General features: G+C 46.0%; 2 protein-coding genes across 5 annotated transcripts; one reads left to right on the forward strand and one right to left on the reverse strand.

The window, feature by feature from the left end:
* Positions 1 to 18488: 18488 nt before the first annotated feature.
* Positions 18489 to 33577, forward strand: DHRS7B (dehydrogenase/reductase 7B; the record flags this gene model as incomplete). Of its 4 annotated transcripts, none has more annotated exons than XM_084239381.1 (6): positions 18489 to 18642; positions 23842 to 23951; positions 26706 to 26922; positions 27527 to 27619; positions 30926 to 31078; positions 33199 to 33577. In XM_084239381.1, 6 exons carry the CDS (start codon positions 18489 to 18491, stop codon positions 33402 to 33404), a joined length of 933 nt encoding a protein of 310 aa, XP_084095507.1. In that variant the 3' UTR covers positions 33405 to 33577. The 4 variants fall into 4 exon arrangements, with proteins under 4 accessions (XP_084095507.1, XP_084095508.1, XP_084095510.1 ...); XM_084239382.1 differs by having other exon boundaries at positions 26712 to 26922; XM_084239384.1 differs by lacking the exon at positions 30926 to 31078.
* A 4311-nt stretch (positions 33578 to 37888) lies between these two features.
* On the reverse strand, positions 37889 to 49537 carry TMEM11 (transmembrane protein 11; the record flags this gene model as incomplete). The annotated part of the gene is made up of 2 exons (XM_084236859.1): positions 37889 to 38405; positions 49476 to 49537. The coding sequence occupies 2 exons, from the start codon at positions 49535 to 49537 to the stop codon at positions 37889 to 37891; spliced, it is 579 nt and encodes a 192-aa protein (XP_084092985.1).
* Positions 49538 to 71662: the final 22125 nt, after the last annotated feature.

Genomic DNA, 71662 nt, shown 5'->3' on the forward strand with positions numbered 1-71662 from the left:
AACACTTGCCTGATGTTTACATCATCTTTAAAGGGATGCATTATAAAGTCATATATGTAAGTTGTGTTTTGCTGAATTAATCTTTTTTATAAGAGGATTGATTACCTAACTTGTTAAATTTTTTTTCTGTTGTAACATTTGGAGCTTCTTTGGGGTTATACTTTTTATGCCAGTGTTGTTTAATAGGGTAGGTGGGGGTTTCTTTGATTGTAGAAGACACAAACTAAAAAAAAAAAAAAAAAAATTACACTACTGGAAAGGGTCTTTATTGTAAATTTTTTCTGGATTGTAGATTGATTAGAGATCTGATTGAAACAGTAAGACAATAATTCCCATGTGCTAATGCACATGTATGTGCTATGTCATTTTTTAGCCAAGAGGGAACTATCTTCGGTACTGTTTTAGTTCCATTTTTACAGGTGAAGAAATGGAGGCGTAGACAAGTTAAAAGATTTGTTCAAAGTTGGAAAATCTAAGAAAGGACCCAAAGTTAAAGGGAATGTTTTGGGGAATGCAGAATGTACCAGGAAGAGTTGGGAGGTGGCACTGTGATGCTGGAGAACACCAGAGTGAAGGGACAATTTCTCATTGAGGCATGGAATTTTCTACATGGAAAGGAGAGTTGTGTTAAGTTCAAAAGCCTGTTGCTTTAGCTCAATGTCCTGGGTGAAGGTCAGCATAGTTCGACTAAGGTCCTGTAAGTTTTGAAACCCAGGTTTGGAGCCTTGCTGCCCTGACATAATGGATTCTGGACATGCCTTGCTTCGAAAGAACCTAACATTGTACATAAGAGTATGCAAGCCATGTAAATGCATGATCACTTCATATTCAAAAAAAGATTCTTGACTTTAGAAACAGATTTGTTTCAGAGTTCTTTTAGATAATACATTCCAATAGAATACTTAAAATACTCGCTTTATTCAGATTTGCAACTGTATGTTTGCATAATGGGAGCTTTGTTTGTGCCCTAGCCAAGAACATGGAACGTGTCTTTCCTACCATACACACTGCTCTTTCTCTCCATTCTCTAAGAATTATAATAAGAGTCAACAGTCATTTTTATGTGCCAGGCACTATGCTAAGCACTTACTGGATTATTCAATCCTCATAATAACTGTGTAAAGTAGGAACAATTATCTTCATTTATAGAGGAAGAAATAGTCTCAGCAATGGTAAGAAATTTATCCAAAGGCACAGAGCTAGTAAGGGCAGAGCCAGTTCTTTGTAGTGCTTATTTACGTATTTCATTCATTCCTTCATTTAGCAGATATTTATTGAACATATATTCTGTACCAGCAATGTGCTAAGTGTTGGGGATACAAGTGTGGCTAAAATAGACATCCTTGTCCACAAATTGCTTTTAAATCCAACAAAGGAGGTAGAAAGCAAATAGAGAACTACTATTAATTATGGTTGTGAAGGGGCCTCCTTGGTGGTGCAAAGGGTTAAGTCTCAGCACCATGGAGCTATCTATCGGCAGCCACTGCAGCACGAGTTCAATCCCAGGCCAGGGAGCTAACCCACATGGTGCAGCAGACCTTTCCTGTCTCATGTGCTGCTCCCCTCAGCAGTGTATTTCAGTGGATCCACCTATTCTGCTCCCTACTCTGTCTCTGATGAATCCTCTCACCCCTCCCCCACCTCTGGCTTACACCTCAGCTCTTGTATGCATAAATAAAAAAAAAATAATTACAGTTGTGGTACATGCTAGGAAGGACTGTAGAGGGTGCTATGAGAATATATAATGGGGTCATTTGATAGGGGAGCGTGGGGTTAAAGACAGGGAAACCTTTCCTGAAGAAGTAATATTTATCTGAGATCTTAAGGCCTGAATTGGACTTAAATTGAATGAAGAGAAGGGTGAAGAGCTACCAGGGAGAGGGAAGGACATGTGTGAAGCCTTGAGAATAGGAGGAGGTTGTGTCTTGTCACTGGAAGACCCATGTGGACAAAGAATGTTGCAGTCAGACACAAAATATAGATGGAGATCTTATTCTGAGAGCATTATTTCTCCCAAGTCTTGATGTATTTGCTTCTCAGAACAGATAGTCAACTCTATAAATCATATCCATTTTCCAGCTCTGTTTTGCAGTCCACCCTTCTTCAAACATGGGGTTACATCTTTGGTTACCCACAAATTGGGGGTTGAGGAAGAGAGGAGAAATAAATACCTAAATGGGATACTAAAGTGGCATTGGTAATCAGCACTGCAAAGCTTAAATAGACATAGAGCACCAGTATTTGTATTTCATCATATTTGTCTCTGGTATGTAAATGGATTTAACAAACATTTTTTAGCCTCACTGTTTCTAAGCCCTGTGCTAGCCACCTGGGATACAAGCAAGTATAAATGCACCCCCACCATGCACAGTTAATGTTTTCCTTTGCCTTCTATTTATATGCTACAATAGTCTTGTCAATCTTATTCTTTAACATTTATCTAGAATCTACTTTGTGTTAGGTGCTGCTAGACATACTTCATGAGCAAGTAGGCATGCATCTCAGAACTCATGGAATGTAAGCTCTCCTTTGGGACTAGAGGACAGAAAAGAGGGAGATGAAGTTGGAGAGGTAGGCAGAAGTCAGGCCATGTAGGCCTTATAGGTCATGCCAAGGATTTGGAGCTTATCCTAAGAATGGTGAAAAGCCATTGTAGAGTTTCAGCCAGGTGTAGCACCAATAGGGCTGTGTGTATAAAAGATAACTCTGGCTTCTCAGTGAAGACAGAAGTCCATGAATTTGAGGGCTATTGAGGAGGTTAGAATCAGGCGGGCTTGGTAATAGGTTCACTCGGGTAGGAAGGGGGAGAGAGGTGTCAGGGCTGATTCTTCATTTTCTGGCTCGTACATCTGAGATAACTTTTTTTTTTTTTTTAATTTTCTTACCTTGTTGTTCATTTTTGTACAGTATTTGATTTTTCCCCTCAGGTGTAGTCCCTGTAAATATCCCACCACCACATCACCTGTGAACCATCACCATGGTCCCTTGTGCTCTTTCTATCCCTGTTTTGATCCCTTCATAGAACAGGAAATGAGCCAGTTTTGACTTAAAAGTCTGTGCAGAATGGTTTTTTCTCTTGCCTTCTAGGCCAGGGAGGGTTGATCCCAGAGCATTTACAGTATGGTCAAAAAGGAGGGAGAAAAAATATTGCTTTCCTTTTGGTGACAGAGAAATTTCAGTTTTTAAAAATTTACTGACACGTGCAGTAAAATGTTGTGCTAGTGTACACAATATGGGGATTATTCTGGAGATGATTTTTAAGTGAGTTCTGTGTGGTTGTGCATGGTTAGGATACACATAATTTCTTGTGTATTTGATTTAAAGAAAAATGTTACCAGTGGATCCATATACTACAGCTTTCTAGCCAAAACTCTTGTCTTTGGTAGTTAACCCTTCCAGGACTTACCTGTTTAGTGTCAGCAATGTCATTTCTCACTCCAGTCCAGTAAAAACACACCGGAGACCTTTGGTAATGTTATGATTTTTGCAGAAACGAACTCTTCATTAATCTGTTCTTGGAAGACCATTTGCATAGGGATGAATGGCATGAAAATTTAGTTTGGAACCAATGTCAATAATTCAACAAATACCTTTGGATTCTAGCTAGCTCTCCCTCTCATCTTATGTTCAGCACTGCCCGAGATTTGGCTCCTAAAGTGCTTAGTGGAAGGGAGAGGTATGCCGATGACAGTTGAATTGATTAAATATTGCTTACCAGTAGTTTGAGTTAGAGCTTACTCAGTAAGATCATGTCTGTACCAGGAACATGTAAGTTTTAAAGGGAGATGTAAGTATTTCCAAGCTTATATGAGTAGTACTTAGTTTACATGTGCACTTTCAGGGCCCTTCCTCACCCAGAGTGCAGGGTGGGTGGGGCCAGGAGTTTGGGGCCTACAAGCCTTGGGGGAAAAGTGAGGTAATACCAGGTGTCCAGGTGGTTCTCTGCACACCCTTCCCCTCCTCCAGGACCACCCATCCTCTTCTCATCTCCCTTTGTGGAGGTCTGGCAGCTCTGGAGTCCTGGGGACTAAGAGAAGAGGGGCCTGGAGCGGCTGGGAGCTGCCTGCATGATAGTAGGGCCCAGGCTTGCATCCCCTCCTGCTCTTGCAGGGGCTGCACACCCACTCGCCCCTTCTGCTTTTTGTGCCCCTCTGTCGGCTTCCAGGGAAGGGAGCAGGCCCCCACCCATGGCTGCAGGCAGTCTGGCCTGATGCCAGTGAGGATTCCTTGCCCACCGGCCCCATAATCACCACGCTTTTTGCTCTTGGCTGCTATGCGGGGAAAGTGGTTTGCCAGTAAGAGGAAAGGGGGTGCTGTCTGAAGGTGCCACCCCTTTCCTCTCTAGGGAGGCACCTGCGTATGCGTAGGTGGCAGAAAGGAGAGGCTCTTGAAGCTGCCCAGACAGGAGCCCTCTGTCCTGATGAACTTGTCCACTTTTGCCCTCCCCAGGACTGAAGGCCTGGCAGGGCTGAGCATGGGGCTAGCTTTTGGAGTGCCAACGTGAATTGTGGGAGCAGAGATCATGAATAGTTCAGGGCACTGAATGGAGCAGCGAGAGAAGGGCTGCGTGTGGGAGGCTTTGGCCAGGACAGTTGGCCCCTCCCATCAGTGTGAAGTATAGCTCGGTTGGGGGCGTCTCAGCTCTGCTGTCCCCTACCCCAGAGCTGGCCTAGCTTCCCAAGCTGTTCTCAGAGGAGAGCTGGCTCCTTGCCTCCTTCCTCTAACACAGCAAGTCTGGGACAAACTGGGGCTAGTGGGTCATGACCCCCACTCCTAGTCCCTGGCAGAGATTTAATAAAGACTCCCCCCGCCAAAAAAAAAAAAAAAAGAATGTGCACTTTCAAGTCTGAATACTTGGTTCAAATCTCGGTGGCGCAGCGGTTGAGCGCTGGGTTGCGAAGCTGCCCGCAGCCTCTGTGGCGCCGGTTCGATCCCCGGCTGCTCCCCGGCCACCGGAGGAGGGTCCCACATGGCGCGCAGACCTCTCCTGCCGCCCGCTGCTCCCCTCAGCGGTGTACTTTGGTCCTTCTGCCTGCTCTGCTCCCCGCTCTGGCTCTGGTGAATTCTCTCACCCTCCCGCGCTTCTGACTGTACCCAGTACATGTATAAACAAAAAACAAACAAACAAAAAAATAAAAACATGCCTCTATAAAAATAAAAAAAATCAAAAAATAAAAATAAAAATAAAAATGTTAGTAATTGTTATTAATATTTTTTCTTTCCACATTAACCATTAACCATATATGATAGCAAGCTAAAATTACTTTGGGCCTCCCTGGTGCGCAGGTGGTTGAGCCCACAGCCTCTGCAGAGCAGGTTCAATCCTGGCTGGCTGGCGAGAACCCCACATGGCACAGCAGACACCTCCTATTTTGCCCGCAGCTCCCCTCAGCAGTGTGTTTCAGCCAGTCTGCCTGTTCTGTTCCCTGCTCTGTCTCTGGTGAATCCTCTCACCCTCCCGTGCATCTGGCCTGTACCCCAGTTCTTGTATAAATAAATCTTTAAAAAAAATCAAATAAAATTAAGTATGATTTGGACATCTGTATATTATTATCATTTCACTCAAAGTTGTTAGTCACAAAACAGGCAAAAGATTAATTATATTAGAAATAAAAATGTACTTCTGAGTTAAGAAGTTGGCATATATAATGCTTTCTACCACGTTTTCAGAGGAAGGAAGGATTGTGATTGTGATATTAGGTTTTGTAACATTCTGTAATATATAAAAAAACATCTGAAAGCAGCATACTTTTTTTTTCTTGTCACTCTTTATAGAGGGTGAGCTTTTTTTTTCTTTTGTCTTAACTTGGAGATTTACAAATTACGATACACAGATTGTGGTTCTTACATACCCAGGGAAAGGGAGATAGCCAACTCCTGTTCCCGCTAGCCTTATACATGGGAAAAGGGAAATACCTATTTTAGTCCTCTGTAGTCATACTGTCCCACGTAAAGAGGGGAAAAACTGAGACACACTAGTGACATTCTAGGCCAGCGGCACAGGTTTACCAAAAGAATTTAGATATAATCATAGCATAGTTGGTAGTGGGGGAGATTGTGCACATGCGGGGGTAGGGAGGTATCTATTGGAATTCTGTACTCTACTTACTTTTGCTGTGAACCTAAAATTGTTCTGAAAAATAGTTTATTAATTAAATAATTAAATGAAGACTGGTGTCCACAAAAATAGCGCAATTATATATTAAAAGAATCTGTCAGCCTAGAATTGTATATTAAATTCTATATCTAAAATTATTCTTCATAAATGAAGATAATTACAAGGAAGGACAGTGGGTGATGTAGTCTGACAGGAGCAAGGAGAGTCACAGCTGTGAGGTTTTAGGGAGGGGTGGGGAGAATAGTAAAGAGTAAAGATTGCCCTGTTGCACCTTTGAGCATGTATATGAGGGGTGTGGGAGAGAAAATACCAGCACTGCAGACTTCTGCCTGGAAATATGTGTCCTTAAGAGGAGTCAGGCATTGTTGGGGCAGGAAGGTACAGACCTTTTATGTGCAGACCATTCAGAGTGAGACTGAAGTTACAGGAGATTTTGCTGATGATAGACCAAGAAGACCACCAAAATATGTGGAGGGGTAGAAGGTGGAATTAGGAAAGCACACAGAGTGGTTTTGGGTTTGGGAGCCAGGGGGTGGCTCAGGAGATCTAGACTTGCTGTGGTGGCTGACAAACAGAAACAAAAGGGCAGAATAAGATTGGTTCCAGTGATTTCCAGGTAGATAGAAGTGGTGAGGTTGACCATTGGGGTAGAGGTGGGAGGACCTTGCTGGGAGCTTCCAGTGGACTCCTGATAGAGGCAGAAGGATAGGCATTTATCTCTCTCCTTGTGGGTGGAGTTTGGCAGGAAGCCTTGTCACTCTCAGGATGGCATATTTCTCTTGGCAGACAACTACAAAGATCTTCAGGGCCTTCAAACTTTAGTACTGATTAAAATGATCAGTAGAAGGTACTAAAGGTACAGATTCCTAGGTCTCACCCTTTCTGGTATTATCTGTTTCAAAGGTCTGCACTGGGTGGGGCCCTGGAGCTGCATTTAACAGGTGCTTCTAATGGAAGTAGTGATTAGACTACTCTGAATAATATGGCTGTGAGCCAGCTTGTTCATAAAATCTGTCAGGAAACAAGACCTGGGAAATGTCTGGTGACTTATTCTGCAGTCACTTGGTCTCAGGTCCAACAGAGTCCAGATCAAGACCCCACCTACCGTGCTGCCCCATGCAGATGCTACCATACCTTTACATTGGTCAGTTTGTTCCTTGGGCTGTTCTAGTTGGTAATTATTAGTTAATTTTATTTTATGAGGTTGATACTTGTAGAGTAGCTAATTATTCACTTTTTGAACCTCATCTTAGTAAAGTTGAGCATGAAGGAGGAATTATAGAAATGCTCAAAGATAAAAAAGTAGAATAGTGCTGTGAGTCCTCATATATCCATTGCCTAACTCGATAACTATTGGCATTTTGCTATACAGGAGGAAAGAAACTTCATTCTTTCATTTCCTGACCCATAAATTTGATGTTAAAATATGCTGGCTTTCACCCTATTCTGTGCTTAAGCTCATTAATGCTTTTATGACCAGACAAAATTTTGTTACTTAACTTTCTAGTTTGAATGCAGTTTAAAAAGATAGTCCTGTGCTGTTACACCCTCTAACAATATATATGGTGAATGTGTAAAAGACATTTTCATTTTAAGGTGTTTTTTTTTTTTTTAATGTAGACTTTTTTTTTTAAAGATTTATTTATTTATACAAGAACCGGAGTTCAGGCCAGATGCCCGGGAGGGTGAGAGGATTCACCAGAGACAGAGCGGGGAGCAGAACAGGCAGACTGAGGAAATACACTGCTGAGGGGAGCAGCGGGCAAGACAGGAGAGGTCTGCCTGCCAAGTGGGATTCTCACCGGCAGGCTGGGATCGCTGCAGAGGCTGTGGACAGCTTCACGGTGCGCCACTCAACTGCCTGAGCCACCAGGGAGGCTATTAATGTAGACTTTTGAATTTGCCTTTTTTTTTTTTTAAATTCTGAAAAGTCTTTCAGAGAGAAATAAGGGGGAAGATTTATATAGGGAGAAGTGGGAAATCTGCTAACAGTGGGTGAAATAAATAGATTGCTTACTGTAGACCTGTCTGGATGAGACCTAGCCATGTCCTCAGTGAGATATTTGCTGGGACACTGGGAAAATAAAGTGATAAGGCACTTGCTAGGCTATTTTTAAATGAAAGCTTAGAAGTTGGCAGTGGAAAAACCCTCTCAGATTATTACGCTTTCCTTCTCCCTTAGTCCTTGCAGAATGTGAAATTCCTTCCTGTATGTTCACTGGCATTAAAGTCAGTGCATTAAAAGTGGAATCTTTAAAACTGCTTCAAAGTAAAGGACATTTCTAGTTAAATTTCACAATAATGTTCTCAGTTGTAAAAATAACCTGGCATTCAGGATGAACAATCCTAAATAAATTACAGTAAGTCAGATTGTCTAAGGGAGAGGCAGTGGACATAGGGAGATGATTTATTAAATCCAGAAGGAAATTAAGACAGTAATTTGTTAAAATTTGAAATAACCTGATTTCAGCCATTAGCTTACTTGCAATTAGACAGCATTCAAGGTTTAATCCATAATATACTTCAATTTTTATTGTGCTAAAATACACAGAACAAAATTTACCAACTTAATCATTTTTAAATGAACAGTTCAGTGGTGTTAAATACATTCATAATATTGTACCACCATTCATCTCCAGAACGCTTCTCATTCACAAACTGAAACTATGTATCCATTAAAAAATAATTCCCCAGGGCCTCCCTGGTGGCACAAAGGATTGAGCCTCAGCACTATGGAGCTATCGGCAGCCACTGCAGCACAAATTCGATCCCTGGCAACGGAGCTGACCCACACGGTGTAGCAGACCTCTCCTGTTTCATCCGCTGCTCCCCTCAGCAGTGTATTTCAGTGGATTTGCCTGTTCTGCTCCCCACTCTGTCTCTGGTGAATTCTCTCACCTCTGGCCTACACCCCAGCTCTTTTATGCATAAATAAATAAAATAAATATTTACAAAAATTCCCTTTCCCTTCTCCCCTCCCCAACCCCTGGCAACCACATTCCACTTTCCGTATCTATGGATTTAACTACTCTAAGTATCTCATACAAGTGGAATCAGTCGTACTTATGTGACTGACTTATTTTGTGACTGACTTATTTCACATAGCGTAATGTCTTCAAGGTTTATCCATGTAGTAGCATTTTGCAGAATTTTCTTCCTTTTTGGGGATGAAAAATATTCCACTTTATGTATATACTGTATTTTACTTATTCATTTCATTGGTTGATGGATACTTGCATTGCTTCCATATTTTGTCTATTGTGGATAGTGCTGCTGTGAACATGGATGTACAGCTACCTTTTCAAGACCCTGCTTTCAGTTCTTTTAAGTATGTACCCGGCAGTGGAATAGCTGAATCATATTGTAATTCTATTTCTAATTTTTTGAGGACTCTGTATAGTGTTTTTATAGCAGTTATCTTCCATTTTAGATTCCCACCCACTCAGCTTTTATCTGGAAATGTCTTAATGTCTCCCTTAATTTGAAGGACAGTTTTGTCAGACATAGGATTGTTAGTTGGCAGTTTTTTTCTCAGCATTTTGAACAGGCCCATTGCCTTCTATTCTCCAAATCTATAACCTTATTGAGGATCCCTTCTATGTGATGAGTCACTTGTTTGTTGCAGCTTTCAAGATTCTTTGTTATTATAAAATTTGATTGTAATGTGTATTGTTATAGGTTTTGTTACCTAGAATTTGTTGCGTTTCTTAGATGACTATATAGATCTTTCTTTACTTATAATGGAATTATGTCCCAATAAACCCATCATAAGTTGAAAATATAATGAGTCAAAGATGCATTTAATAAACCTAAGCTTCTGAATATTATGACCTAGCTTTGCCTACCTTAAACATGCTCAGAACACTTACATTAGCTTACAGTTGGACAAAATCATCCTACACAAATCCTATTTTATAATAAAGTATTGAATATCTCAGAAGCAGGAGTCTCACTGGGTGTATTGTATACATAATGGGATGTGAAAACACAAAATACAATATTCAAAAAATGCTGGTAACACAGTACACTGTAAGGCATTGGTTGTTCACCTTGGGGGGTTATGTGACTGGGAACTGCAGGTCACTGCTGATGCCTCACATCACCATTATTAGAAAAAAATCATAATTCAAAATTCAAAGTATGGTTTCTACTCAATGCAAATCACTTTAGCACCATCATAAAGTTGAATAATCATAAGTCAGGGATCATCTGTATTCATGTCTTTCATCAGAGTTTGAGAGTTTTTAACTATTTTAGCTAATATTTCTTCAAATATTCTCTCAGCCCCTTTTCCTCTCTTTCCTCCTTTTGAGACTCTACAGTGCATACCTTGGTCTGCTGGATGTGTCCCACAAATCCCTTATGCTTTCTTCACTTTTCTTCAATCCTTTTTTCCCCTGTTGCTCAGAGGCAGTAATTTACATTGTTCTGTCTTCTTCAAGTTCTCAACTCTTTTGCCTGCTCAAATCTGCTCTTAAATTTCTCATTGTGATTATTACAGTTTTCAGCTCCATTATTTCTTTTTTAGATTTTCTGTCCCATTATTGATACTTTCTTTTATATATAGATATCATTTTGACTTTCTCTATTTGTTCCTTTAGTTTTTTTGAGTATCTTTAGATGTTTTAATCTTTGTCTGATATTTAGATCTCTGTTAGAGCTGGTTTCTGTTGATTTATTTTTCCTTTAAATGGGTCATACTTTCCTGATTCTTTTGATTTGTTGAAAATAGACATGCAGTTCCATAATTCTGGAAATCAGATTTTCTTCATTCCCTAGGATTTGCTGTTTTATTTGGGGCCGGGGGCGAGGGGTGGGAGGTAGTTTTAGGCTGTCTCTGTGCCAAGGATCATCCTGATTTACAAACTTAAGACCTCCTCAAGTCTTTTCTGAACTTGTGCCTGTATCTGGATATGTACTCACTTTTTTTTTTTTAAATATTAAGATCTGATCTTTTTTTTTTAGATTGAGTTTTATTTATGCATACAAGAACTGGGGTGTAGGCCAGAGATGCAGGGGGTGAGAGGATTCATCAGAGACTGAGTGGGGAGCAGAACAGGCAGATGTACTGAAATACACTGCTGAGGGGAGCAGTGGGCGAGATAGGAGAGGTCTCCTGCACCATGTGGGTTAGCTCCCTGGCTGGGGATCGAACTCAAGCTGCAGTGACTGGCGATAGCGTGATAGTGCTGTACCACTTGATAACTCCTGCAGTGCTTGATAACTCCTGTACCACTAGGGAGACCCAAGGATATGTGCTTCTTTATAATTACCCCTATGTATATTAAGTTGCTTTTGAATGTCCTACTGTTTAATTACTAGCTCCCAAAAGGGGAAAAAGGAAAAAATAAAGAGAGGCTAAAATGATGCTGGTCCTTTGTATACCTTGGAAGTGATCTCTTCCAGAGGTGGAGGCTTACTATCGTTGGGGGAGTTGCTGTAATAATGACTGCCTGCCTTTTTGTCTGTACCTCTGTGATCAGGAGCAGTAATCAGTGATCAGATCACAGATCCCCAATTTGAAAGACAGAGTTCTTTTTGCCCACCCTTATCCTCAACTGTGTGCCAGGATCCAGATGCACAGCTGCCTATCCCTCTAATGGAGGGACTGGGCTTAGAGCTGAAGTTAACTGAAATTAACCTCAATTTACTCTTGAAGCCTTTTCCTGTAATTTGCAAGCCTTCAATAGACTCTACAATTCTATATCAGATTGATTCTGCCATTGTAATAATTCAATAGGTGGAGAGACAGATTCCTGATGTTTTCTATTCTGCCATTTTCCTAGGATCCTTCAAATGTTTATATGCTTATCTTTTTTTATGGTTTATCATCTCCATGAGGACACTGATTTATTTTCTGCTGTTCACTGTACCCCAGAACCTGGAAAAATTGATATACAGTAGGTGCTCAGTAAATATTTGTCAAGTGAATCTATATTGTGGCAGATACAGTGGGTAATTGTGCTCAATCTTGAATACAAATGTCATGAGTAACATGATTTTATTCTTCAGTGTGTAGAGCTGATGTCTGTGCACAGTTCCTATTAGATGCTCTAGCATCTTCATTTTCACTCAATGGAGTCCTGACTTCATATTTATAGGGGCACCATTTTGTGTTAGTGATGCTGTATATGTAAGTTTTTAAGGTAATCATTTAAATTCGGGAGTCACAAACTAATAGCTGTCCCTAGGCCAGATTGCTTGTTGTTTGGACAACATAGTAGCTTGAATTGTTTTGACTTTGAATTAAAGCTTCAGGCAATACTTGTCCTTTAGACAGGCCACTACTCTGTAGTTTCATAGTGATTATTTCTTTCATTATCACAATTATAATTATCTAATTTTTGTGTTTCTTTGTTTATTGTCAGTCTCCCTGTCTGGGCTGTGAGCTCAGAAACCATTTCTGCTTCATTTACCACCTTCACTCCAGTTCTAGCCAGTGCCTGGTACTAGCTGGCACCTGATAATAGTTGAATGAATGAGCAAGTGACATCTAGGAGAGATGATCCACAGTGTATGAAGTATACATATAAACTATTAAGTTTGGTCTTTTAAAATACCAAACTTACTTAAACATGAATAGCCCTTAAAGTTGCCTACTTGTCTGCCTTTGCTCAATTAATTTCTGAAATTCTGTCTGGGAATTTGCCATTTTTCGATTTATGAGTCATCATTGTGTTTAGGATGTGGCATTTACAAAGTGATTCCTATGTATTTTCTCATTGTAATCATTATTCCACTTTGAAATTTGGACACAGTTGCAGAAAGTGAATTTTCTTGTGTCACCCTGCCAGGACACAACAAGGTGAACTTGAATCCAGCTTCCAATCACTAACTTGGTGCTTTTCTGCTACCCCCCCACAATGAATGCCTTGTCCTGTTTCTGTCCAGGAGTCCAGGCCTCTTGTGTCTTTTCTAGGAAAGAGGGTAAGGTCACTGTAGCATCCTCCAGTAGTACTAAATTCATTTTATTTTATTTATTTATTTTTTAAAGATTGGAAAGGTATAGAGAGATAGAGGTGGTTGTTAATTTTTTTTAAGAAGAAGGAATTTTTTTTTTTATAAAGATTTATTTATTGGGCCTCCCTGGTGGTGCAGGGGGTTAAGACGCAACCTATTAAGCTAGTCGCAGCCAGTGCAGTATGAGTTCTATCCCTGGCCAGGGAGCTACCCACATGACTCAGCAGACCTCTTCTGACTCGTCTACTGCTCCCCTCAGCTGTGTATTTCAGTCAACCTGCCTGTTATGTTCCCCACTTTTCTCTGGTGAATCCTCTCATCAGCCACACCTCTGGCCTGTATCCCAGTTCTTATATTCATAAATAAATAAATCTTTTAAAAATATTTATTTATTTATGCATACTAGAGCTGAGGTGCAGGCCAGAGATGCAGGGGGTAAGAGGTCTTCCCCTTTCAGGTCTTCCTTGTGACTTTGTGTTTGGTTTTAATGCCAGCCTGCATGCCTTTAATCTGGGGGCTCTATGGCTGGCATCCCAATACACATGCTACAGGTCATATGTCTGGCTTGTTCCAGAATTGCAGAGACTGAGTGGGGAGCAGAACAGGCAGATGTACTGAAATACACTGCTGAGGGGAGCAGTGGGCGAGACAGGAGAAGCCTGCTGCACCATGTGGGTAGCTCCCTGGCCGGGGATGAAACTTATGCTGCAGTGGCTGCAACTAGCTTCATAGGTTGAGTCTTAACCCCTTGCACCACTAGGGAGGCCCCAGTATTAAATTCATTTTATAAAGAACATTAAAAACCAAAATTGCTCTTTTTGTATCTAGATGTCTAGGAAGCCATCATAAATGCTGTTTTTAAAAACTGAAGACTTTGGCCCTTCATAACTGTTGTACCTCCAACAAATAATCGAAATATTCAGGAGTCAGTTGTAGTCACAGTGCAGGCTCTGGAACATTCTTGGTACCTCTTCCTGCCTGCCCTGGATGGGCTGCTGTGGAGTTGGTGATCAGTGTCTTACTGGAGAGTAACACTTACTTTTTCATGTTCTTCCCAGGACTGGACACTAAGTCTGCTCTGAAATATTTTCAGGTCTTCCTTGTGACTTTGTGTTTGGTTTTAATGCCAGCCTGCATGCCTTTAATCTGGGGGCTCTAAGGCTGGCATCCCAATACACATGCTACAGGTCATATGTCTGGCTTGTTCCAGCATTGCAGGGAAGGCCTATGAACCTGAAGGTATCCTCTGGCCTCTAGTCTAAGTTACTCTGCCACAGGACAAAAGACCAGAGAAGACACTAGTGCCAGGGCCTGCCACTGGCAAGGTAACTACCATTTAAGTTAGGATATTCTTTCTTTCCAGTTGAAGAAGCCTTTCATATGCTTGAGACCAACAAATAGAGCAGTTTTACTCTGCTTTCCTTTCTGGGAAAAAAAAAAAAAAAAGATGTGTTTTCAGATATGGTCATAAGCATGGCCTGTAACTTATGTCGCTTTTACTAGACCAGCTGTTGAGAGCTGGTTATCACTTATGAAATATGAGTGGGTATTGGTTGTGGGAACGGATCACCGCTTTTGGTGATAGCAAGCCACCCCTTGCCGCATGATTTCAGTGTCCTTCCTTCCAGTTGGAATCCCTCTCTGCCCTCTAGCCTGATTTTCCTGTGCATAACATGGTAAATTATTTCATGACTAATCCATACAGACCTGAAATCATTGTTATTTTTTTAACTTTGGGAGGATTTTCAGATCCCCTCCTTTGATTTTCAGATGTGGCTGTCATTGGTTTAATGTCTATGTGTGGTTTCTGAGTAGATTTCAACACTTGTTTTTAAGTTTTTTTTTTTTTATTTTTATAGAGGCATGTTTTTATTTATTTATTTATTTTATTTGTTTGTTTTTTGTTTATACATGCACTGGGTACAGTCAGAAGCGCGGGAGGGTGAGAGAATTCACCAGAGCCAGAGCGGGGAGCAGAGCAGGCAGAAGGACCGAAGTACACTGCTGAGGGGAGCAGCGGGCGGCAGGAGAGGTCTGCGCGCCATGTGGGACCCTCCTCTGGTGGCCGGGGAGCAGCCGGGGATCGAACCGGCACCGCAGAGGCCGTGGGCAGCTTCGCAACCCAGCGCTCAACCGCTGCGCCACCGGGGAGGCCCTCAACACTTGTTTTTATAGATGGCTCAATTTATTTATTTTTTTAAATTGCTTCAAAGGTGAAAGGAATCTGAGGTCAGATTCCATCTGTGAAATGTACCATGTGATTTTGACTAAAGGAGGAGATGGAATGGGGGGTATAAAGAGTGACATATCTGCTCAGAATTGATTTCTTGGTGATAGTCTTGTTTCTAGTTTGAGTTTTCAAAAACCCCTTTAAAGAACCTCTCAATGAAAAGTAATGGGGCAGCTGAATTCCAGAGCTGCAGCGAGAAAACATGAACTTTATGATTGCCTAAGCCCAGGTAACGCTCACCGGTAATGGGACTTTATACCTAGACACTCTTATCTCAGGTCTAGAGCTCCGTGGGCTGTGGTACATGAAAATACAAGTAGAATGGCCCAGCGTGTTAACACCTGAACTGTAACTTCCGCACATTGCTAATGAGGCTGTTTAGTGTAAGGCTGCGTTTCAAGTCTTTTCCCTGTCAGTGAAGAGGGTGGATGACCAGTGTGAGCGCACACATTGCTGTTTAGGCAGTATACTGGGTACTTCCAGACGCCGTGGGAACTGTGGTTTCTATTTCTGACCTCTCCATACCCCTTTCCTGCTTTCTGCTATGACTCAGTGGTGCTGGGACCGTCTCTTCTTTCTGCACACAAGCTGATCTCCAAATGCTGCATATCGTGAACAAGGTTCCCCCCTCTCCTTTTTTTATGCCCTCAATCTTGTCTCCCTAGTTATATCTGAAATTAGTAGTTATGAAGCATTTTGGTGTAATATGCAACTTCTATAAACATATTACAGTACTTGCTGTTTTCAAAGGAAACAGACCCTCTTTGAACTTTTTTTACATAAAGTTATTTTTTAAGCATGATATGCGGCAGTCGGGACACAACTCCTTTCCTCCACGTAGGTGCTGTTCCTTTTGCTCAGAGACAGTTCCCAGACCCCACAGTAATGGGGCTGAGTCATCTCTGTGTAGTTGTTTATGCCATCCTGACTTTTAAGTGTGAGACAAGAAGAAGTTGGTACAGTATCTCTAAGAGCCTGGGGAGGCTCAGGGACCCATGGTGTGGCCGATGCAGAGTGGAACAAAAGTTGGAAGGGCTTTAAGAATTGCAAAAACTAGGGCCTCCCCTGGTGGCGCAGGCGGTTGAGCGCCATGCTGTGAAACTGTCCACAGCCTCTGCGGCGCTGGTTTGTTCCCATCCGGCTGGCGAGGGTCCCACATGGCGCAGCAGACCTCTCCTGTCTTGCCTGCTGCTCCCCGCAGCAGTGTATTTCGTCAGTCTGCCTGCTCTGTTCCCTGCTCTGTCTCTGGTGAATTCTCTCACCCTCCTGCACATCTGACCTGTACCCCGGATCTTGTGTAAATGAATAAATAAATCTTTAAAAAAAAAAAAAAGAATTGGAAAAACTCCCAGATAGGGTCAGGGTTGACAGTATGACCAACTTCACCTGATCAGGAAAATTATCCTGAAAAGGTACCTGCTTCTCCCAAATGAATAGCTTGCTCTGAAGTGTCTTTTTCTATCATCATTATCATTCTGATTTAGTTGTGAAAGTTGGCACTGATTTTGGATTTACTTTATACTCTTTTTTTTTTTAAAAGATTTATTTATTTATTTATACAAGCACTGGGTACAGTCAGAAGCGCGGGAGGGTGAGATAATTCACCAGAGCCGGGAGCAGAGCAGGCAGACTGACGAAGTACACTGCTGAGGGGAGCAGCGGGCGGCAGGAGAGGTCTGCGCGCCATGTGGGACCCTCCTCCAGTGGCTGGGGAGCAGCCGGGGATCGAAACTGGCACTGCAGAGGCTGTGGGCAGCTTCGCAACCCAGCGCTCAACCGCTGCGCCACTGGGGAGGCCCGGATTTAATTTATATTCTAATTCTGTAAGAATTCGCCAGACTGAATGAAGATGTGTGCTCTTCCCATAGAAAGCAGACCTGAACCTCAACCTGAGGAGCAAAGCAGCTCAGTGCGTAGGTAGTTCTGTGTTAGAGTCAGTAGGTTCCTAGCTTTGTGGCATGCACAGAGTTGATACTGTCTTGGAAAAAGGAAGAGTTATTTTTTTAACACGTGGAGTTGAGATGGGACATACCAATGGTGGGTGAGGATTTTACATAGTTATTTCCCATCTGATGAGTACGTGGAAGCTCCAAGTTGGTTCACAGGAACTCTGCGTTTGGTTTTCAGCCTCTTCCTTCCTGAAGAGGATTACTGTGCTCACAGTATCAGTCAGTCCTAGAAGTGGACTGTGGGTGGACATTTGTGTGATAGGCTCTGGCCCACTTGTCACATGATTTTATACAACAAATCTTCCAAAGTGACAGGCATGGTGTTACTCCTCACTAGATGGCCCTTGACTTTCCTCTAACCCTATGTCTTTCCTCTTAACTCTTGCTTTGGGCAGAGGTCATGGGTGAGTGACACGGCATGGGGGCGACTTGGAGAAATAAAGAAATTAGAGGAAGTTGTAGAAGAAACATATATTTCCTAAGAATTGATGACTGGCTGTTGCACAAATATTGACGTGGCTTCTGACTGAACGTGGCTCTCCAATGCCTGCTAACGAGAACTGGCCACAGTGCACGCAGGGCAGTCACTCACTCAGCAGTTTGGGTCTGAGCCCATGCGTGGCAAAGGGCAGCTCTGTCCTGTGGAATCCCCTTTGGGCATCCGTGAGGTCTGAGGCCAAGGCTATACTTGTGGGCCCTCACTAAGACCATCACCCAGAAATACCTGTTTGCTCAGGGAGGAGTATATGGATTGGTATGATTTTCTTTTTAAAAAATGTTTCTAGTTTCATTTCAATTTGTAAAATTTTCAGAGACTGAAAATGTTAGTATTACTTAAGTTCTCCAAAACAAGTTTCTGAAGGAGAATTAGGTGAGTACTGACAGCACTGCTTTCTGTAACTCTCTCTGGGTAGCTAGGTCCTGATGACTTTCTCAATTGTTCTGGGCTCTGTGCGTCTCTGAGAGGCATTGTTTGCTTGGTGGCTCTGTTATCTGCTCAGGCTCGGTGTCCAGTGAGAGAAAACAAGTTCCCAATGCTGAGCAGTCAGCTGAGAACATGGGGCCTGGAAAGATACTTGTGTCTAGACTTGAAGTCTATGCAAGAGAGAGCTGGATTCGTATCAGACTTGGGGGAAGGGTTGGCAAGACAAGACTCTTTGAGTTCTTCCATTTTGTCACTAATTTATTTGGTTTTGATTCTTATAGGAAGGGTCTGCTGAAGATGAGGGTCATGGACTTTGCCACATCAACGGCCATCCTGCCCCTGCTGTTTGGCTGTGTGGGAATCTTCAGCCTCTTCAAGCTGCTGCAGCACATGCGCATTAAGACTTATTTCCAGAATGTAGTGGTGGTCATTACAGGCTCCACCTCGGGACTGGGGCTAGGTGGGTGCTGGGAGTAGTGCTGGCAGGGGGAGGGTAGTTAGTTGGCCTGAGCATGAGGAGCAGCTCAGATGCACAGGGACCCCCAGCGCAGGTGCAATAAGGAAAGTGGCTGCATGACTCAGGGATAAGAGTCTGTCGCTGTCCCTGGTCCACTGGGAAAGACTAAGAGCTCAAGAATAATCTTCTTAGTGTCCCCTGATAGCCTCAGTACTGGGAGACAGAAACTAGTGAGAAAGACAATGGCAAACTGGAGACCGCCTGTTCTACCCTGCCTGCCTCATCTCCCACTAGTTGTTGAAATAGAGGTTTGTATATGAAGGCTCCACATTTTCAAGTAATGACAGCTAGTTTAAAAAGTGTTTTTAATCTCTGTCCTTATTTCTCCACACAAAACATGCCTTTTCCTGGATCTAGGCAGCATCCCCAGTTTTTGGTCTTGGCAAGGTTGAACAAAGAACAAGTATTGCCTCAGCTATTCCTTAACCAGGTTTTCCAGTTTAGTTCCCTTTTAATTTGGTGACACATTGAACTTCCAGTTCCCAGGACTTACTTGTTAGCCTAGGCCTAGAGTCAGTCAAAGCCGCCCAAATGAGCTTTGGTGCCTCCACCATCCCTTCCACAGAGGTAAAATGACTTTGGCAGAGTGTGTGGAGAGCAAATGCAAACATGTAGAGCTTTCTTCCATCTTTCTCAGCATGCACACATGCTCCATACCACACCACACATCATCCATACTTGCACTTAGTCAGGAGAGGAGGCCAACAGGCACCCTGCATTGTGGTAAGCCCACTGCTTTGTCTTCAGATGGTGACAGTACAGCCAACACAGATCCAGCCTCTTTCACATGCAAGGCTCTGTGCTGAGTGCTGGGACAGACAAATGAAAGACAGTCCTTTCCCTCATGTAGTACATGGTCGAATAGGGGAGAGAAGCAGGACTTAGCTCAATAGACTGCCATTTTAGTACTGGGTATTCCACTAGTAGGTAAGGCATGTTCGTAAGTGTAGGGTTGTGCTTCATCTCACTGAATCCTCATCGCTCTGTGCTTCATCTCACTGAATCCTCATCGCTACGTTCAGAGGTTTGACTTGCTCTTGGACTTTTAGTCACAAAGCGTGAAGCCAAGATAAAACATACACCTCAGACTCTAGAACTAACTCAGTCTTATCTTTCTTGAGGAGATGGCCTGGAAAAGGCAGATGTGAGTCAGCAGAGAGGCCAGTGCACATAGGCCAAAGTTAGGAGAAGCATGGTTGTGCAGAGACTGGTAAGCACTTGAGTATTAACAGAAGCACAGAGAACCAATGGGGCTTGTCTGCAGGGTATGTGGCCTATGGTTGGCCAGTGAAGCCTGGTAAGGCTTTAGGTAGCATGGACTTATTTGTACACCACTGCAATGTTTAGGTGAGGTTTTGGGAGCTAACCCTGGGTCTGTCATTAGATATCCAGACCTACATGGGGTCAGCTGCCTCCAGGCCTTTTGCCACTGTCAGTCCTCTGACCTTAGTCAACTACTATATATAGGGGAGTCAGCAGCCACTTCTTTTGACCTCAGAGAGAGCTTTTTTTTTTTTTTTTTTTTTTTTTAAAAGACCTTGAAGGATATTTGAGAATTGACTGAGACACAAAGGTGAGTTACAGGTACTCCAATATGTGGATGTTTGAAAAGGACACTGTCCTCTCCATCATTCCATGTTACCTCTTCCAGACACTAGGACTGTGAGGGGAATAGAAAATGTGATTGAAACAAAAATAAAACATATATACACACACATATATATATATACACACACACACATATGTGTGTGTGTGTGTGTGTGTGTGTGTACACGTGCGCACGTGAGTATAGGCCACTTACTGAATTCCAAATCATTCTGCCCCGTTTAACACCTTAGAGACAAGAGTTGTATCTCTCTTTCCCATCCAGCAATAAAGTAGACCATTTCAAGTACAGACACCCCTGGTTGGTGAGTACCAAGGATGGGTTACTGTTCTTTAGCTTCTAAGAGGAGGGAAATTCCAAGTTGCCCCAGTGGCTCTGCCTGCCATGTCAGCTACCCTGAAGATTTGGTTTATGTCGTGAGTCTTCACAGCCTTCTATATTTCTCCTGTTTTGTATATTTAAACCACATGAGTTTGTTCTTGTATAACAGTGGGACTACTGACTGACAGAACAGAATGTTCTGGATGTCCACATTAGCCAGCCTAAGCCTGAGGTCATGAATAGCTATCTTGATTTACAAACCAGAAGTTCTGGAAAATCATCTGGTAGCCCTAGATAGATGGCACCTTGGGACTGTTTTCCTTTGACCCTCCAGGCTCCCTATATCAGCCTTTTCAAGAAATGAAAGTGGAAACCTTTCAATCTATTGTTTTCATTTCTGTCACTCCCCACACAAACTAATGTCCTCCCTTTTTGGCTTTGCCAGGAAGCAAAGCTTTAGTAGAATATAGGCAGCATTTTCTAGAAGGTGTTTATACACCAGTATGCCTTCTCCCACCTTTGGTTCTGTATGTTGGCACCTTTTGGTGGCATCTCACAAAATGTCCATTGTATTATTGGTCAGGGGAAGACAAAATAGAGTGAGGAAGCCAATAGCCCCATTCTTGGGGAATGGTTAGTACACTGGGTGAGCAGTTCTAGCCTCAGGAATGCAGGCATCTGGCTTTGAGAGCAGCCCTGGGAGGGCTTTGCTGCTTTGCTGAGAAGGCACAGCAGAAAGGGTCACAGGTTGTGGCCCTTACTGGACTGCCCAGGGACTGGCACAGAGGACCTGCTACTGACTGTGCTTTTTGTCAGGTAAGCCAGTGAACAAACCAACCAGATTTTCAAAGATGATATAGCATGCCTGAAAATGTATTCCCAAGGAGCTTTTCTCCTCTCCCCTTGCCCCCCCCCCCGGTCTTAATGAAGTGCCCATCTGGTGTCACCTGAGATTTAGTCTACTTAGCACTTATGTTCAGAAAACTGCATCTGGAGACGTGCAGGGAGGCAAGTAAAAGCTATAAGAGAAGCTAAAGGAGAAGCTGTGGAATGAAGAGTTTAAGAGCTTTCTTGTTTCCTGAAGGTCGCTGGAATTTCTTCTCCCCTCTTATTTTTGAACCCTTTTGGCTCTAAGAAATTTGGACACTTTGTGGGGAAGGCTTGTCAGAGCAATATACCTTACCCAATCCCCTTCCAGGGAAGGGAGTGACATTGACAGCCTTTACCCCTCGGCCCCTTGCTGCAGCTCTCTGGGGCAGTCCTGTCCCTTGTATGAGCCAAGTTTGCTTAGGTACCACTTGACTGCCTGGACCTCAGAGCTTCAGTCTGGAACCCAATGGGCAGCTCACTGACTAAGTAGTCTTCTAGAGGTTGCGGGGTTATATAGACCTTAGTGAGGCAGGCAGGGCCTCTAAACACTCGTATATCAATTTTCACCAATAGTCCGTTTTCAGTCAGTTTTCTAAGTTACAGTGGCGATATGGAAATACAAAACAATTCATACTTTCATAATGCTTTTTATCTACTTTAACTCATTCAATACAGTGCTACTTTTATCTTACAGAACAGGAAAGTAAGAAACAAAGAGATTATAACTTACCCAAGAATAACAGAACCAGTGTCGGAAGTCAGAGTTGAACACAGGAAGCTAGCTCAAGTCCATTCTCTTGACTACTGGGCTTACTGCTCTTCATAAGCTATACGTTCTCAAGGCACTGGTCATTTAGTTAGGTCATATATTGGTGAGCATGAAACAGGAGTACCTGACCTGCTACCTCCCCCCTCACCCTGCCAGGTTAGCCCCAGGTTCTGCTCCCCTCCTTGGCCCCCCCTTATCTCATGTCTGACCCTGGGCTAATCCTATTGATGCTGCTCCCACCACGATTGATCACGGTCCCTCTCTGGGATTTTGCCACCAGAGTGTGAGACAAATTAGAGGCTCCTCTCTTGTCTAGCAGGTGAATTATGTTGATGTGAGCCCAAAGCCACCCACAGCCTGTTCCCATCTTATGGAGAAGCCAGGCCGAGATAACAAAGCTGAGAAAGGACCTGTCAACACAGAGATCCGGTTCCTGCTGCCAGGACCCTGGGCACTGCCATTCCTGTCCTTCCCAAGTGTTAGCCATTTGACCTTTCTCTTCATTCTTGAGCTTTCCCAGAAGACTTCTGATAAATCCTCTTTGTATTTTGTCCCAGTGTAAGTCGAGTCTCTTTTCTGCTACCAGAAGAATTTTGGGTGATACAGATTCCCAAGGAGCTTTTCTCCTCTCCCCTTGCCCCCCCCCCCCCCCCAGTCTTAATGAAGTGCCCATCTGGTGTCACCTGAGATGTAGTGGCGTAGCAGAGTCTGGTCTCCTCCTTTCCTCTTCCTACCCAGCTGGAGGGGAGCTTTTAAAATGCAACTACCTTGATCCTTTGCTGTTATAGGAAACACTCAGCGTGCCTTACCTCTTTATTTATTTATTTTTAAATAAATTTTATTTTTATATTCCCCATACAGTTGCAACCCCTGCCTTACCTCTTTAAACTCCAGCTGTGTCATTTCTGTTAGATTTTTCCACTTTCTGTCCTGGCAGCATCTGGCCATGGCCCCTTGGGTACTTTACTTTGCTCCCTTCACCCTGAATACTCTGGGGAAACAGGCCTCAGACTTTGAGACTGTGGAGGGCCTCCCCACGTCTTCTCCAGAGTCCCATAGCCCTGTGTTTCTGTAGAACTATGCAAATACCCTGAATAGACATGTGCATTGAAGTGACTTGGTAAACAACCTGAGTTTTGCTCAAACACAAACCTTAGCAGACCACAGCATCACCATAGTTGGTACTGCCTGTTCACTAGGGACATCATTTAAGCTCACTGAGCTTCCTCAGTGGTGAAAATGGGGACAGTACTCACAGGGTGGTTCAGAGTTGAAGATCATTTATGGAATGATCTGAGCATAGGACCTAACCAATCTATCCATCACTCCCTGCCTTTGTCTTGCCTAGTGGGTGTCTTTATTCCTCTGACTGAGCTAAGAGCAACAGCAGAGCTCTATCAATGGGGTCCTGACTCCTAGCTCCATGCTCGGCCACAGTAGCAGCTAATGTATGTGTGTTGAGTGTGTGAAGAAACAAATACATAGTCTGAAACACTGGATAAGATTGAACTGAATTACAGTGGGGAAGGAAGACATTGAATTTCCTCAGCTGTCAAGACTCTTTCTTTTCCCTTAGAGTGTGCGAAGATCTTCTATGCTGCGGGTGCTAAGCTGGTGCTCTGTGGCCGGGATAAGGAGGCCCTCGAAGAGCTCACCAAAGAACTCACTGCTTCTCAGGTCACCAAGGTGAGTCCAGGGGGTATTCCGTGGGGAAGGAGTACAGTCCATCTTCTCCAGGCAGCTAAGGAGATGGTAGCTCACTCCTGGGCCACTGACTGTGGAGCGCATCCACATGGTCGCCTTATGCCAGGGAAGTAGCAGGTCTCTGTGTAAACTCAGCTCGAGGCTTCAAAAGGAAGAATTATCATGTGTTCAAGTCCCCACTCCACTACTTACTAGTGCTACCCACTAGCACTGCAAGTTTAGCAAATTCACTCTCTGAATGCCTTCCCCTCCCTCTTTTACCTCACTAATTCCAGTGTATCTTAGGGGGCTGGGGATGATAACTTTTAATTTTTTAATTGTGGGAAAATATACTTAACACTGATCATTTTAACCATTCATAAGTGTATAACTCAGTGGTATTAAATATATGCATAGTTTAGCCATCACCATTATCTATACCCAAAACTCTTGTTTCCAATAAAAATCTGTATCCATTAAACAAAAATTATTTTACCCCTTTTCCCCCAATTCCTGAATAAAGGCTATTTTACTTTCTGTCTCTGGATTTGTCTATTCTAGATATCTCAATGTAAATGGGAAAATATAGTATTTGTCTTTCTGTGTCTGGCTTATTTCACTAAGCATAAAGTAGTTGCGGCAGATACAGAACACTTGGCTTACATTTTTTTCCCCAGCATTATAAATATATTTACCCTCATTGTCTTCTGGCTTCCAAAGACTGTTGATGAGAAATCAGTTGAAAATCTTATGGAGGATCTCTTTTATGTAAGGAATAGCTTTTGCTACTCAGGATTTTGTCTTTTGGACAGTTTGATTATGTCTTAGTGTGGGTATTTTGAGTTTATCCTGCTGGGTTTTGAGCTTTTTGATGTGTAGATTCATGTATTTCATTAAGTTTGGGAAGTTTTCATTAATTGTTTATTCAATGATTTTGCTTTCCCCTCGTTGGTCTATTTAATGATGTCCTACAAGTCCCTCAGCTCTGTTTACTTATCTTTACTTTTCTCCCTTTTATTCTCAGATTTAAGTTTACTGAGTCACTCTTCTACTCTTTCAAATCTGCTTTTGAACCCTTTCAGTGTATTTTTTTTATTTCAGTTATTGTACTTTTGAACGCTAGGGTTTTTTATGTTTTTTTTTTTTTAATTTTTTTAGCTCTTTTTTTTTTTTAATAGAGGCATGTTTTATTTATTTATTTATTTATTTGTTTGTTTGTTTGTTTTGTTTATACATGCACTGGGTACAGTCAGAAGTGCGACGCCCTCCCGGCTTCTGACTGTGCCTAGTGCATGTGTAGGCCAAACAAACAAACAAATAGATAAATGAATAAGACATGCCTCTAGAAAATTAAAAAAAAAAAAAAAAAAAAAAAAAAAAAAAAAAAAAGAAGTGCGGGAGGGTGAGAGAATTCACCAGAGCCAGAGCGGGGAGCAGAGCAGGCAGAAGGACCGAAGTACACTGCTAAGGGGAGCAGTGGGCGGCAGGAGAGGTCTGCGCGCCATGTGGGACCCTCCTCTGGTGGCCGGGGAGCAGCCGGGGATCGAACTGGTGCCGCAGAGGCCACGGGCAGCTTCGCAACCCAGCGCTCAACCGCTGCGCCACCAGGGAGGCCCGGGTTTTTTATGTTTTATTAATATTCTTTTTTATACATAAATTTTCTGTCTATGTCTTCCCATAATACTTTGAACATTTTTAAAATAGTCTGTCTAGTAAGTCCATCATCTGTATTTCCTCAGGGATTTACTTATATTTTTGAGTATCAGAAAAAATAGGTATAATTCCTTTAAATCTACTGGAAGCCCCTTTAGATAGTGGTGATTGAATAATACTAACCTGCCCCCGTGCTGTACCTTGGTAATCAGAGCAGCAATCCATCTTCCAAACACAACTCTAATATTTAGAAGATAAGGTCATTGTTGCCTACCTTGGCTCAGTTGCAACAGAAATGTGGGGCTGACTTTCCCACAACTGCCTGCCATGGTGCTTGGAGGGAGGGGTGCCTGCGGTTTGATAGCTACCACCAAGCTAATAACTGAAATTGAACAAAATTATCATTTGCCAACCAGTCACTCCCCTGCAAGCTACCAGCATTTAGATAGACTACAAAGTTCCAAATAGTCACTGCACAGAGTTTCTGCTAGTATAGTTGCCTAGGTGCAGAGACTGATTCCTGACACTTTCTACTCTGCCATCTTCCCTGACTTCACATCCATCCCTGATCTTTTATTTTTTATTAAATATGCTCCTTTGAGAAGCCTTCTAGGTTAGATTGCTCAGTTGTTCATTTGTCTAGCATCTTATACTTCTTTAGGGCATTCTTTTAATTTTAAAATTCATTTGTCTTCCCACCAGACTGTATGCTTCAAGACAGTCTAGTGTCTTGCTTTCTGCTGTGTCACCTGGCTCTTTGGGGATATATAAAAAATGTTTCATGAATAAATGAATAAAAGTGACTTAACCTGAGAAGTCTACCTGCTCTCAACTGGGGCATTGTTTAATGTAATGACAGTGTATAGCGCTGGAAGCAGAGAGAACTGTGATTAATTAGCTGCATTAATCTATACCATACATGATCCCTGTCCTGTTCAATGAAAAGTTGCCCAGGCCAGGTGTGAGTATGTTAGGCAATATCCTGCAGGCCACATCTCTTCAGAAAAGAGTTGCTGCAGGCTTTGTCACTTTGTGGCTAGGGGGCCACTCCCAGGACTCTGAAAAGCAGGACATGTGGTTCACATGGTTTGTCACCCTGTCCAGGTGCAGACACACAAGCCTTACATGGTGACCTTCAACCTCGTAGACCCTAAGGCCATAGTTGCAGCAGCAGATGAGATCCTGCAGTGCTTTGGCCATGTGGACGTGCTTATCAACAATGCTGGCATCAGCTACCGTGGCACTATCATGGATACCACCATTGATGTGGACAAAACAGTGATGGAGACAAACTACTTTGGCCCAGTTGCTTTGACAAAAGGTAACCATCTTGGACTAAAGGGAAAAAAGAGCACGATATGTCAGCATTCTTTTTCATCAGTTGCCTGTTTCCTCATTGTTGCCTGTTTTCCATTCTCTGTTTATCTGGCTTGGGTATTGTCATTACAGCTTGGGTGTTTGTTTTTCCTAGCCTTTTATTTCATTTTCTATATCTGCTTATAACCTCAAATCAAAATTTTCTTCTCACTAACACTTCATTTGTACAGCATTATCTCCATTTCTTTTTCATCATGTTTGCAAACCATACAACATTTTGTATTGATGGGGATGGGAATATTTTTATGTCCAGCCACGGATTTCACTCCAGAGAAAAGCTCTCCCTAGGAAAGGAACTAAGCTGAGTGTTAGTGGTGACTGGGCTTCTATCTGCCTCCCACCCTGCCTTTTTCCTCCTTCCTTCTGCTGGCCTGCTAGCTGTCTGCTGCATAGGAGGCCTGAGAGTTCCAGCAAACCATGGTCTGAGAGTCCTACATTATTCCCCTCCCTCGGTCTAATTGAATACAGTAGGCGAGGTGGCTGTCTTCCAGCGTTAGGTGTAGGGACCCAAAGAAAAGCCTTCTAAAACCTCTGCCTTCTTTCCTTAGCTCTCTTGCCCTCCATGATCAAAAGGCGAAAAGGCCATATCGTTGCCATCAGCAGCATCCAGGGCAAAATCAGCATTCCTTTTCGATCAGCATGTAAGTACTTCTCCCTCCTCCAAACGTTTTTTTCTTCCTAATTTTATTTATTTATTTATTTACTTGTCTTTTCTTCCTGATTTTAAGGAGAACACATTTACTACCCAGAATTCAGACAGTAGAGAAATACTGCAGAGTGGGAAGGAACTTCATCAGAATGTGTTCTGAGCAGACAGCCCATGTTCAGAGCCAAGCTCCAATCCTTACCCCAGAGCCCTGTACCCTAAATCCTCAACCACAAAATGGAGACATTGGAGCAAAATGGAGGGCATTCTCAGCCTGGAGGTCTGCTAGGAAGATTGAGTTACTCTGAGTGCTGTGACCAAAGTGCTAGAGCAGCCCCAGACATGCATTATGTTATCAGCCCACGGACACTGCTTCTTTGTCACTTGGCCACATATGCCGGCGAACTGTTTTCTGCATATAATCAAACATACAAAAGCAGGATCATATTGTGCAGACTATTTTATGTCGTTTATTCTATTTGAGATTATATCAGCATTTATGGATTTATCTAATTATTTTAAGTGGCCCTATAGTTAACTCATTGAATGATATGACATCCGTTAGCTGTTGTCCTTGAGGATTTTTTCTTTCAGTCTTTGACCATTAGTGGTGATGTACTTCCTAGAACATCTTTGAGCAATTTGATCTCTGGGCACTCATGGAGGGTTTCAGTAACATAAATCGCAGAAAGTGGAAATATTAGAACTCAAACATTAAAACTGCCAGCCTGACTTCCAGTTCACATCATCACCTCTATGAATGAGAGGGCTTTGCCCACATTTTGAGGTATTATTTCATTTGTCTGCCTGCATCATGTACCATCAAGCAAAAGCAAACAATCTGGTTTTGTTTTGCTTTTGAAAGTTTTTAAAGGTGATTTCACAAACTATCTTAGTAGCTCTTTGTGCATCTTCTGGCAGGAAGTACTGACTTGTATCAGACTCACCTGCTCTCACCCACCTGCAGGCCTGGCAGGGCAGGAAGGATAGCAGAGTCCTGCTAGCATTTTGGAAGGACATACAGTAACAAATACCCAATTGGAGGATATAGTGTAGCCAACTAGCTGGGCTGGAAATGAAACCAAAACGTATCTTTGTCTCAAGACATGAATCCTGGCTGTACCTTTTGGTTCTGGTTGTATGTCCTTGAAAAAGTTGTTTAACTTGTTGGACCTCAGTTTCCTTACTTATAAAATGAGACTTATGATCACGATACATGTTCACAAATCTATTTTTAAAATATGAGAAAACTGGAGATGGCAAGTCTTTTCTCAATTGTAAAGGGCTGTATCCTATTTGTTTCTGTGGTGGTTGTTGCCTTGTGTGCCAGCATCCTGTGTCAACTCCGATAGCATCATAGGATGCTATCTCAGACTGCTTGAATGGCTCAGGAATGTGTGTGTATTTTATATAGCTAATAGATATATAGATATGTAATTATATATAATATATATGTAATTATGTAATCACGGGTGATAAAGAAAATGAGGTGAAATGTTATAATAGATAATCAGGATAAAGGTAAAAGTAAGTGAAATATTCTTTGTACTAAATTATTTCCAAGTTTTACTTTGATTTAATCTCACTGGTTTTTGTTTTCACTTTGCCTGTGACTGTAGCTGGTCACACACCCTTGGTCTGGACACTTTATAACAACCAGGGTGAGTGTGGCCGTGCCTCCTGGGCCTGGCAGTTAACTCTGACAAGCAGCGACCTTCTTATCTGTAAAATAGGAGGGCAGCTTTCTCTCCCTTGCTGGCCATCATGAGGGAGCAACATGCTCAGGTGGTGAGAGAAGGTCCAAGTGCTGTTAGTAGTGGCATAGCCTGGTGGAGGACCACAACCCTGTAGCCTTAGGAGATACATTTTCAGAGTGCAACCTTCTATTCTGGGGACTCCCAGCATGATTCACTCTTCTCAGTTGTTGCTTCTGGGCTGCACCCCAGAATCACCATTGATAGGAGCAGATCTCCGTACCCAGCTACCTAGAGTCTTATTCATTCAACCTTCTCAAATCAGGGCAGCTGGCCCAGAAAGGCACTCAGCACGTCAGACACTGGAGTTGCATCATGTGACTTGCTGGTGATATTTCTTAGCCTTTTCACTTCCTAGCTTTTCCCCTTCCTGCTTTTTTGACTGATGGATGCCCTTCCCCCCCCCCCCCCCAGGGCTAAAACATTTAGAATTCTGAATTGGAGGAAACTGGGTTTCAGTGGAGAGACCATGTGTTTCCCACTAATGTCCCTGTAGGGCCACTGTGCTTCCCTGAGACTTAGCCATTCTCGGGAATTAAAGCGAACTGCACCATTGTGTGGCACCATTGGTGCAGAGCAGAGGCGGCTCTGTTTCAAGCTCCATAGCTCTTCCAGGTGAAAAGCCACCTTGGAAAGGGAAATGAAATTCCTAAGAAAACCAGGAGCCAATTTTATACACACGTTCCCATGAGTGCCGGAGAACATACTCTGCAAGGCCAAGAACTGGACAACTCTGAAGGTCCACTGATGGGGCCACTTCTCTAACTCTGGTGACCCATGGAGGAAGAATATGGTGGGTCTGCAGGCAGCATAGAGGTGGTCCAGTCTCACTAGGTGATGAAAGCTACTGGTGGGAATAGTATGAACAGTATTTCTGAGCTCATTTCTAGGCAAGTTAATTATGTGTAAGATCATATATATATATATATGGATATGTGAAAACAAATCCTGGAGGCTGTTGGTATTGGTCACCTCTGGGGATGGCAATGGAAAGGGGGAGGAGGACTTTCACTTTATATCCTTCTGTAGTCATTGTTTTACTCACTAAGTATTGTGTGCTTGTTTTTGTTCTTTTAAGTTGGAATAATTTCAGATTTAAAGAAGGGTTGCAGGAATAGTACAGAGAACGCCCATGTGTCCTTCTTCACAGAGATTCCCCAGTTGATCATGTTTTACATTTGCTGTAGCATGTTCTGTGTCTGTGTGTATAAATGCACATATAGGTACATTATAAATGTATAATTTTTCCCCTGAACCATTTGAAAGAAAGTTGAGAGCATGATGCTTCTTTCTTCCTAGATACTTCAGTGTGTTTCCTAAGAACAGTGACACACTGCCCTTCTCTAAATAGGAAGTGAACTACATATTAAAAACAAACAAACAAACAAATAAATAAATAAATAGGAAGTGAACATTGCTTTAATACTGTAATCTTAAATTACAAAATCAGATTTTTAAACAAAAGAGAGTGAATGGAATGAATGTGTGGGCTTGCGGCAGGCCATGTCCCAGCTCACTCACCTGCCTCTGGCCACCTACCTTTGCAGACTCAGCCTCCAAACATGCAGCCCAGGCATTCTTTGACTGTCTTCGTGCTGAGATGAAACAGTATGAAATTGAGGTGACTGTGATCAGTCCTGGCTATATCCGCACCAACCTCTCTCTAAATGCCATCACTGCTGACGGGTCCAAATATGGAGGTAAGACTGCGGTTCTCTTCTGTGGGAAGCTGTGGGACAGCCGGTGAGACGTGCTGCTCTTGCTTGTATGATTCTTTGATCCTTTTGATTTGGAATATAGTTCTTAAAACCAAAAACTTAACATGGGTGTTAAGAGATTTCTAGAACATTGATTAGTCTTCATTGACCATGAACCATCCTTAGCCCAAGCATCACCACTGTAGCTCTCAGAACAGATTCTCTATGAGGCAGGAAAGGAAGTTCCCAAGCTGAAATGCTGCCAGACTCCAGCTACCCAGTCTCGGTCAATTAACCTCATGCAAAGATGGGTTACTTAAACCAAGAGGTTCCTGTAGAGACTGGACAGGACACAGTGCAGGTTTTCTATGATCCAGCAGATGGGGTAAAGGAGGAGAGTTCTAGAGTCCTCAGTGGCTTTTGCAGGCTTTTACTGGGATTTACCAGGTACACGGCAGGCAGGGGTGTTGGGGGGCCGGGAGGCTGGCAGGCCTCCCAGTCACCAGCAAATCCTCAGTCTATTGGGCTCTCTGGCATTCTCTGGGGGTCTCTTCTTCTTTTCTCAGCTTCCGTTCGTTCTTGGCTTCTTCTTGGCTTCTGCTGGCGTCCCCATGACGCCGCCCTTAAAAGCCCAGTCTTTCAGCCCAGGTGTACCCACTTCAGGGGCCCGCCATCAGGCATGCATTCAGGACCACAGGGTTCCCTCATCTATCCTAATGGTGGGAGGGCAGAAAAGCCTGATACATTTTACCTACCCTACAGTTCCTCATCCAGTATGCTTGAGAAATGACTGATTCCAGGGTCATCAAAGCAAACAGCCCAGTCATTGGGAATGTGGTTGGGGACACCAGTCTCAGAATTGCCAACGGGCTTCAGATGGTCCTGAGTTGACCTGCAGCCCTTACTTGGGCTGAAGGCTTGGTCCCAGCATATAGGCCCCAGTCATGCAGACAAGGTGGGCTCTGCCTTTTGGGTCACTTGACCTACGTGTATAGGCACTGAGGAAATGACTTTGCTTCCCCACACTCTGATGGGGTTTGTCCACGGTGGAGCATTTACCCTGTCACTTATGCCTCCCAGATATGATCTCTGGGGCTGTGCTGTGGCGTCTACCAGGAGCCTCCTGGCCCTGCACCCACCCCAGCTAAACCTGAGTTAGACTGCCTGTGCCTTGTGTGGCAGCTGCTCTGTCACTCAGCAAGTCAACAGAAACCATGCAGAGGTACAGGGCCAGAGGGCCCCACCCCTATTTTTACCTAGACGAAACCTCTTTTATTCCCTCTGTGGCATTTAAAAATAAGTGACAGGAACCACATATTTTTTTAACAAAAACGCCAGAACAGGTACTGGTGAGGAAGCTCAGGCAGTTTGGATAGTTTACGAATGGATTCAAGTGGTCTGGGTTTGTGATTTCCGTTCTGTGCTTGTCAGCTGGTCCTGTTGTCAGCAGACTTGTCAGATTAGGAAAGAAGGAACATCAGTTGTTGTTAACCAATCTAATGCCTCCTAAACTCCCCACAGCTGTCTCCTTTAATGCTAAAACAAACCAAGGATTTCTTTCTATTCCTATTCAGTGAATCGGAGCCGCTGGGAACTGTGACATCTATTTCTTCCACCTCTTCACTTTCACCTCATTGAGTTCCTAGTGCATATGGGGTTACAGTCTTATGTCCCCTAGCTGGCAACCCTGAAGCCAAGCTACTTCAGACAAAGTAGGCTGATTGGTCAGCATCCTTAGTCACCACTTATTTCAACAGGCAGGAAGGACCTCCTCAGGTATGGTGAGGGGCTCACTCTCGGAGACTCATCTGAACTGGCCTCTGCCTTTGTCATAGACCACCATGCAGATGGACTGACGTGGGTTCTGAGCACTGAAACGGGTCCACTCTCCCTTGTTGCCCTGTCCTACCTACATTTCCTATATCCCTTTCCACTCACAGGCCTGCAGCTGATCCCTCGTTGCCTTAGAGTACAGCAGTCAGGGATGGCGGCACACTACCTGCCTCCTGTTAGGCTTCATGGGGAAACCCCAACAAGCCTACCCAGCAGCCTACAGCAGCTTAAGTCCTCAAGAGAGAGGGAATTCTGCTTCCACATTCAAGTGTTTCTTTTGTTTATTTTAGTTATGGACAAGACCACGGCCCAGGGCCGTAGCGCTGAAGAGGTAGCTCAAGATGTTCTCACCGCTGTGGGGAAGAAACAGAAAGACGTGATCCTGGCTGATCTGGTTCCTTGCTTGGCCATTTATCTTCGAACTCTGGCTCCTGAGATCTTCTTCAGCCTCATGGCCTCTCGGGCCAGAAAGGAGCAGAAATCCAAGAACTCCTAATGCCCAGCCGGGTAGGGGAGCAGCACCTGCTGACACTGCTGCTCTGAGGCTTGACTGGATAGTTGTCGCGGGTGGGAAAGATAAAAAGATACACTTCTGCAGACCTCTGGTATGGCCCCCAAAAGAAGAGAATGGGACCAAAAAGACCACCAGCTTCTTCCCATGGGTGAGGGTGAAGGAGTAACTGTGGAGCTGGGTTTTATTTCAAAATGAAATAAATGAATGTAACAGTAAGTCCGTAATCCTCCAGAAATACCTCCTTTGAACTATAGCTTCCAGCTAGAAAGTGTTTCAGTCTTGTTATCAGAAGCCATCCGGACATCAACGGGCCCCTCTTCTCATATCTGGCTTATCCAAGACCACTTACGTGGGTGGAGTCTATCTCTAGGCTCCAGCAGTATCTCATTCAGTACCACAAATGGACTGTGATCAATCATTTGGCAGCCCAAGTGACCCCAGCTTCACCACCTGAAAGGAGTCCCCGGGCTCCCTGGTGATTCTTACCCTGTAGAACCAGGCATCGCCTCAAGCAGATGAACTTTCTAAGTAGATGGCAGCCCAAAGGCAGGTTGCAGACTCACATGATCCCATTTATCTAGAAAACACTCAACACAGGTGGGGAGGGACTCTAAAGCAGTACCTGCTCCCCTGGTGGAACCAGTCTGTTTATTAGCTGTGACTTTGAAGCATACCCAGAAATACCTGCTTCCATCTTTCTGGTTTATTTAAAATACATGGTTGTGGTTCATTGAGTTAACTTCCTATTTGAAGTTTAGGACAAAACTTAACCATCATTGAAATTGACAGTGGAAACTGTGGGGCCATTGTACAGGCTTATCCAGGTTGGACTAAAAACCTAACATCATATTGTCATCTTACACTATATCCTGACTTTGCGTTATGGTGCTTGTATTTGAAACACCACCCTGGAGTTAAAAATGGCCATAGCCAGCCCATGTTCAGGGTATTTGAGGCTGTTGAGTGTCCTGGGAATAGGACAAGTGGATGGTTACACCTAGAGGCCTCCCAGCTCCAAACACTCAACCATACCAGTGGCTGACAGGTGGATTCAGACGTAACAGGTGGCGCTTTACTTTCCATATAAACATCTACCTCCCTGGCATGAAAAGAACAATCTTGGTGTTCATGTTAGAGCTGGGGACGAGCTAGAGCCAAGACAGTGGGGCAGCCACTCGAGAGCCTCGCCCAAGTCCGAAGTCAAATTAGATTGCCAAGTGTGCAGCAGGTCCTCAGTACATGGCAGCAATAGAGGAAGCTGGGAGCGAGAGAACATCTTGCCTCAGCACCCTGTTGATTAGCCCTTTCAGTGGGGGCCACACCTAGGTGCAGCCCTTGCCTTCCTGTTACCTTAAATGGTCAGCAACTGGCCTGCTGATAACACTATCCTGAGGGATTCAACATAGCAGCCACATCCTGTCATCAAAAGATGGCATCACCTATGTCATTGAGGTAGCGGGTTTAGAAGCCACTGTGACAGTGGCTGTGACACACGATCCCTCATGCTGGTGTGGGCTGGTACACAAATCGTGAAGCGGACAGTCAGAGGTGTTAGTGATGCACTCACACTGCTGACACTTGCTCTTTGTGGCCTTGGAGGCAGGAAGGCAAATGAGGGGCTGCAATTCAATGTTCTCTAATGTCCTTGTTGTGCCTGAAGTGATCCTGAGAACAGTGGTTTGGCTCAAGGAGGAGCTGGTGGAGCCTGCCGGCTGGTGGTTGAACAGAGACCACTGCACTTTCCTAGCCTGGTTTTCCCACAGCAGGCTCATGCTATGAATCCTTGCCCCCAGGGCTGGTGTTGCTGCTGTTGCTCCACTTTCCCTTTTCTGTCATCAAAAGGTGTTTTCTCCTCTATCACCCTTGAAATCTGCTGGGGAGGCTCAAAATGCATGAAAAGAATTGGCTTTGCCTGCAGATAAAGTTCAAACAGATTTTCCACACTGCTCTTCAAGCCTCGAGTCTTTTCCTAGTCTTAGGGCAGGAACAGGCTCTTTTGCTTTATGCCAGAATCTGAGACTGCAAAGTAAGACCCACTAGGTTTCTCCAGACAGCAGCACTGCTCATCTGTGCAGAGTGGTGCTGCGCCTCGCGAGAAGCTGAAGAGTGAATGTACAGCCTCTGGGCACTGCTGCTCCCAGACTATGCTCTGAGCTCCCTAATCCCCCCTGTCAGAGACTCAAAGCTGCTGCACCAGATGTGAACACTCTGGAGGGAACTGACAGACCATCATAACAAGGGCAGCGCATGTTGGCCAGGGTCTGCTCCTCTACATCTTTTACAAAAAGGCTTTTTGTTCTCCACTGAAATTGGGGTAGTAATAGGTGGTTAACGGCATGATCCACTCCCTGAAATGGCACACACAGGGCTCATGTAGATTTTGCAGAGGTGAGTCCAGCTAACTTGGCCTTTGCTTTCTCAGTTGGCAGTTACTTAATGCTGTTTCTTTAAGGACGCTGTGGCACGCCACAGATGAACAGAAAACCCACTTATGCAATGCTAAGTGGGAAGGTGGCAGAAATAAACTAGTCCAACAGAAGGGAGGCCCTCCAGACATGGAGGTGTGGCTACTGCTCTCTGGCTCACTTGGGCGGTGCTCACATAGAGATCTGGAATCCAGAAGCCCTACCCTGCGGCCCACAGCCACATCAGTCCTGTCCTTGGGACATGTAACCAAGATGGCATTTCAGGATCAAGGCTAGTCCACCCAACAAGAAGCATTTTGCTCTGGACAGCTGAAGGCACCTGGCTTCTATTTCGGGTGAGGGATTTTCAGCTGATCTGAGAGGGCCACTGCTTGTCTGTTTCCAGTCACCTCCCCATGAAACCTGATTTGCAAGCAAGTAGAGCTTGAGGCACCCTTTACAAATCCTGGATGGTATAAAAACACCTATCAATCTCACCCCACGGGCTCAACAGCCTGATGGGGTTGTGGGCATGGCAGCAGAAGGGAGGTTTGTTTGTCTGGGATCACTACCAACTTACCCCTGTTCCAGATGGCCGGGCTGCCGTGTAAACAAACAGTAGCGTGCACCCAGCACCACTTGGCCACCCTGCACTCAAATCAGTCATTAGTAGTCCCTCTAGGGCCCTTGGAATTTAAGTTTCTCAAACTCCTTGTGGACCACAGGTCCTTTCTGAAATTTTTTAAAAGCTCTGGATCATCCCCCTATAAAAAATGGCTCAGTCACCCCCGAATGCCTTTCTCTGCACCCCTTCATTACTCCCCAGTACCAGATTTCCCCAATGGAGACTCTAATTAGATGAGAAATCAGTCTGGGTACCTCTTCAGAGGGACAATCAGAAGTCTGTACAGCTCTCCAGGGATGACTGAGCACAAGGGTCTAGAAGACTGCAGTTAGGGAAGGGCAGACTCTGGAGAGATCAGAGGGGGCTTTGAGGGCGCTTCCCTTGGCCTATAGCAATAGGTTGAAAACAGGGCCTGGGCCTCCCTGGAGGCGCAGGGGGTTGGGACACAACCTATGAGATTGTCTGTAGGCTCTGCAGCACGAGTTCGATACCCCAGCTGGCCATGGAACAACGCACATGGCGCAGCAGACCTCTCCTGCCTCGCCTCAGCCGTTTATTTCCATCGCTCTGCCTGCTCTGTTCCCCCCTCTGTCTCTGGTGGGTCCTCTCATCTCCCAGCCTCTGGCCTTTGCTGTAGCTCTTATATGCATAAATGGATGAATTAAAAAAAAAAGAAAAGAAAAGAAATCTGGGCCCATCAGACAGTTTCAGTGCTCAAGAAAAAAGTTTGTGTCCTCCTAAATTGGACTCTCTGGAGAGGAGGTCCCAGGTCCCAAGAGTCCTCCACATGTGGAAACCCAGGGACCTAAAATCCTCATCACCTTACCCCACCAAGTCCCTCAAGCAACACTGAGCAGTGCTGGCCTTGGAAACAAGGCCCAGGTGAGAAACGAGACTGCTCTAGTCTGACCCCAGGGCCACGTGTGCCATCCAAAGGCCTGTTCTCGCTGTGCATGGTGACTCCCACGGCGCCAGGCTTCCCTGTGCATGCTGCCAGCCAGGGCAGACTCTGCGGCAGCAGCTGCAGGCAGTCATGGAACAAGACGACACCTGGAGTTGAAATTCTCATAATTTTAATGGTCAATAGCTTCTGGTTGGCTCTGAATGGTACAGTTAAACAATATATTTAAAGACCCCCCTCCCAAGCACGTCCACACCCCCTCAGTAGCGCTGCTTCCATCCAGGTTCCACTGCCCAGTCAGACTTCCACAGCCTCAGACCCCCGTGGGTTACAGAAACCCACATCTTAGTGTAATGAGTTGAAAAAAACCCTCGGTACACTTGTGATCTGTGTTATTTTTTTAAAATAACAAGTATTAAACCAAACACCTTCCCAGGCTCCGCTGACTCACGGAGAAAAATGTTACTGTGGCAATCTGAATACTCTGTTGTCTCTCATGGCTGGGTTGTTTGCTTCTCTCCCTGTTCTACTGAAATCATACGGAGTAGAGTTCGTAAATCTTCTTTACACAGTACACCAGGGCGGCCAGTGCTATCGTGTTGTGCAGTCTCTTTCTGTGCAAGTCGTCCTTCCGGACCAGCACCACTGGGGTGGAGGAAGTGAGTGTGTGCAGGGGCAGGCGGGACAGTTTATAGGCGTCGTACTCCACCTGATACTTGCAGCAAGGGTCGAACTGCCAGGAGATGCCATAGAGGGTGCAGCAGGCCAGGCTCAGCACGCCAGCAGGCAGGGAGATGTAGTGGGAATAATCTAAGGGCAGTGCCAATGGGGTGAAGAGGCAGGCGGTGCCTGCCAGCACGGTGGTCTTGTGCAGGCAATTGCCCACGGTGATCCAGCGGGCAGTTTCGTCGCCGATGCGGGTGGGCTCGATGACGATGTACTTGTACTGGGCTTCCAGGGCCTGCTCCAGCTCATATTCAAACTGGTCCTGGGCGTTCTCCCCATTGTAGATCTCGTGCACGATGTAACAGTCTGTGGCCGATAAGCTCACCCTGGTGACGGAGGGCAGGGAGAGAAAGTTAGGACCGGGCAGGTACTGTTTTTCTGCTGAGACGCCTAAGGTAAGGCAGAGATGGGCTTGAGGGCACCTTTAACTTAGGTGATTATCTGCCTTAGGCCCCAACACACCCAATAATCAGAAAAGACTTTTTTTCTGAGTGAATGAAAGAATGAAATAGAAAAAGACAAAGGAAAAGGAGTACCCCAATCTTTAAGATGCTGAAAATCTACAGGATTTTCAGCCGGGCCCAACTCAGACCTGAGTTACCAAAAGAGCGCAAAGAAAAAAAATGACGACAGCCCCAGCCCTGAGCAGCGGGAACACAAACAGAAGCCCAAGGCTGACAGGATGAAATCTGCTCTTGTTAATCAGGATAAGTACAGGAGGATTTTTCACTGGAAACCAGCAGATCGGAGAGAGAGAGATTGCTAATCACCTGCCCTTTGCAACATTCACAAGTACCCACCCCAGGCCCTCTGCCTTGGGTGCTGAAGAACAAAATTCCTCTGGGCCTCATGGGAGGACAAGTCACACAAAGCCCCCAAGGTCTTCCCAGGTCAGCAGGGCAGCCCCCAGGGCTCTTTCAGGGGCTTGAAAGGGGCCAGAGCAAGGAGCTCAAGAGCCCCAGGTACACCAGCCGCCACTTAGAAAAAGTTCTTTGATTTAACTAAGAAAAGACAGCACCTGGAGAACAGCAGTGATGGTGAGGCTCACAAAATGTGAGCATGTGCATGGCTGCAGGTACCCGCAGAAGGTTCCCAGCCCCACCCGTTCTCCAGAACTCTACTTAATGCTAGTAAATGCTTCTCTCACTCACACAGGAAATACTGTTCACAAAGACCCGCCTCAAAAGGCTGAGCTGCTCCACCGGTCCCCCGGATAGAGTGACACAAGCCTCCCCAGCAGAAGGCCCACAGCCCCAGCAGTGACTACAGGCAAGAGGGCATTTTCAGCAGCTCAGTTTGTGGCATTCTGGCACAAACTTTCCACCCAGAGCAGATGCTTCTCACATCCCCAACAGACAAAGCTAAATGCAGACGTGTACATGCGCGCCCTTTCCACTTAGCCTGTTTCAGCCTGTGCAGGTCGTCTTCTACCTCCACGCTGTTTCTCCCAGTTTTGCTTTGTCGATTCATTTGATGACAAAGTTTGATTTATCCCACCTGACAGGGACCCTGGGTGACTCAGCCCTTGAGGCTGGATCTAGTTCGTAACCACAGTACCAACACAACTCCAGAAGGTGCTGTGAGAGGCTCCTTCTGTCACACACCTCTGAAAGGCAGGGCCTTCTATTTTTTTTTTTTTTTTGATGGTTCTTAACTTTATTTTTTTTCTTGTTTCTTTTTAATTAAATAAATTTTATTTTTATATTCCCCCATACAACTGCACATGCCCCATTCTGACCCCAATCTCTCCCCTCCCGGCCCCCACCCCCCAAAAAGTGTCTCTGGTTCATGGTTTTTTGTTGATTTTGATTTTCAGTTTCTTATAGTTATTCTTTTTCCTGATCCCTTATTTAAGTTTTCTAGATTCAAGGCAGGGCCTTCTATTTAGCAGCCCCCCACCCCATCTCTAGCTGGTCTGACTCAGGTCCTGAGCTGTTGACTGTCCTTAACAGAAACCAGGCTCCTTTGACAGCCACCAAGAAGCAGGGCCCTAAATGCTCAGACATAAAAGCCCTTGTCTCCTCCTGTCTTCGACATACACACACACACACCCCACCCACCCAGGTGGCCATTTTGGGGAGTCACAGGGGAGCAAGGCTCAACTACCCAGTCAACGACCAAACATTAGTGACCAGGGAAGACTTTAAAACAAGGTGAACCCAGAACCTCTGATTCAACATTAAGGTTGCCCTGCTCTCCAGCCTGCCACAAGCTGTAAAAGCTACCTTAGCAAACAAAGAAAGCTAAGAGGCCGGTTTCAGTGGGGAATAAGTGACTGATTATGGCTCTCCTGTGGTCAATTTAGAACCAAAGTGTATGGGAGGAGTATCCCCAGGGAAGGGCCCCCAGGGCCTCTGCTCCCAGGTGGAAGCCAATGTAACAAGATGTTGGGCTGGGACTCAGACAAAGGGACTCTATCCTGAGAAAGTAACTGTAATTCAGCTGGGTGCAGGGGAGCCTCCTAATTAAATCACAAGCCCTAATTAAACTGTACACCGGGAGAAATCACTCCCCAGGGTCAGACAAGAGCCTCCTCCACACAGGACACTGCCAAAGGAGCTGCTCCCGGGACTGCAGTCAGGGCTGTATCCGGGACAAGTGAACAGGCTGTTTCTGTAAGAACCCACCGGAAGTTTATGAGACAAGAAAAGCTAGATTTTTTCCCTTTGAAGGGCTCCATGGAGTTTCTCCATTTGGTTTTAATTCAGAGGGGTGAGAGGGAGGTCACTGAGTTACTACTCCCAGGCGGACGCATCATGTAAAAGGCACCTCTAGCAAACAAAACAAATCCTAGAGGCAGGGTTTCTCTCTACCTGAGTAAATGGAGGGCTGTTTCTATGTGGTCGTGAGAAGCCCACATCCCTGGTAATGGCTGACTGTCCCAAGTGTGCAAGGACGGGGGAAGGGGCATCCAAGGCTGGCACATTCCTGGTCCAAAGTCTCCTTTGTGTTCTGAGGCTCATTAGCCAAGAGGGGCGGAGGGAGGGAGAGTGAGGAAGGGCCCAGTCCTGCACCCACTTGTGAACTGAAGGAGTCACCTCCGAGTCAGTAGTGTGTTCTGCTGACTATCAAAACCAGGCCAGAGGACACCTTGTCAGCATCAGGGGCAAGCTACCCTGATTGTAGTGAAAACAATAGTTATGCTGAATAGGGAGATGCCAGCTGAACCCCAGCACCCAAATTAGGCAACTCTCAGAACCATCAGGGGACTCACCTTGCCTCACCCCATCCCCTCCCCACCCCAGCTCCTTGCTGCCCCACCTAGCAGCACACATACCTTCCACCCCCACCTTCCCCATCCCATCCTGGGCGGCTCCCTCTGGTTCCTCAGGCAGGCTTTCGTGGGCAAGGTGTGGTTTGTTAACACAGATGAGTAGCTGTGTTCCATGCCCACCAGGCCTGGAAGGAGAGGCCAGCACCCCCTGCACCTCTGACTGCTGGTGTCACCCCAACTGCACAGGAGTCAAAAACCTGATCTACAGCTTCCACCCCTTGCCCTGGGCTTCAGGCAGTTGTGACCAACACAGGGTGAGGACTGTGTATAGACATAGGTGTGCTCAGGCCCCCCCCCCCCCACACACACACCCCAAGCCTGCTGAAGTGTATGCACCGTTTCCTAGAGCTCCCACCTTGATGTAAACCCATGCCTATCTATCCTTGTTGAACCAACACTCTGAAAGCACAAAGTCACAATTCAGGAGCTTCCCAGGGGCCCTTCAAAGATGGAAACCTCTGAGGTTGCTCAGCAGGAGATGCTGCAAACAAACTACACCCAAATGAGGAGTGGGGTTCTTAGTTTTTACTGGAAAGGACAAAACCGAAGTCTAGGCAAGGGAGCAGATTCCCAGGACCCCAGACGGACGAACAAGGAAGGACACACCCAAGCAGGAGGTACCTTGTGTTGGAGCCACTCCACCCAGCAGTCAGCACCCACACTCTCCATGTGACTGGGGCAGGGGGCCATATGCCCCACAACCTTAGGTTTTATAAGCCACCGGGAAGGCTCATTCAGTTCCGTGCAGGTAATATGCACTGCTGGACTTCCTTTACTGCAGAAACCTTGCAGCCAAGTCCTAGTTAATCCACTGGCCCCAAGTATTCCTGGGTTTTTGTTTCTAAGTCAAAGGTAACCCAACTAAGGGAAAAGACTGTTAGGCTTTTCTGGAAGGATTTGCAAAGACCTGAGAATGATCGCTGTCACTGGAGAGGGGAATGGAATGGCTCTGGAAAGAAAGGAGATTCTCATTTCACTAAATGACTTCTGAACCTTTTGAATCTGGCATGTTCTCTGGGACTGATGGAAGAGCGTTCTCTCCTAAATACCCGCTGAAAGTACTGAGATCACTTCACATGTTGGGTCCTTAACTAGCCCGTGAAGCGGAGCATTGACCTGTCTGAGCTAGAATGAATGACTGTGATGACACACCTCAGGGTCACATGTACTTGGAGGTGCAGTATTCACCTCCCCCTGTGCCTTCACCCAGAGTCACCAGAGGCCCTCGTCTCTCCAGGTCTGAAGCGAACTGAAGAGGCTCTGGGGAGCAGTCAAAGGAATAAGGTAGAACCGGCTTTCTAGTTAGAAGGCCACTTCATGGATCTGGGCGCCCTGTGCGCACGCCAGGCGGCCTGTCCAGCATCTGTCCCTGGGGTTCCCTGCACCATCACAAAGTGTGTCTCCAAGAATCTGGGATGACAGCAATAGTCTCAAATGTGAGACTCCTCAAAGTCTGGAAATACCTCCCCCAAAGTCAAAGCTGCACAAGAATGTCCACAGCAGCAACAAGATTACTGACTACAGATTACATCCATGTGGCATCCCCTACCAGCAACGGTGTCATAGCTGCATACTACACAGCTGGAGAGCAGAACAGGAACCCTCCCGCCCCAACCCACCCAAAAGCACACAGTGCCAAAGGACGTTTTTCGGGATGTTTTTCTGTGCACGATGAAGATAAGCAAGGAAATGCACCTGACCACCGAGGAGCAAGCTGGCCTCCGACGGGGGGGACGGGCCAGGATTGCAAGCCTGGTCCTGCTAGTTTCCCACTTAAGGGGAGCACTGAGCATACAGGACTGTTAATTTTTTTTTTAATTATGGTAAAGTACACATAAAATTTACCATCTTAACCATCTTGAAGTTCAGCAGTGTTAAATACATTCACAATATTGTGCAGTCAACCTCTGTAACCTGTTCATCTGGCAAAACTAAAAGTTCTGAGCCCGTTTAAGTACTCCCACCCCTCCATCCTACTTTGTCTCAATGAATCTGACAACTTCAGATCTGCATACCATGGAATCGCGTGGTATCTGTCCTTTTTTGGACTGACTTATTTCATTCAGCATTATGTCCCCAAGGTTCATCCATGTATAAACCATGCATAAATCATAAGCTCCTACCTTTTTAAGGATGAGTAATATTCCAACGTGTGGACAGAGCACTTTGTTTTTTCCACTCACCCAGTGATGGACACTGGTGTTGCTCAGTGTCCTTGCTGCTAGAAGCTACTCTCTAGCTATTGTGAATAACGCTGCTACAAACACTGTTGTAAACAGACCTGTTTGAGTCTGTTTTTAATTCTTTTGGACATAAACCTAGAAGTAGAATTGTTAGGTCGCAGGGTCTTCTATTTTTAAGTTCTTAGTCAACTGCCATGCTGCCTTCCACAGCAGCCCCACCACTTCACATCTCCACCCCAGCGCACGGGGCTCCAAGTTCTCCACATCCTCACCAACACTATTTTATTTTCTCTTTTGTTTTTGACAGCAGTCATCCAAATGGGTGCAAAGTAGTGGTATCTCATTGTGGTTTTGATTTGTACTTTTAAAAAATAAATAGCTTTAATGAACTAAGATACCACACAATCTGCCCATTTAGAGTGAACAGTTCAATGGCTCAGCAATTTCACCCGGCTGGCAATGAACACACTAGAATGGAGGACATTTTCATCACACCAAAAAGAAACCTCATCACCGTCTCCCCCTGCCTGAAGCAGTTCCTGGCAACCACCAACCTACTTCCTGAACATGGACTTGACTATTTTGGACTCTTCATAGAAATGCAATCATAAGACACGTGCTCGTTTGTGGCTGGCTGCTTTTGTCTACCATGTTTTCGAGGGACAGACATATGGTAAATTTATGACTTCTCAACATGTTCGAAATATACTTTTGATGTGCTCAATATATCATTTTTTAAAATCCAAGACAAAATAGCTGGGGAGAAATATGAAAAAGATTAACAGGAGTTTTGGATGGTGGCCTAACAGGTGACTTTTAAATTTAATTTTTCTCCATATTTTTCTATATTCAAATAAATAGACATGTGCCTTTTTGTTTAAAAAACAAAACCAAAAAAGCCCTCCTTCAAGGAGCCTGAATCCCTTGGGAATGCAGGCTGTGGTATAGGGCAGCTCTAGCAGATTCCTGAAGCCCAAGAAGCAGCCCACACTCCTAGGGACCAAGCCCATGGCCACAGCAAATCCAGACGCTGGCAATGTCTAGAGGATGAAGGGCCTCTCACCTTTGCAGTCAGGACAGTAAGGAGGAGGACACTTCCATCCTCTGGATGACTCAAGTCCACACAGGCCAAAATGTCCTGCATGCAAGCCACTGTAGTTTTCTGGTCAGGCCAGAACCACAAGAACCAAATCTAACAGTAGAGGCGCAGCACTTGCCTCAAGCCCACATTTTGAATGTCCCCGGGCTTACTGGCAGGACTGAACTGTGTGCTCCCTTCTGAAATACAAAAGGAGATGGATGCCATGGTCCTTGAAGGCAGAGAACTGCCTACACTGTATCTGCATGTGGTTCCCAAAAGACGTTAGTGGAAATAGGTTTGTAAGGAACCCTGTCCTCTTCAGAAGGTTGGGGTGCAACCAGGGGGAGAGAAACAATTCTAGCAACTAAGAGCACCAGTGGCTAAATGTGGTCACTTGCTCATCTATTATGTGTGAGGTGCCAGACCCTGTCTACCCCCACTTCCAGGTCTACGAAAATCCACTTTTGGCTAACCAAAAATTGCTCCCTTGGGAACCAAAGAAAGTCAAAAGATTAAGCGGTACAAGTCTATTCTGTTGACTGGAAGGCCAGTGAGGACAGAAAGGCACAGGCACGTAGTCCCAAATATCGAGGAAATTCCAGGTAGGCCGAGGCACTTCCCAGGGGCGCCCTGGCATCCTCATCTGTATCAGAGAGCTGTGCACCAGATACTGTCCTCGGTATTCTGCTAACCCAGCAGCTCTTCTGCTTTGGAACAAGAACACAGTGCACCAAATGTGGGAGTCGGGAGGCCTGGATTCAAATTCCCTCTCAGTTACTCACTGGCTCTGTGTTCAAGGGCACAACTCCTTGCTGCCCTGAGCCAGCGTCTCCTGTGTCCAGTGGGACAAAGGTCCAGCTCTCCTAGTGCTGCAGTGGTGGCAGAATAGGATTTGTCTGCAAATCACAGAGACAACTACCTTTTCCCACTGCCCTCACTCACAGGAGCCATGTACACCCACAGGTGTGGCCCCTAACCCCTCACCACTTTCCTGGACACAAGCTCTTCCCTCCCTTCTTCAGAAAGTTGGGGTGTAACCTGAAGGACAAAACCACTGTGGCACAGGTTATTGTTGCTAGAATCCAGATTGCTAGTGTCAGTCAGGATGATGGAAATTCATCCCATAAGGTTAGGGCAGGTTCATGCCAAAAGGGTTGAATTCCAGCAGACTCTAACCTACAATATGCAACTTCTGGGATCAAATGTATGCTCCAACTGTAGGACTTCATTTTCCAGGAGCTGCTGAGCAGAACCCTACACGCCGTGTAGGGCTACATACCTACAGTTTGGGGTGCACATACTGTACTTGTGTTGCCCATGAGGTGGGAGAGTCAGAAAGGGTGCCTCTCAAAAGAAAGAAAATGCCCCAAGCCTCTAAAAAGGTTCCTTAGCTCTAAAAAAAAAGGACAGCTGAGAATGTGCGCTGCTATCACCCCAGGAATATGAGCCAACCTGCCTACATGGCTTGTGGGTCATCTGTTGAGCTGGAGTGGGAACTAAATCCTCCACCGGCTTCCAGGACCACGGCTGTCCAAGTCACAGATTAAAGCAAAGCTGTCCGAGAGGAGGAGCAAATCCTGGAGAACAAAGCATGGCACAGAATGATATGGAAGTAACCACACGGAACCAAGTGTCTAAATGTGCTAGAGCAGACAGCTGCCCAAGCTAGGGATGGAAAGCCACAAAAAGTAATTTCACCCTAATACCCAAGCATTTAGTCCAGTGCACTGGCCCTCTGAGTGCCCCAGGCCTCTAAACAGTGCTGTTGCCTGGCATCAGGACCAGAAGTAGATCAGGTACATCTTCACATGAGGGGAAAAACAGGAGCCGAGCTCACACAGCTGTACTCACATTCCAACAACCATGGAGACTCAGACGCTCAGGGGCCCCAAGAGAGTGAAGACAGCAGCCCAAGTGGGACAGGAGGACTGTCTGTGAGCCGGTCCGGGTTGGCACCCAAGTGGCAAAACACACAGATACCTGCACTGTGCCTTCCTAGATGGGCAAGTCTGTCTCAAAGACGCCGACAGGACAAGTGGCAATCTGTTTCGTGTGCTTGCTGCCAGTGTGCTGAATTTTGGACAAGAATTCAGGTTACAGCTCAGAGTCTGATGTTCTTCATTACAAACACTGTTGATTCCCTAGATTTAATGGAGTGGAGAGAAAAATCAACATGCAAGCAGCTATCATTTTGCTACTTCCATCCCTCTCCTATTTCAGTCTAGACCAGCAACGTGCTGTCATATAACTTTCTACAATGGTGGAAATGTCCTATAACTGTGAGTTATATGTGGCTACAAGCACTTGAAATGTGGTTAGTATGACACAGGTGCTGATTTTTCATTTCACTTCATTTAAATACAATTGCACCATGTGGCTAGTGGCTACTGAATTAACACAGCTGTAGATTCGAGAACAGGTAATGAAGCCCTAAGCTGGACCATCATTAATACACAGATGACAACAGTAATTCCCATGGCCAATCTAGCAGCAGGTAGAGACTTTAAATCTAAGGAGTGCTTCTGGAGTTTGCAGTCACTAGCAAACCTGCAAAGTTTGCCCAAAACCTTGCTCTATGCCAGTCTCTGCCCCAACACAGACAATGTTGTCCTTCAGAATCAGCGCAAAGCAGATTCCAACCATGATGTCCAAACAACTGGGGAAAGTGGTCTTATAAAGAGGTGCTGACATTGGGGTCAGCACAAAGGTGACATAAAACAGTCATTTAAGAGAGTCACAAATAGCCTATTTCAGTCATAAGAGCCAGTAATACTCCTGTGCCTCATAACTTATGGTTTAATCCAACCTGCCCCACCCAAACAGTCGTCCCACCAACTGAGCAGGAATGGAGGTGTGCCCAGAAGTTGCTGGCTGGCCCTGGTTATGTTTCCATTCCCTCCCTGCTCAGTGGGAGGATCTTAGGAAAACTAAGTTCGGGCAAATGACTCCTCTGACAGCGTTGGCTAAGGCAGTGGTCTGACAGGCAGACCACCCTTTATATGGAAGGAAGATTGCTGGTGCCACCTACATCACAGAACCAGATGCCCCACTGTCAGATGACAAACATCATCTGCACCTCTAGGGAAACCTTCAGTTCCAGGCAACCTAAGGAAACCATAGCTTTGATGAGTCAAGTTGTTAGGTGAGGAAGAACGAACTAGAGAGCACTGGCCCTGATCAAAATGAGCTGGTCACCTCTCAGTTGTTAGAGAGTTTTATGTGAAATCTCTCCATTTACAGTGTTGGCAATTACATTAAATTCCTCTCTAAATTGAGGCAAGGACTGCATTTGGTCTATAATATGCTGGTCTGTAAACTCAGTTTTGAACATTTCTCTCAAACCAAGGAGATAAAAAAACCCAACATCTAAGTTAGATCTTAGATCAGCAAAAGCTTAATTTTTGCTGGCATGTCCCCTTTATACTGTCTAGAGCATCCGCACTTGGCCCTTTCGGTTGTTTTAACCAATAGAGGAATGACTCTCTTTGATACTTTACAATTTTCTAAACAGGTTCTCTCCAATTAGCAAAGGATTTATGCTTGGATTAAAGATCTTTAAAGTGCTTGCTAGTTTTTAAGGCCTTTTGTAAACATCAAAGCTCACTTCTTTCTAGAGTCTGATCTGTTTAAGAAACATCAGGTGGGAGTTGGAAAAACAAAAATATCTGTTTGCTATTCAATGCTTTTCTGAAGAGAACGTGCAGAATGGACAATGTTAGATTAACTCTGCTCAAGAATAAAATGCAGGCTAAATGGGCCTATCACAACTGCCAAACAGAAAGAATCTTCTGGGCTAGAAAAACCATCTACAAGCAACAGAAACGAGTATGTGATGGAATCAAAGAAAGGGAATAATGCAGAGTAGTTGAGAGAAAAACAATTTTTTTGTTTCTGCTTAACCATCCTCATACAAAAGAAGACGAAAAAAGCAAACATAAGACTTTCCTTTCTTGCTGACCTTTGCTGTAGCAACCAAGCAGTAAGAGAATGGACAGGACAGTTTAATAGGGGTGATTCCACCAACACACATCCTTTTCTAAACTTCTAGTGGCTGAACAGCTTCTACTAGGTGACACTGTTTTCCAAAACTGTACATTCAATACGAAAACTACTCCAAACTCATCTTTTAGAAATCAGTTCTCCAAATCGAGATCCACCTTCGAAAAAAAAAGCTCCGAGCTTCTACCCACAAACCATTCATTAGGAAAGGTCACTTTAAAGGACTTCCACGGCAGGGGAGCTCGCAGCGATTCCTCAAAAAGTAGCAAAACCCACCTCTCAAGGAAGCGGTCTACTCTCGGCCTGATAGACACACTGGGGAGAGTAAAAGCTCCCCCTGATAAACGAGTAGACCTCACTGCCCTTCCCGAAGCTGGCCCGCTCTGTGCAAGCTGCCCCTTCCTTCTCCCTCCCAGGAGCCATTCCTCGCCACGCCAAGGGGCCGCAGCCAAGACCGCCACGCGCCTGGCCAAGCAGGCTGGAGCTTCGGACACCCCTGGGACCACCGAGAGCTAACCAGGTCCCTTAGGCCTGCGGGCCCCGGTCCCCTCCAAGTGGCCAAGTCCGGACTAGGACTCCGCCAGTCCGGAAGGGACTCGCCCGGCCCCGCCATCACCTCCTTCCCTGAGCCCTCGGCAGAGGCCGCTTCGGCCGGACTAGAGCAGACGCCGGCTCCCACCGGGACCCCGGATCAGCCCGGACTGGAATCCCGCGTGCCCGGCAGGGGGACGGAGAGGGCGGGCGGATAGAGAGAGCCCGGGGCCTAAGTTAGGGAGAGCGCTGCAGCCCCAGGAAGCCCAGAGGCTTCCCGACTTCTGAGTCACCCGCCCTGGTGCGGCAGCAAGTCCCTGGATCTCACCTCTCTCGGGCGCTGCCGCCACTGCTGCCCGGGCCAAGACGCCTCCTTCCCCAAGCGGCCATCTTGGAGACACTCTGCTCGCAAATGTCTCGCGCCAAGGCGGCCTCGGGATAGCCGGCGGGCTGAAGGGAAATGTAGTCCAATTCTCCTCCCGGGAAAGCTCTGTGACAGGCAATCGAGCCCGTAAAGGACTACAATGCCCATAATGCATCGCGCTCCGGAAGCCCGCCTCCTCGGACTCGCCTGGGAAATGTAGTCCTCACACGGGGCCGAGCGTAAAGGGGACACCCGGGGAAGAGTCTTATTCTGGACACTTTTTAGAAATGAAAATCTCCGAAGTTCCAACATAGAATTACAGTCTTTCCCATCCTCTTGTAAGACCTTGGGTTCGAGAGTAAGGAGCTGAAGGAGCGGGAAAAGTAAAGTGCCTACAACTCCCAGAGCGCCGCGCGAAGGCGTCCCGCCGCCGCCGAGGGGTTGCCACGCTTTCTGAGCCTCCTGCACGTCGCTTTCCGGGCCTGCTCACGCTGGTAGCTCAGTTGCCCTCTAACCCGGCCCTGAGGCATAGCCCTCCGGGAAGGCGGCCCCACCTGCCCTTCACAGCCTCGGTCCAATAAGGTCACGGGGGGGGGGGGCGGGGGCGGGAGGCGCTGTCGGGCCTTTCTTAGAGGCGATTGCTACTCCCGCTCCATTCCCCCAAATTCTCTGGACTCCAGGAATACTTGGGACGCCAGACATATGGTTCCCGACGCTGAGGTTCCTGCTTGCAGACTGTTGGAGGAGAGAGCCTGAAAGCAACAAAGAACTACAGCATGTGATCATTGCTATAAAGGGAGTAGGGTTCTGCGATAGAAAGAAAGATAGGTCCACTAGGCCCCCTTCAGACCCTGCCAAACACCCCACTCCTGTCCTGGCAGCGCTGATGTGCACAGTCTCATATGTTAGTGTCTTTGAGGTTATATTTGAGCACCCTCCAACCTGATGGGAGGTTATATTTGAGCACCCTCCAACCTGATGGGAGCCTTGCCGCTTCCCAGCCTGGATGCACCTTGAAGAGTCAATGGATGCGGCAACACTGTCATGCCTAGACACTTCTCCCACAGACCTATGGGTTATTTGTGGGGGTCATTTTCAGTTTTTGAACTTCTAGTCCTGCACATGCTTTCCACAAACGATGTTGCTAGACGTAGTAGTTGGATGCATGAATACTTAAGCAACGCATGCCAAAAATCTCCAGATTCAGAGATGGAAAGAAGCACAGGGCGGAAACGAGCCTGATGATTGAAATGGGAACTCTCAAACCAGAGGAGAGCTGGTAGGTGTAGAAGTAACTCCTTGAGTCCTCAGATTTTCTGCCAGCTCATTCTCCAGAAGTTTCAAATACTTCAACATTCCTATAGGCACTTATTACCTACAGGAGGCAGTTTAAACTCCTTAACACAATCTAGAAGCCCCTCCATAGCTGGGAGGTTGCCTACCTTCCCAGTTTCACCTGCCTCCCTTTCTTGCTCGAAACTTGCCAGGCTAGCAAATTCCGAGGACTGTGGGTCTCTAGACGGTCTGTGCTTTGTCTAAAATGCCTTTCTCTCCAGACCACCTTTGATGGTTCAAAACCTTGGATCGCTCTGATCCCTTAAAATTATCTACTTTTCCCATTGGGTCATACCACCCTGCTTACAATTGCCAATGTACACACATGTTAGAGACCGCTGAGCAATGATCTTGTTTCCCAGTTGCTACCTATAGATAGGTCTGTTTTCTCTGGACCAGTGTGGTGACTAAGGATTTCTAGATATTCTAGAATAGCCCCACACTTCTGGATCTGGGGCTGCTTATACAACAACTGTTAGTTATGACATGCAAGCTCTGACTTAAATGTTTAAAGTGATTGCACCTTATCGTCAAAACAACCCTAAGAAAGTGATAATTTTTTTTTTTTCCAGCAGCACATGTGAGGAAAGAGAAAAAAGAGATACCTGCATAGACACAGGCAGGTGGTCTTAAAAACAAGGTCTGCTGGGCCTCCACGGTGGCGCAGCGGTTGAGCGCTGGGTTGCGAAGCTGCCCGCGGCCTCTGTGGCGCCGGTTCGATCCCCGGCTGCTCCCCGGCCACCAGAGGAGGGTCCCACATGGCGCGCAGACCTCTCCTGCCGCCCGCTGCTCCCCTCAGCAGTGTACTTCGGTCCCTCTGCCTGCTCTGCTCCCCGCTCTGGCTCTGGTGAATTTTCTCACCCTCCCGCGCTTCTGACTGTACTCAGTGCTTGTATAAACAAAAACAAACAAATAAATGAATAAATAAATAAAACATGCCTCTATTAAAAAAAAAAAAACACAAGGTCTGCATTTTGCCAGAGCAAAGGGCATCCTCATACAGTGTACTTTGGGGGGATTCATTCCTTTGTGGAATTTTATTGCTTTGAGGTCAGGTTGGATTGGTTTTCTGTAATGACAGATAATCCTTTCTGACCTCACCTCTGATTCCTGGAAACTTCCATAGCCAGTTTAATGACTAATTAATTGCCCCTACCCCCATCTCTAGTTTTTGCTCTTGTGAAAACATCCATCCTAAATTTTCTACTCTTAAGCTTCCATCAACTCCACTCCCCCACCCCTGGCCATATTCAGCCTAAAATCATTTGTGGGAGCTGAAGGGAGGCAGTTCATGTTTTGTAACTGCTTCAGGCTAGAGCAGGGTATAGAATTTTCTTTACCAAGAGGCCTAGGATATAGTCTCTCTAATGCTAGCCTCTCACCTTGCTAATGCTGCTGGTTCTGGAGGTAGGTATAGATAGTGTTTCCTGGAGACTCCAAGGGGTGGGAAGTTTGGTCCCACTATTCCTCAGAGAAGAAATTTGAGTTTAATGACCTCAGTTACAGCTTTAATTTCTCCTGGAACTGGAACAAATGAAATCACACCTCAGGGTTCTAGGCTGATGGCAGAGGTTGTAGCAGTGGAGGAAACCAAGGAATGAGGGTCACAGAGAAACCAAAAAAGTGGACAGTTCACCACACAGAGAAAAGAGACAAAAGAGCAAGTTTTCCTGCTAAAATGCTTAAGATGAGTTCCTACAGTGTCACACCCTTTGTCTTCCAACTGGTGGGACTAGAAGTAACCTGGGATGCAAACCAGCTTTTCCTGTCACAGGAGCCTTCTAGACCGGCAGCCACTCTAACGGCTTTCAGCTGTCTGTCCCATACCCATGATTTTAAGAGCCTAAATAAACCTGGTTTGAACACAAAAGAATTGGATTGGGAGCTAGTGTCTTTTCCAAGGGTAAGGGAAAAGGGAGTGGGGCTTTTATAGAGAGATAAGTGAGCCTAGAGAGAAAGCTAGGTGTGTGCACTTCTGGGCCACGGGCATCTGAGAGATCACTCCTGTGCTTCACAACTCACAGTAGGGTAGCCACAGCCAGGGTCCGTCGATTTGTGGGAGGCGAATCTCAATGGAGCCTGAACACCAGAGCTTCAAGTAGAGAGACAATATGGTGGCTAAGGCCAAAGAGTAGGAAGGGAAATTAAGGAAGGAGAAGCCAGATGAGCTGGGTGTTCGCTCTTTTGGGCTGAGGACAACTGAAAGGTTGTCCCCCCACCCATTCTTTAGGACCCGCTGAAGAGTAATCTTGCCCATAGTCTGTCAATTCGTGGAGAGCAGCCAAGTCACAGACTCCAAGCCCTCCCTAGAAAATGGATGGCAGCATTGATGGCTGCACTTCCCTGGATAATGGAAGAAGAGAGAGAGAGATCTTACTGGTGCCATAAACTTCCCTTTGTGGTCAACAGATGTTAGGATTAGGTGAATGGGGTTCTTGAGTTCCTCTGAGAATGAATTCAGCAGACTCTACTGCTTTCAATCTGCAGACTTGAGCTAGCCCCACAGAATGTTACCTTTTGACCACTGTGCACAGACATCTCCTAGAAGATTCCTTGGTAGTTGACTTACTCAGCATGTGGTCACTGAGCACCTACTGACAGCACAACCTGATGGTGGAGATTAGAATTCCTTGGATGTCCGCGTGTCACCATGCAGTGAGAGTGGCGACCACTCTAAGAGCTTTTAGCTGACTGTCCCATACCCATGATTTTAAGAGGCAAAATAAACAAAGTCTTCTGTTGAGACTTCTGAACTGGCAGAGAAGCAGCCAGTGGGAAAAGCAGGTGTTAGCGTGTACTCAAAAATAACCTACCACTTCTTTTACCACACTTTCTGATCATTCTTTCAGACAGTCTCAAAAGCCAGAGACACAGCAGTTAGCAAGACAAACATTGTGCCTGGTCCTGTGGGCTTTATAGTCCAGTGGGATAAAAAACTCAGTAAATATTTTCAGAGTGATAAACACTAAGAAGAAGGTAAGCAGGATGATGTAATGAGTGACTTGGTTATTACAGGTGGTCTGAGAAGCTCTTTCAAGAGGTCATCTTTGAAAGAGAAGGACATTTGAAGAGAAAGAGTGAGCATGTGAAGAACTAGAGAAAGAAAGCCCTGCACAGAGATAATGCATGTGAAGACTCTGGGGTTTAAATGAGCCGGTGTGTTCCAGTGCCACGACCAGGGTGGGCGGGGCATGGTGCTGAATAGAGGGGCTGGGTTTGCCTTAGTTAAGTCACTTCCTCTACTTGAGTTTCAGTTTTCTCAACTGTTAAAATGGAAATCATTTTACCTATATTAGTCAGTGTCTAATTAGGAAAAGCAGACCATCTGAGGTATTTTAAAGAGAAGGAATTTAATACAGGGCCTTCTTTTGCAGAGATGTTGGAAGGGCAGGGGAAGCAGACAGGCAATAGGACACCCACAGACTAGTATTAGGAGGGAGGAGCTCTGGTCCCTGAGGCTGGAGGAACAACAGGCAAAATAGTATTTCCCAGAAAAACTCAGATTCCTACTACTTAAGCAGGAGCCTGGAGCCACATTGATTGGGGATACTACTGTACATAAGCTGCTACCGCCACTCTAGCCTGAAGTGCCACCAGAAGCCAGGGACTTGAATGGTTCTTGCCTCTCTCCATCTCTTGAACCCTTGCCAGGGCTCCCCAGGGGCAGAATCAGGGAGTCTAGGAAATGCAGTTGACTGACTTCTAATCTTGACCACAGAGAAGAGTCTAGAAAGGCAAGTGTGGGATAAAGGAGGCACATACCGGGCATGCATGGGCTTCCTTGAAGGGCTGACCTAGCTGAGTATGTGCTCAATAAACCAAGCCCATACTCATGCCTCATAACACATAGCAGGCATTCAAGAAAGGCAAATCTTCCCCAAACTTATCTTTGGGACACTATTTCTGATGAAACTTTGAAATTATTATTAAAAACTTCAAAGATGAGCATTTTAAAAGTTGAATTTTAAATCAGAATATGTAATATAGTTGCATCAACTTACAAAACTATGCAGTAAAAATAAGTTTATCTTACCCTGTCTTTTCATTACTTAGTTCTCAGCACCCTCCAGAGGTGGCACTGGAACGTTCCTTATGTATGCTAACAGAGAACCCATACACGGGTATTAAAACAGCTGTTTTCTTTTACCCAAAGGGTGCAAACCGCACACACTGCTCTGTGTGTTTTTCACTTAGTTGTACTTTGGCGATCTCTGTCAACACACATCTGATTTGTTTTACCACTACATGGCATTCCGTGTTTGGATCTGCCATAAATAACTGCTCTCCCAATAAGCTTACACTATTTCAAAGCACGCTGCAATAAATAGGCTTGCACAACTTCCTAGAGCCCGTGTGCACATAAACTGTGGCCCCATTACCTGGAGAGAACTTGCTGGGTCAAAGGGTGTGAGCTCTTGTCTTTTTGAAAACTACTGAACCACCCTCCACTCCCACCAGCCATAGGTGCCAGTGCCCACAGCCTCGCCAGTGTGATTTCCAAGTGTTCCAGCTGCAGCCCCAGCGTCAAGGAGCAGAGACAGGAGAGACAGGCTTTCCTTGCTGTGCCCATCTGAACCACAGATCTCAGAAGCAGATAAAATGGCTGTTATATTATGCCACTGGATTTTCATGTGGCTTGTTACACAGCCATAGGTAGCTGAAATCAGCCCATCCTAAACCCTATCAGCAGATGTTGTCCACTTGCTGAGACAAAAGCTGGCTCAGTGATGCAAAAGCCTGGTCATTAGCCAAACTATAACCAGCTGTGTCTCAGCAGGATGTCCCTGGGGAGCCTCAAATCATTCTCCAGGTGATCACTGTCCCACCTCAGACATGGGAAAGGCCAGGGGTTGCCTCCAGGCACCCAAAGCACAGACCTGTTACCTGAAAGACAGAAAGGTGTCTGCAGTTGTACAGCATGAGTCCGGGTAAGGCAGGTGGCCCCTAATTTATCTTTGTGTTCCCCCTCAGAGGGGCGACAGCAGTCAGTAAGTTCAGCGAGCCAGTTGGAAGTCACAGAGATTTGTGCAGATGTGTTGCTTGTCACCAGACCTTGCTGAGCACCTACTCCGTGCCAAGTTCAGGAAGAACCCTGGGAAATAAAAGGCCAAGGCCCCTGCCTGGCCAAGGCCCCACTTGGCCAGTCCCTAATTCAGGGCTGGGAGCAGACACAGCAGGGCGCGGAGGGGTGACTAGTGTTCCCAGGGTACAGGAATCTCAGTTTAATATCATGAGGGTTCTGCAAGTGGGGCCAAGCTTGGGCCTGGTGAACAAGGCAACAGTGGTTGGCTAGTAATAGTACCTCCTTTTCATGGCTCACTTCACAGCACTTGCTGTCCTCCCCCTCAAGGTAGATGAGACATCTATTTGTATTTTGATTTCACAAATGGAGAAATTCAAACAAAGTCCCCCACCTGGGCTCATAGTGGGGCTGGCTGGAAGCCCCAGCTCCTGGGTTTCCACCCCTCCACAGACAAAGTCCCCTTTATTTATTTTTTAAACATGAAAAACGTTATTGAACCTCTGAAAAACAATTCCTTAAATATGGAATTTTCAGAAAATTATAATTGTACAATGCAGTACATCTATCACGTTAAAGCTCACATTAAACACAAATAGAAAACCATAACGAGCCACTATTCTTCAATAATGTGAGCAAAGAGAAATGCCTAAGGAACAGCATCGATGACTTGCAAAGGGGCTCTTTGCTTTAAGCACCATTAAAAAAAAGAGAGCACAACTGGGTGAGTGTTTCAATTCAGTTACACAGCAATCAGAGCATTTTATCAGATAGCATTAATACATATTATAAAAGTGCATAGCGGCCTCCCTGGTGGCGCAAGGGGTTAAGCACTGCACTTTAAAGCAATCCGCAGCCTCTGCAGCTCTAGTTCGATCCCCGGCGGGCCAAGGAGCAACCCACATGGTGCAGCAGACCTCTCCTGTCTTGCCCGCTGCTCCCCTCAGCAGTGTATTTCAGTCAGTCTGCCTGTTCTGCTCCCCACTCTGTCTCTGGTGAATCCTCTCACCCCCACATCTCTGGCCTGTACCCAGCGCTTGTATGCATAAATAAATAAATCTTAAAAAAAATACAAGTGCATAGTGTCAAACATATAAGCTCATCAGCATACAAAAGCAGCTTCAACCCACTATAGTATGTCTCTCCCTTCCTCATCATTAAATACAGCTTTGAAAACAACAAAAAAGAAAAAAGGATCTGTGACCTCTTTTATGTTCTCTGTTTAAATCTAACAGAAAACATCAATTCTGTTAAACACATTTCCAAAGCACATAATTAGTATACGGGAAGGACTAAAAGCAAAATTGTGTTTACAGAGATCCCAGCATGAGTGAGTGCTGTGTCACACCCTTTTCCCCTGGCATTCAGGAGGGGCCACTTATAATCGCTGGGACTAAACAGAGTGGTTCAGAATTCCTTGCCTGGTATTTGAGGAACTCAGGAAGATAGTTCCATAATAAAGCAAGGCTCTGCTCAACCAGCAGTGTACAGGTCATGGGGCTCCAGCTTATCCAAACAACCTGAGCAGCTGTGGCTCTTCACATACCTAGGACATGGGCTCACCCGGGTGAGGTGCAAGATTTTCTGTGTTTCTGGAGATCTCTCGCTCTTGTAATTTACATAATCCTCTAGAATAGAATCCACCTTCTCAGCAGGAAGAGAAAAGAGCTGCTTTGGCTGAGTAATTAAGTCCCAGTCATTTGCAAGCTATGGTTTTAGTTCTTCAGGAGTTTTTCACTTTAACTTCAACTTTGCTCATGAATATTTCCTTATTTTTCAACAGTAGGAGCTGCTCAGGGTCCTTTGCTGCTGAGGAGGCCGAGTTGCCCCTGGTACTGCCATCATCTCCATTTGCAAGAGTTGTCCGTTTGTTCTTTTTTTATTTTCAGTTCAACATTTTTCTGTTGCAGAGCAGACACCTTCTTTCCTGGGGTGGCCCCTCTCATCTTCCCTTCTGCATATTGCTCCTGATTAGCTTTTGAAGTTCTCACTGTTTCTGTCACGGTCATCAAAATGGGGAACATCTGAGAAAGGGCCATAGCCAGGAGGTGTCTGGGAAGTCATATCGATTTAATGTGTAACAGTATCCAGAATGAGACCCCCTCCTGGGTCTGCTTCCTCAGCCAAGCAGGTGAATTCACCGCCCCCTCCTTCCCTGGGGACAGATGGTTCTGGGGGAGCACCTCGGATGGGGGGGAATGAGGGTGCATCAGGATGGCTGCAGTCCTGTCTAGCTCCCCCTCCAAGGTCCCTCTCTAACAACATTTTAGGGGCCCCTCACCAGGCAACAGTGGACGCCCTGCTAGTTTTTCCTTCCAGCCCTCTCCCAGGTAGGGGGTGTGCTGGGATCCAGTGAAGGGGCTGTCAGAAACTGATGTCTAGGCAAAGGGTGGTGTGTAAATTCCATCATTTGAGATAAGTGCCAAACAGACCATGCAGCCAAGTAATTAGGAGTATGGTGGGGAAGGGACTACTTTAGGGCAGGTTTCTCTGAGGAGGTATCTTAGTCAGCTTGGGCTGCCACAGACTGGGGGTGGAGGGTGGCATAAACACAGACATTTATTTCTCTTAGTTCTGGAGGCCTTCAGTCCAAGATCAGAGTGTCAGCTGACTTGGCTCCTGGTGAGAGTACTAATACTGAATCATAGAAGGCATCTTCCTGCCTTTCCTCCAGGGACACTTGAGTGGGGGAGGGGATGCAGGGAGAGGGGGAGGAGGATGGAAGGAGAAAGGGAGAAAGAGAGAAGAAATGAAGATGTCTTTCTTTTCTACGTAGCCCTGACCTTATGGCCTCTTTTGCCCCGTTACCTCCTAAATGCCCAATCTCCAAATAGTGTCACATTGGGAGTTAGGGTTTCTGAACTGGGTGGGGGCACCTGCTGTCCACAGCAGGAGATGACAATTCAATTGATATCTGAATGATCAGAGCTAGTATGGGAGGATGAGGGTGGGATGTTGCTTGCGGAGGTGACAGTCAGTGCAAAGTCTGAGTGGGGACAGGCTGGAGAAACAGGAAGCCCCAGGAGAAGGCTGGATATATTTGGGGTGAGCTATGTGGTGCTGTGTGTGTGTGGTGGTGGCAGTAGTGACAAAACTGTGGGCACAGTGAGCAACTCTCACAGGAGGGCAAGTCCTGGGGGCTGCTGCTGTTGACCAGACAAATTGCTAGGGGGAGGGTGGCCAGAGAAATGGAGAGATTTAGAATACTTACAGGACATGAAAACATATTTGCTCTGTATTCATTTGCTGCGGCTGCCATAAAAAAACACCACAGACTCAGGGGCAGAGAGAACAGAAATGCGTTCTCTCATAGTTCTGGAAGTCCAAGACCAGGTGTCAGCAGGTCTGGTTTCTCCTGAGACTTCTCTCCTTGGCTTGCAGGTGCCCCCCTTCTTGCTGTGTCCCCACATAGTTGTACCCCTGTGTATGTGTATCCCTGATATCTCCATCCCATTCTTATGAGGACACACGTCAGAGTGGATTAGGACCTTCTGAAAGGTTCCATGTCCAAACACAGTCATATTTTGAGGTAGTGGATCCCAGCACTTCAACAAAAGAATTTTGTGGGGACACTTTCCCAGTTTGGAAGGAGACGATGAAATGAAGTGAAACTACATCACCCATGCCTTGCGGTGATAATCATCACCAGCCTAAAAGAAGTTGAAGATCAGAGAGAAGATTGACTTAGGACCAGGACACTGATTCGGGGTTCCCTGGGTTGGGGTGTAGCAGGCTGGTGGACAATCAGAGGTGAAGGAGTCAAAGGGAAGAGGGTGTACTGGCAACTGAGGGAGCAGGAAAGAGAGGAATGGGCCCTGCTAGGGCTGGTTCCATTTCTTGATTGGGCAGGAGGACATGGGAGTGAGGCCTGACACTATCTTAAATTCTGCCCTGCTGGATGCTTGGAGGACAAGGCGACCCCATCAACAGGTATACCTATCGAAGAGTATGGAATTAAAAGTGCCTCATGATGGGGGTCTTTGCAGAAGGCATAAATGTGACCATAGTGTTCAATCAAACACTCCTATACCAGCATTCGTAGCGGCATCATTCATGCCCACCAAAAGATGGAGCAGCCCAGATGTCCATCCGTACGTGCCTGCAATGATCCATCCGCACAACAGAATATCATTTGTCCTTAAAAAGGAAGTAGGTTCTGACACAAACCGCAGTGGGGGTGAAGCCTGAGAACATTATGCTGAGTAAAGTAGTTGGTCACACAAGGACAAATAATATATGATTCCATTTATATGTCCACAGTTGGCAAATCCATAGACAGAAAATAAATTAGTAGTTGCCAATGGTCTTGAGGAGAGAGGGGGACAGTGACAGCTAATGGGCGCTGGGGTTCTTTTGGAGATGAGGAAAATGTTTGGAACTAGGAAGAGGTAATGGTCAAATGATTGCCACTGAGGTGAATTCTTTAAAATGGTTATTTTTCTGTTATGTGAATTTTGCCTCAATTAAAAAAAAAGTGACCATGAGAGTGAAATCCTAGAAACATCTGCCTTGGCCAAGGAAACCACCAGGTCTCACCTGCTTGCTGTCAGGTAGAGCTCCAGGCCTCTCACTCGTCCCTCTCTCCAGCCCTGTCCACGTAAATGGCAGGTCACAGAGAATCACAAGCCAGTCTCACTCATGTCTGTAAACAGCTTGCCAGCTGTCCACTGCGGTGACCCAGAAGTGAAGGCTGACCACCTCAGAGTCCCCAGGCTAGCTGAGCGCTGGTGATGAAGACGTCATGTGACCCACATATGTACTTGCATTTTCCAGTAGCCACAGTTTTAAAAGTGAAAAGAGATAGGTTGAGTTAACATTTTTTTTAAAGATTTATTTATTTATTTATTTATTTATTTATACAAGCACTGGGTACAGTCAGAAGCGCGGGAGGGTGAGAGAATTCACCAGAGCCAGAGCAGGGAGCAGAGCAGGCAGAAGGACTGAAGTACACTGCTGAGGGGAGCAGTGGGCGGCAGGAGAGGTCTGCACGCCATGTGGGACCCTCCTCTGGTGGCCGGGGAGCAGCCGGGGATTGAACCAGCGCTGCAGAGGCTGCGGGCAGCTTCGCAACCCAGTGCTCAACCGCTGCACCACCAGGGAGGCCCAGGTTGAGTTAACTTTAATAATAGTTTTTATGTCACCCAGTATAACTCCCAAATGATCGTGTCATTATGTTATCAATACAGAATTTATGAATGAGGTATTTTATGTTATTTTTTCATACTAAATCGTCAATCTGGTGTGTAATTTCATACTTAGCACCTTTACCCTGGGGGCACTAAATTTTTGTCAGGAGGAGAAGTCCTTATGGCTCCTGATGCTCTGATCAGCCTGGGCTGTGCCATGACAGGTGGGTTTGGGTTTTAGAAAAAAAAAAAAAAAAGGGAAAAAGCTACAATACTTTTGGAGACCAGCGGGTCTGGTTTAAACCTGATCAACGCCATTTAGGTACAGTAGAGCTTGCCTGCTCAATTCTGGCACAATACTGGATGTGCTAACAGGATTTCAGTTTTGAATCCCAAGCTGTTTTTTAAAATAGATCACTCAGGTCCGAGCTCCCACAGACACCAGTCCGGTTTAAGCTTGCACTAGCACCGGTCAAGTATTGAAAACAACTGGTTTTGAAAATGGACCAATCGAGTCTGCAAGGCAGGTCCCCTGATGGGGAATATAAGCTAAAACTTCAGAGAGGCTTGACTCAGTGTGGAGATAAATTCTGCACCTCTGCAGCTGCTGTCTGGGGGTGACTGACTTCCTCACCCACTTCAAAGCTCTCTGGCCAAATGCCCTGGAAGTTTGCCTTAGATGCTGGGGAGGACAAGGAGCAAGGTCATCCTGATGTTGTAGTTTGGATACATGGTAGCCTGAATTGGGGGCCAGGAGTGGGCAGGTGGAGGCCACCCAGGGCCTGACCATCCAGTGTTGATGGGAGGGGTCTAAAGAGAAATGTCTAGAGTGAGGGTCTTCTGAGGAGTCTGGGACTGGGGAATGCAGTCAAGAGGGGCAGATGGAGCCAGGTGAGGGAAACCCTAGCCCAGGAAAAGCTTGGGAGGACTGATTGTAACACTCCTGTTTAGAGATGAGGCCATACTAATTAATTAACCATATTTCCCTCCCCACATCTTGCAAATGCTCTTCCTCATTGGTTCTGGAGTGTTCTAAGTACAATCCAAAATTGATTTTCCACCCAATTCTGGGGCTAGATGAGAAGGCGATTTGCTTGTGTGCGTGCGTGCATACATGCATGTGTGTATGTGTGTATGTGTGTAGATGTGCATATTCAGGAAAACTAGAACCAAGGATGTAGAGATCAAAATGAGTTTAGGAGGAATCTGATCTGGTACATAAAAACTTTTTTCTAATTAAGAAAAAACAGTGTAGTTTTCTCCATCATTTAATCATTCAATAGCTTTCCCTCCAGTGAACACTTACGAGCACCTGCTCTCTGCCGGCCTTGTTTGTGCAAAAACCTGTAAGAGTAAAGTTTGTATAGGACTGTAGGCATTGCAGAGGGAGCATGCCCATGAGTGACCTGCTGGCTCCCTGGTCCACAGGGCACCATCCTTCCATTGGCCCCTCTGGGAAATGCATAGTGTCCTATTTCCCAGTCTTGGGCTATTTGTTCTGTCGCTGGTCTCTTCGATGTTTGAAGAATTCTAGCAGGGGAAGACTTGGGAACCTGTTTCAGCACCCTTAATTCATGGAAACAACTGTGTCCTCAGCAGAACGCTTGCCCAACAGGGTTTCTTCTGGGTGACCTGTCCACAAAAAACACATGCCTTGGGAAGAGTTAGCCACATGATCATCTGGCCCAGGCATCCCTGGTTATGGGGCTGCACCTCTTGGTTTTAGGGTGAGCACTGGACAGGGAGTACATGATCCAGTCTCTGGCCCCCAGGAAACAAGAAGCTTACAGTGGCCTTGGGATGGCTGCCCCTAAACCTGCCATTTGTGCCAGATCCTTAGTCCACTATCAATATTGCTCTTTAAATAGGTCCACTCTCTGAACATGAAATATATTTATTTAAAAAGAAAACTCTGTATGACTATATCTGGTCACATGTAGAGAGCTGCAAAAAGTAAATACAATGAAAACAAAAAGGTTATTGAATTCTTCTTAAATATCATTGATCCTCTAATTCTCAGTGCCAGGCCCTGTGTGTGTGAGAGGAGTTACAAGACATGCTGGTTCACTCACACAAAGGCCAGAAGATTCTCAGAAAGAGGGCAACCCCCACTGGGTGAGGAGCTGCCATTTAACCTTAAACTCTGCACCACCAGGAACATCTTATTGGCCAGCCTACCTTTGAGGAGGTACTCCCTTACACTATAAGTAAGGAGTAGTCCATAAATCCCAGTGTGTGTGTGTGTGTGTGTGTGTGTGTGTGTGTGTGTGTAGGGGGTGTTTTTCTTCTCTCTGTCTCAGCTTCAAAACACAGGCTCCTTGTTTGTATGCCTAGAACTTGCTGATGTGTTTGGCTGCAGCTCACAACTTCCTGGAATCCTTACAGAGAAGGTCCAGGAAGGCCCCAGACATCTGGGAAATATCCAGGCTTCTGAGACAAGAGGTCTGGGTTTAAGTCCTGGCAACAGGCAGACTTCATGATACATAAGATAAATGAAATGTTACTGCAAGTTGGGTTTTTCTAGCAGGTGAACATGTATCTAGCTAAAACAGACCTAAATGACAAGGAAGAGTGAACTATGGTAATTTCTGGAGAAGGAAGATTTCAGATAGAGGAAACAGCTTGTTCAAAGGCCCTGAGGCAGGAAGCTTAAAGTTTGAAAGACTTGAAGAAGAAAAACAAAGGCCATGCATTTGAAGTCTGATGAACTAGAGGGACACAGGTTGATCAGGGGCTGCATCAGGTCCCTTGGATTTTTATCCTTAGCACAAGGGAAAGATATTGGGGAGTTTGGAGTAGGAGAGAGACAAGATCTGAATGTAATTTCAGAAAAATCTTTTTGTGTGTAGAGAGTAGCTCACAGGGCAAGAAAACTGTTGGGAGGCCAGGTCAGGTGATGATTGAGGGGACCATGGCCCAGGCTGGCAGTGGTAGAGATGGAGCCTGGGGGGCCATGTGTACAGTACACACATATATCTCAACACATAGGCTCTTCTACCACCTAAAGGACCCGAGTACAAATCCTGACCCTGCCACTTGTCAGCTGTGGGACTCTGGGACAAGTTACTTAAACGACTTAAACCTAATCATTTCACTTTCCTTACTGTCCAGGACACCATTTTCTCTCACCTAGGATCTGGGATGACCTCCTAACCTTCCTTCCTGCCCCAGCCTTCACCCTTTAACCCTTTCTGCACAGTCCAACCATAATCATTTGTTTAAAACTACAAAAATGTGCATACTGTTTTCCTGCTTAAAAGCCTGTCAATGGCTTCCCATAACTCTCAACAACATATGAATGCCTCAGGAAGGGGTGACCACCTCTCAAAGCTTCCATCCACTTTTGCTGCCAGTAATTAACTACAATGGAAGCTAGGAAGTGCAGCTGTGTGTTTAGGAAGGACGGGAAATGGATTTTTAGTGAATTACCTAATCTCTGTAATAGTCTGTCCTCTGATAATCACACAGAGGTGGTGGTTCCCCTTTCTTCACTCAAGCCCCCAAGTCCAACCCTATTTCCTTGTGAGATCTTTTGGAGATGCACCATGTTCTCCACCAGCAACAGCCTATGAGCTGGAAGTAAAAATCTGTACTGCTTCCTTGTGAGCCTGAATGAAACAGAGGAATGGTGACAGGATAAATTGGGGGGTGGTGGGGGGGCAAGCGGTGGCTCTTAGCAGGCAGGAGAGAACAGGGAGGGCACAGGGCCAAAGATGAGGGGAAGGGTCTAGAGGTCCCTGCCCTGGCATGGCTTCTTCACCCAGTTTCCTCTGTGGCCACATCTGAGGGTCCCTTTCCTGTCCACAGGCCTGGTTTGGGGAGCCTACCTCCTCAAAGGTAGGCTGGCCAAAGGCTCATGGCTTCTTCAGCATGTGATTGCCTCCAAAATTTAGGGTGTTATCCTCCGGTAAGGCCCATGTGACCGCTCCCGAGGTTCATTTTCACATAGCTTTTATTTCTTTAGCTTTATTTCTTTGCTTCCTCATACCCACCTCTCTGTTGCTGTATGCTGACAATTGCAAGACTTAGGCTCACTGTGTAATGGTGGAGTTTATTAACAAACTGGAGATTGGGGAAAAGTGAAGCGTTTCTAAGGCCACAAGTGGCCAGTTGTCTCACCCCAGATGGTTTCCACAGTGTTCAGTAGTTCAAAACAAAGACTACTCATGCAAGATGGCACTGTTCTGAGGGCCTGGACTTGGTGGCCCAAGGTAAGCATTGGGCTAGGATCCGACTCACGGTGGCAACTAGAGGTGCTCACAGTTGGGCCACTGAGGTGACACTGCGCACCTGCACTAACTGTCTGAAGGCCTGCTGAACAACACCAGATGCCAGACTGAACAGTGGTGGACTCAACAGCACAAGGAGGTGGTGCTGGATGATCAGGAGTACAGCACTCTCAAAGGTGGTTGGACACAGAGTGCTGGTCACTGGTTAGCAGTACTGATCTGTATTGGTCAATAGTGCTGCTTAGCTCTGGTCACCAGGAGCAGTGTCAGAGACATCAGTGTTACAGCTCTTTGTGTGCTTGACATAAGCCAATAGCAAACAGCTCTTCTTATGAGTCACTGGGCTTAAGCCAACAGTACTCTTTGCAGACAGTGTTGGAGGCAGGGTCGGAGGAAAGTGTAGTGGTTGGCTCTCTACAAAGGTTTTTGAGGTCTAGAATCTATACAAGTCTGGAAGTCTGCAAAGGTCTCACAGTCAGTGAAGGTCTGTGAAATCTGTGAAGGTCTGCATAGTCTGCGAGGTAGTCTGCTGAATGCTTCTTCAGAGGCCATCTGCTGAAATGCTTGAGAGGCTGTCTGCTCAATCCTGCTCTTTGGAGGTCATCTGTTGAATCTTCTTTGGAGGTGTGCTGCTGAATCAGTAAAGCTGACTCCTGCTCTGCCTTATATCCTCTTCAGGGCCTGCCTTACAAGACTTATTGGACTGCTTTTCAATCTTCTTGTTTGGTGCCAGTCAAGCACCAAACAACTTGCTCCAATTTTGATTGGCATAATGAACTCAAAGTCTTGAATGGCAGCTCGAGAGCTTGAAAGTGATTATTCCATTGAGTTAGAACCTGATTGGTTCATTCATGATCCTGGCTCCAGATTCGGAAGGGAAAACTCTGGTGCCTCCTTAGACCCGGCCTGCACTGAGGTCAGGACAAACTTGTGGGCTGGTGGGCTCTAAGGAGCCACATTTGGACTTGGCCTTAGGGGACTGGAGGCACACTGCACCAGGGCTGGGTGTAACAGTGCAGGGGACCTTGCAGCAGCACTGGGACACAGGTCCTAGAAGCTGCAGGGCAGCCTAGCACATTGGCCTGGTGCTCTGTGGACCTCTGTCCCTGTGGCTTTGGAGAGCTGTAGCTCAGGAGTTGCCCCGGGGTTCCCACTGCTTCTCCCAGTAGCCTTGAACCAGGAGCTGTGGTGCTTGGGGGTTGCTTCCACTTCTTAAGTCCCAGGGCTAGTCTGCACTGGAGCAGGGTGACAGTTGCCAGAGCCCCAGTAGGAGAAGCCTGGCAACTTCCTGCAGGCAGCGAACTTGGGTGATGGACTGAGGCAGTGTGTCTCAGTGCCAACAGCCACCATGTCCCGCCACCTACAGAGCAGCATGGCATCTGCTGCAGTGCAGCCCAGGTTTATGCTGCCAGAGTCCTTGGGGCTCTGGCCTGCGGTCAGTTGCTGTGTGCAGCTGCCGAGGCAGTACCTCAGAGAGGCTGCCATGCTCCGGGACTTGTACCAGGGCCATGGTAAAGCTGGTCATGGCCTGTGGCTCGCACCATGGGGTTCCTGTTACAAATTTACTGACATTAATTTTCAAAGCATTTCAGACAATTCGCTTTAATTCCAGGCAACAAGCTTTTGATCTTCACCACCAGGCTGAGACCTTTGTCTGTAAAACTGAGAAAGAGTTATGGGCCTTTGTCACCTAGAAGCTGTTCCAGTTTTATTTCTTGATACTTCGGGGCCAGAACACTTGTTCTTTCATACACTGAGGTCTCAAACCTTACTACAACTTTCTTCTGTTTTTTTTTTTTTTTTTTTTTTTTTTTGTGGGACCCTCACCAGCAGCCGGGGATCGAACTGGCGCTGCAGAGCCTGCGGGCAGCTTCGCAACCCAGCGCTCAACCACCGCGCCACCAGGGGAGGCCCTACACCTTTCTTCTGTTTGCAAACTCTATGTTGCTTACATATGTCTCTTTCTTATCACACCTCACTATAAACTGAGAATACCAACTCAATACCTAGCTCTTTCCAACCACTTTCTCCTCATTTATAGCTCAAAATGTTATTAGTAGGTGCCTTTTCTTCAGGTAGTGATTTAGGGACCCATGTTCTTTATGGCCATAGAAAGATTTGCACCCCTAAAGCATTGCCATTGGCTGAATTCTGTAGTGGAATGGAGAAGAGAGAAACTGGAGGGAGCCCACATCATTTACACACACATTTCACCAGTGTGAACTCACACCCAGGGTCACAACCACTACAAAGGATGCTGGGAAGTGCAGCTATGTGTCCACAAGTAGAAATGGACTGAGTTGCTGGCAACTTCTACCACGTCTCAAGGCTTTCTATTGTCTGACCCCAACCATCTCCAGGTACATTTCTTGACTCTTGCTCTCCCAGTCAAATGCAACTTCAAAAGAAGCCTTTAGCTATCTCACTGGTAGGAATTTACTTGTATTGTTTAGTCTATCTGGAGCCCTCTTTACCATCACTGTTCCTTCCATCTATCCATCCATCCATCCAACCACTATTCATTCATCCACCCATATGTCCATCCATCCATCCATCCATCCATCCATCCATCCATCCATCCATCCTTCCATCTGACAAACATTCTGAACATTATCGATATTCCAGGTACTGACTGATATGCTAGGGATATTGTAACAAACAAGCCAGAAAATAAACTCTTCATGGAGCTTGTACTTTAGCAGAGAGATGCAGACAACAAATAACAAGCAAGATAAACATGTAATATAACAAGAAAGCAAAGATTGGAAACCATAAAGCAAAGTAAGGGACTCAGGAATGGGAAAAGCAATTTACAGTAGGGTGGGATCTGGGATAGAAGACCTCTCTAAGAAATTGGGCACAGACCTAAAGGTGGTGAGGGAGGGAGCCCCAAGGCTGTCTGGAGTTGGGAAGGAAGGAGAGTATTTTGGTTAAGGGAACAGCATGTGCAAAGGCCCTGGCGTGCAAGTGGCTCCATAGGTATGAAGTGTATGGAAAGTGTATGGGGCTGGAGTATAATATGAGTGCAGAGACCATGAAGACTGGTTGTTCAGGACCTGAGGCTGCTCCTCTCACAAAACACACCCATCTTTGGGCTCCAGCCTAGATTCCCTGCATTAATAGAGGCTTCAGGGGTGTGACAGTGGCCTGAGCACAGAGCTTTCTTACTGTGTGTGTGCTCTCCCCCACCCCTGGACTGTGGATCACATGAAGATATGGCCTCACCTGCCTTGTCACTCTTGTGTCCTCACTGAACACATACACAATGAGTGCTCCACATGAGAATGGCACTTTCTTTCTTTTTTTTTTAAAGATTTATTTATTTATGCATACAAGAGCTGGGGCACAGGCCAGAGATGTGGGGGGTGAGAGGATTCACCAGAGACAGAGTGGGGAGCACAACAGGCAGATCGACTGAAATACACTGCTGAGGGGAGCAGCGAGCGAGACAGGAGAGGTCTGCTGTGCCCTGTGGGTAGCTCCCTGGCTGGTGGGGGATCAAACTCCTGCTGCAGAGGCTGCGGATTGCTTCATAGTGCGGTGCTTAACCCCTTGTGCCACCAAGGAGACCCAGCACTGACTTTCTAAACCACTTTTCACAGGTGTGAAAGGAGGAGGATTCTTCTCTCATAAGCTTGTTGGGAAATTTAAACAGATGACCTGGTTTTCTGACCTAGTCTGTTGATCTTTCTGTCTGAGAGAGTAGATAAAACACCAATAAATTCCTTCTCCTGACTCCTTTTTCAGAAAGACTGGAGGTGTGTGTGGGGTGTTTTGTCCTGTCCCAGCACCTTTCCTCATCTAACGCGGGACTTTGTCACTGTATCTCCTCCTAACTTGGAACAACTGTCAGAAATAAGACTCTTGAGGGTCATTCTCTGACCTCTGACAAAAGTCTGCCCGCTCCCTGACCCAGAAGATTGTTGAATCTTGCCCAGTCACACCTGCCACTGGACTCCCATTCATGGCTGCAAGTGTCCCATTGACCCTTCTACAAGCTTCTCCCAAGGCAAGGAATCAGCCCATGACACACCAGCATCGGCGATGACAAAGTGCCCCCAATATGAGTTGCCATTTCTAACAGCCTTGGCGTGGGGACCTGCCATTCTGATGTCTCAGCCTTTGGCAAAAATGGATTTGGTATAGAGGGACTGGTATCACGTCAAATGGCCCTAACTAGAAGGCAAGAATGTTCCTTATTAGTTTATCCCAACTATTTGTCTGCTGGCATTCAGGTCCCACCCCTAATCCACAAGGGGGGGCCACAAGGGCCACAAGGGGGCTAGATGCCTGCAAGCACACCGCCCATTTTCCAGGGCCTTACTAGTGAGTTGTCCATTAATTTCTGCCAATGGTGATATTGATAGGAGACCAGGAGGCAGTAAAGGAGTTTGTGAATTTGGGGGTGTTTTTAGTGGTGGCAGCAGCACCAACCAGTGGGCATGCGCACCTGGGTTTGGTTCAGGCAGCAAGGTCCTAATAGCACCCCAGGGCTTAGCCGACTTTCTGCTGCTCCTCCAGCTTAGTTTAATAGCAGCTTCCTACATTACTAACATTTGGGTCATTCAATCTTTTGTTCTTTCTGTCCTTCCAGCAGTTTTGTGATCAGTCCCTTGTATTACATCCCCTCTACTTGAAGATGCTGGGCAATTTAAATTTTCCTGACTCTACACTGACTAGTCTTGGCAGAAGTAGCCTCCCAGGAATGGTCAAGCCTGGAAATCTGATTATTTGACATAGCTGGTCTGGGACACAGAAACGACCTCCTTGTTAGGGGGAACCTGAGGGCCTGGGAGTTCATGGTCCTCAGTGGCAAAACTACAACTTAAACTCTCACTTATTTTAAGTGCCAGAGGTGAGTTGCCTCTTGAAGGTAAAGCTTGGGGGACTGATCAACTTTTGCCCATGGTCACAGCGATGCAGAAATAGTTACACAGGTGTGGGCTGGCTGCTCTAATAGCCCTGCAGTCAGCAGAAAGAAAACTATAGACAGAGCCCGGGGTGCAAGCACAAAACCAGAGAGCATCTTTGACAGCCAGAATCTCTTTAATATTCTGTAGCCAGGAGACCACTGGTACAACTGAAAATGTAACCCTAAATTTGACCTTGCAGGTTGCAGTTACAAAATGAATTCACAGTCTCACCGGACTTCTGATATGAAAGTTAGGGTGTTGATTTGGAAGGAGGAGGACCCTGAGAATAGCAAAGGGAACATCTGCGTGGAATCCTGAACTGAGGAAGGAACGACGTGAGCATAGGGTCAGGTGCTCTGTTAACATTTCCATCATGATCCAGCTGGTGTATCTGTGTCTGCCAGACACCTCGTAGTGACAGAAGCCACTTCAGGCTTCCGAATGAGCAGGGGAGTTGTGAAGCGTTATCTGTGATTTGGTCCCTGAGGCCACCTGTCCCCTCAAGAGGATAGAAGGCCTCATGGCACACAGCATGGCATCATCTCATAAAGGGCAAGGGTAGGGGCAGGAGTGGGGCCTGGGCCCCGGCCCTTGTCTTCTAGCCACATGGGCTGTAGTCCAGTGACTCCCTGACTGAACCTATGTCTTGATCAGTAAAACAATCCTAAGAACTGGGGTCTCGTGGGACTGCTGTGATGACAGGCTGGACTAGACCATCAATGGCCTGGTGACAGCAATGACCTCCTCCTCTTTGTTCAGGGTATTGTAATCACTGGAGAGGGTTCCAGCAGGAAGAAATCCCCTGGAGTTCCCAGTCCCTGTGCAGCTGAGGAGCAAGCCACCCTCACTCCTGTCTGCCAGGTACCACCTGGGCCTGCGTGGACAGCACCATATGTCAAGGAGAGATTGGCCCACCTTCCTCCCTCCTTCTGGACCCTAAATCCCAAGAAGTGGCTTTTCACAGGGGAGAACTTGTCTGAGGGCAGCTGCCTCCGCAACATGACATGCTATCACAGCCGCTTCCTGGTAGCCTATCCAGCCGCGTCAAAGGTGAGGGAAGCTGTGTAAGGAGCGTGGCTGCAGCCTACTGGAGCCATGGTGTGGGGAGATGTGGATGGACACAAACAGAAAAATCCCTAGATCCTGAGGCTACAGCGGTCTTACTCTGAGACCTCGGCCCAGCCCGGGTCCCTCTCAGAGTCTCACTTTCTCTACCTGAAACTGGATTGTGCTAATGGTAAATAACAGGCTGTATACCAGGGACAAAGGAGGGTGCCTGCCACACTTGCCTCCTCCCTTGTTCCTCACACCTGTGGACTCTGAACCTCACTGTGCCTCAGTTTCCTTATCAGTTAAAAAAATGGCACCAACAATCAGATTGCTATGGGGTGGGACGGTGCAGGGACAGCACCAGCCTACTGGCCCCTTCCCCTGGCAGTCCAGCTAGTGCTTGAGGTCACACCTTTTATTGAAATGTACGTCATGCGGTATTTTGGAGTTTGAAAAGTAACAAAGGGAGCAGGTCTAG

The sequence above is a fragment of the Talpa europaea genome (assembly GCF_964194135.1).
Source record: "Talpa europaea genome assembly, chromosome: 7".
In the NCBI taxonomy this organism is placed as follows: domain Eukaryota; kingdom Metazoa; phylum Chordata; class Mammalia; order Eulipotyphla; family Talpidae; genus Talpa; species Talpa europaea.